This window comes from Podarcis tiliguerta, assembly GCF_965153285.1.
Source record: "Podarcis tiliguerta genome assembly, chromosome: 3".
NCBI classification, from domain to species: domain Eukaryota; kingdom Metazoa; phylum Chordata; class Lepidosauria; order Squamata; family Lacertidae; genus Podarcis; species Podarcis tiliguerta.
In genome coordinates, this window is record NC_139536.1 from 36696596 (window position 1) to 36768684 (window position 72089).

General features: G+C 43.2%; 1 long non-coding RNA gene across 1 annotated transcript; it reads right to left on the reverse strand.

Annotated features, from left to right (window-relative positions):
- Positions 1-12738: 12738 nt before the first annotated feature.
- LOC310674862 lies at positions 12739-59009 on the reverse strand. Its single transcript, XR_014509809.1, has 3 exons — positions 58927-59009; positions 58244-58304; positions 12739-12769 (listed from the first exon to the last, which is right to left on the reverse strand). It is a non-coding gene; the product is annotated as an uncharacterized lncRNA (long non-coding RNA).
- Between the last annotated feature and the right edge of the window lie 13080 nt (positions 59010-72089).

Consider the following 72089-nt stretch of genomic DNA (forward strand, 5'->3'; position numbering starts at 1 on the left):
CAGCAATACTGTCAAGACGCTATCATGACTAGCTCTAATTGGCTCCCATGTTGGCTTTCACAGCCCAGGTGCCTAGGATGGAAGGGAATGAACTTGGCCCAGGAGATGGTTCTGATCTGAAGATTAAGGCTGCCAACACCACCACTTACTTCAGAATGACATCTCTGAAGAATGTGGAAGTACTCCTAAAACATTTTAGGACCTTGGTCTACAGCTCATTGGCAATTCATGTGTATTTAGACAGAGCCAAAGAATTCTGATGTCCTTATTCGCCTAGGATTCAACAAGTCTCCTTCCAGTAATAAAAGTGGTTGAACTTTGGAGGAAGATGCCCTGTCCTGGTCCTCATCAGGACACCCACAAGGCCTGAGGCAGTAAGGCAAAGGGCTGGTTGCAGTACTGCAGATAGCTTTGATGGAAAGACTTCCTCTAGCAAGGGCTGGAGTTGAATTGGGGACTTTTGAGCCTGTGCCTCCAGTCCACATGTGCCCCTTTGCTGGAGAATGGCAAAGGGTCAATCCTTTGGCCTGAAAATGGGTGCCCATCACTCTATAGACATTCTTCATCACTGGACTAGTGAGGTAGCATGAGAGGCACTCAAAGGAAGGTGCCTTCAAGTATCCTGTCTCTGGTTATATGGGCCCTGACACACTGTTTGCCAGCTTTGGGTTCACTGGGCTCCCAAACATCAGCCAGAAATGTGGTCTGGCTCTCCAGCCGGTGTCACTCTAGCCTTTGAATCACCTAGGCCATCCCCTGCCTCCAACTCCAAGGCCGGGGCCATGACAGAGGGTCCTTTGCTTTTAACTTGGTAACTCTTCCACAGCCCCTTTCATTGCATTTTTAAATTGAGGAGTTTAGTCGGTGCTAAATTTTGTAAGCCTGCATTTTCAGAGAAGTCTTGTGTTATTTAGGAGGCAGGCTTACATTTGCTCTGTGGCAAATATTTTATCAGCAGGGACACAATATACACGTTGCAAAAGAGCATCTGGAATAAAGTATCTCTCTATTTCATGGAGGAGACATGTTTGCTATGCAGATGGGCTGGAGTAAATCTGGCCTTACAATTAAAATCTGTTTAGAGTTTGTAGTGAAGTGACTGATGGATTAGGCTCAGCGCTCCATCAATCCCCCACGCTCTCCTCTCCGCAGAGTAGTATTGACGGCACATCATAAATAGCCATTTGTACAAAGTGCAGGGATTCTTTAAGTATATCACTTTATAGCTGGTGTATATATTCCAAATGGTAGGGAAAATGCAAAGTGCTTGAGGTTTCTAAGTAACAAGGGCAAAGGGGTCCGCGTCTGCATCAAGGATGCCTTACTGGCGCACGTATCCTGCTGCAAAATAATGTTTGCATTCCCATTCTAGGTTGCTTTTGAATGGAGTAATTAAGCTGTTGGGTGGGACAGACCTGCCAGTCTCAAAGCTACCAACTCTCATGTGCAAACTATCCTGCATTCAGTTGTGGACAGGATAAAGTAGCTTTTCCACACCCTCGCTCCATGGTTTTGTCCATTCGCAATTTCTATCTTTTTAACCCCCTTTCTCCATTTCTTTGTCCTGTCCCCCCACCAGCACTGCCAGCAGCGCCCTGCAAGCCAGATCCTTTCTCCCCATGATAAATGCAAGTTGTTCATTCTTCCCCACCCCACATCATGCAAGACTCACTCATCACGTCATTTCAGCTGCTTCTCCCCCTTCCTCTCCATTTTGGCTGTTTTCTCTGTCATTTCCCACTGCTTCCCCGCCACCTCTCCCTCACTGCAACCCTCTCATTGATCTTTCCTGACTCAATGCAAAATAGCTTCCTGAGGGCTCACTGTGCTGCCAACTTGCCCTTTCGTACACACATCTGTGGAAGAGAATCTTTTTTCCAAGCTCTGTGCAAGGTGGTTTTTAAAAAATTATTCCTTCAGGGTGGAAGAATCTGTCAGTTTGGGGCCTCTCAATGTCTCGTTTTTCCTATCTCTTAAATTCAGTTCATCACATTTCTACAGCAATTTGTGATTATTTTTTTTGTTTTAATCCTCATAAACAAACCATCACGTCAGTGCAAATTTCTCCTAATAAACACATCTCTGTATCTTGCTTTAACTAACGCACACATTTTTGTAAGCAATTTCCTCTTATATGCCACATTTTTAATGTTATTTTCATGAATATATATTCATTTTTATGCAATTTTTTCCCCTACATGCATTTTTGTAGAAATTATTTGGCTGGAGAATTGCATTGCAAAATTTGGATGTGCGAATTCCAATGGAATTCCAATGTTTTGGTATGGTAGGTGTCAGGGAACTGCCATCGGCTCAGGGGGGAGAGGGGAAAAGCCAGATGGGTTACAGAGAGCCCCCAAAGAGTGTGGGAAGCAGCTCCTCCTCAGTGGAGGAGAGCAACCACGCCTCCAGTGGAGAGGAGCTTCAGGGCTCGGAGGAGGCGAGGCAGTACCAGGACACCTTGCCTGAGCAAAGCGGGGAGGACAGAGGTCCTCCGTTACCCACGCCCTCCCTGCGCAGTAAGCTTTCATCCCGAGAGGGGAGGCGCAGACTGGGCGTCAAAAAACTACTTTGCTGGGGAAGGTTTAAGGACCGCCCACTCACGCATTCTGCCAGTGAATGAGCCAGCCATGGGAGAGTGGCGCTCTGGACAGATAAAGTTTATTTTGGCATCAAAAGCAAGGCTTCACAGCCGAGCAGAGAGGCATTTGCCTGCTTGCTCTCGAGCAACCCCTTGGAACCCTAACAGTAGGGTACAAAGCAGGAGGCCAACAGTAGGTGGAGCTAGAGCCAATGGCAGGTAGCACTCATTTCATCCCCACTGCAACACCTTGGCTAAGGAGGAACAATCAAGCAGCTAGTGCCATCCTCTGGACGGGTTGTAAGTAAGAAGGCAGGCAGGTAGGAACTGACTGAGAGCACACTGAAGTTGGTAGTGCAATGGCTCATTTGCGCTATGGGACCCATCCTCCACTGAGTGGAAATGCCTTGTCTTTTGATGACTCCACCCCAAGAACAAAAAGAGCCCTTTAGGTCTGCACTATCTTCCCCCTGACAATAACATGCTTTTTTTTTTACATCTGCTTGGCGTGCTGGAAAACAAAACCCAAATGCACCAGAGAGAGTAAATGTCTCCACTCTCGTTGTGTGTGCCCCCTCAGAGTGGCTCGCCTGCACGGGCAGTTTTCCTTATTCAATTCAGCAGAGATTTCACTCTGTGCAAACCTCTTCCATCATGTAGACCTGCCCCATTCACTATCTCTGCATCAGAACTCCTGTGTTCTTAAGGAACTGGCAGATTGGGACAGGAGGGTTTATATATCCAATAGCAGTGGAAGCAGTCAAGGCTGCTACTAAGATTAAATTGCAAGGCCTGGATGGAGCTGCTCCTAAGTGGGAGAGAGGATTAAAAAGTGGGGGGGGGGCACCTCAATGTGTTAAATGCATTTAAGAGTTGTACCTGCTACTTACTCCTGCTTTAGCAAAGAGAAGCAAGTGCTTATTCTTTTCAGTGTTCGCCTGTAAAACTCTCTGGGGTTCTGGCAGAAGAAGAAAGGCACCAGTGTGACCATGAAGAACAAAGCACGTAATAAGAGGCCAATTTAGGGGCTTCTTCATTATAAAAGCAGTAGACCTGATGTTGCAGGTCCTAGTGGAAGAACCTGATTAGCTGACTTGGGAATTCAGAAGTGGATCTCTCCTTACAGCAGCAGCAGCCATTTTAGCAATATTATATTACTCCTCATCGTACAACAGTTGCTTGCGTCAGCTGAATATCTGACTCTCTCTTGGGCTGCAAAAGAACTAAATATTTCAGCAGCCATGGATATACTCTTCCCCATCCACCATCGCCCCGCCCCACCCACCAAGAAAAGAATGGGCAATTTGTGCTCACCTTGGCAACCCATGGAACTTGTAGCAATTTAAAGTTATGGTGGGGAGGGAATCACCCTTCACTTTCATTGTTCTATTCATTCCAACAAAAGGAGAAGATGGGTTTCTGCTTTTCTTGGGCGGGGTGGGGGCAGAGAAAGTGCTAGGAATTTTGTGGAGAAGCACCTGGTTTTCCTATGCTTGCTTATTATGGTGCCCTTGATGAATGTGTGAACGCATTTCATGAGCAGCAATATGCTGCTGTGAAAAGTTTAGCTGTGCTTTTTTAAAATAAAAACAACTGTGACAGTCCATTTCTTAAGTGCAAGACATGAGCTGGTGTTGCAGGCATCAAATAACGAACATGCATATGGGAACCAATGCCCATGTGGAACAATCAAATTAGCTGCTTGCATGTTTGAACCAACCCAAGCAAGGCAAATACACAAGTGTGACTGATGGAATCAACTTGGAGTCATCTGATATGGGGTTGCCTGCACCTGTTGGGCAGTTAAAGGTAAAGGGACCCCTGACCATTAGGTCCAGTTGTGGCCGACTCTGGGGTTGCGGCACTCATCTCGCTTTATTGGCTGAGGGAGCCAGCGTACAGCTTCCAGGTCATGTGGCCAGCATGACTAAGCCGCTTCTGGCAAACCAGAGCAGCGCACGGAAACGGCATTTACCTTCCCGCCAGAGCGGTACCTATCTATCTACTTGCACTTTGATGTGCTTTCGAACTACTAGGTTGGCAGGAGCAGGGACCGAGCAACGGGAGCTCACCCCGTCGCGGGGATTCGAACCACCGACCTTCTGATCGACAAGCCCTAGGCTATGTGGTTTAACCCACAGCGCCACCCGCGTCCCTTGTTGGGTGGTTAGCCACCTCCTTATAGTCCTGTGGACTAGTTCACTGTTCCAATAGCCACATATTTTATCTCTCCATGAAAGCAGCCATGCAGGCTATGCTCTACCTCCACTATTGGAGGCAGCCTGACTCTAAATGCCAGATGCTGGGAATTACAAGTGGTCAGAGCGCTATTGCACTCGGGTTTTTGTTTTGGGTTCCCATAGGCATCTGGTTGGCCACTGTGAGAACAAGATGCGAGATAGGCCATTAGCCCAATCCAGCAGGACTCTTGTGTTCTTAAAGATCCCTGCCAGACAACAACCAAGAAGGATGCTTCCCATAGGCATATGGTTGCACAGGAAGCTGGACTAGATGGGCCATTGGCTGGATCCAGCAGACTCTTCATATGTTCCTATGCTTATCCCTGCTTGGTGGCAGAAATGTGTCCCTGTTGCTGCATGCTGTAGTCAAGGAGTGCCTGGTTCACACAAGCATTAATGCACACATTCATATACTAGGTGAGGCAGCTGTGCATGGAGAAAAAAGCAGCTGTTAAAACATCTGAACTAGCCCTATGGCAGTACTTGTTAAGAATTAGTAGTAGTGAGGAAAGCTCTTTTTATTTTCTTATTGTCATTTCTGCTAATTATCTGTGATTGTGGATCATATTTTCTATGGATGTAGCATACTTTCTTCCTGTTGGAACAGTTGTGGCCTGACAGCAGTGATGAGGTTTAATTGAGAAATAAACAAGAAATTTAATTATACACATAATTACGTATGTATTAATTTCTTGTTTATTCTGCAATTATTTCTATTTGTTCCTGGCACCATTATTAGCTCTTACTTTGGAAACTCAAGACAGAGGAGTGAAGGTGTTTCTTTGGCATGCAGTGAAGGGTCAGAGGACAGGGCAGGGAGCCCCATCTTTCATATATGCACTGGCCTTAAAAAACACTGCAGTAAACCACCTTCATTTTTGGAGCTTTAGCTGTTTAGGAATGAGAGGACCCTCTGATTAATGGCAGACATTTGAGCCAAGTCACTATTTCACAGTAGCAAGGTGGCCTTCAACTCGTTTGGCCAGCCAGCCATACTGAATGTATATGGCTCTCTGAGAAATCATAGACAGGGAGGGGCTGCTGGCTGGGCTTGGGGGAAAAGTGAGTTTTATTGAACTTGCTGGGTTAGCTAATCGATGGAGAAGCTTGGCAGTGCTTCCTTGATGCTTGAGGTCTGCATTGCTTTGGCTCAAGGACTAACATTCCTTATGCTTCCTGCTGTCGCCCCAGCGCCATTCCTTCCCTAGAGACACTGTATGCCCCCAAGTCATTCCCCTACATATGCATCTGAGTCTGCAAAGGCTGCCCTGAACTTTCTATCTAGACGTTGAAGGAGAAGATTGTTGCCAAATGAAGAGATATCCTTTTTGTTCTTGAATGGAGACCATAGGTGGAATTCAGTGTCAGACTATGATGATCGTTCCATCAGCGCAAGCATTTGTGCTGGCCAGATGGAATTATCTCCCCTCTCCTCCCCCCACATGCTATTTTGGGGCTTCTCCAGAACCTCCAAAGTGGATTTTGGGGGTGCACAGGGCACACAGGAACAGGAGAGGGGCGAAAGTCCTGTTGTACTAGCAGGAGCCCTTGCACTGGCTTCTGCTAGAGCAGGCATCCCCAATAAAGTTCTTCCATTAGAGTGAAAATAGCCAAATTCCTTAGGTACACCTAGCCAAATTCCTTAGGTATACCTAACTTCCTTCAATAAGGAATGGTGTCAATGGTCACTCTGAGCACCTACTTTTAACTGACATCACAATAGCTGGTAGTGGTATATTGTGGTCTGCAGTGATGGGTGATGCCTGTTGGGACTGGTGGGATGGTAGGCCAGGAGACTAGCAAGGGATGGAGCCAGAGCCATTGACAGGCAGGGCCACCCTGACTGGTGGTAAGTAGAATGGCCGAGTAGTTGAGTAGTCTTGCATTTGCCCTACTGTAGCAGCCTTTGCTGGCTTATGTAGACTGTTCTACAAGGAAGCTGCTGGTCCCAGTGGTGGTGGTAGGTGGCATTTCTCAGGGGCAGGGGAATGGACCGGATGATTGTCTGGTCCTAAGAACAAACAGCACTATCTTTCATGATCCTTCTAACTAAGCACCACACACGAAGCATCTCCTATTTTCCATTGATTTCCAGTTTGTTAATCAGTGAGATGGCCAGGTGCCAGGGACCACTAATGCAGTTCTATTCAAGTGCCAAAAAGAAGAAGGTGATGAGACGGTGACCTTTCCATCCAGATCATAGGGAAAAAGCTGCACTAATAGCACTTGGCAGTCAAACGGCTGCTTAATCTAGCATGAGTTTTTGACAGCTCCTTGGCAAAGCCTCTTCTTTCTCTTCTGTCATATAGAGGCCATGTTCTCACAACAGGCAGATGGACTGGTAAACCTGGATGTGGACTGGACCACTTCAGGCTGCAGGAGATGGGAATTGACATGATAGAATGCTTGGATTCTAACAATAACAACAACATAATATCACAATCATAATCCTTGAACAAAGAAAAATAAATGTCAAGAAGAAGAGTTCTGGCTTAGTTACCTTTTATGAGAAAAGACCATGCCATGCTATCTTTTTATGAGAGAAGACCATACCACAGCAGTAGAACATCTCTGCCTTGCATGCGGAAGGTCCCAGGTTCAAACCTTGATGTTTCCAAGTAGGGCAGAGACTCTTGCCTGGAACCCTATACAGCTGTTGCTGATCAGTGCATGCAATAGTGAGCCAGATGGACCATTGCTCTGACTCAGTATACTGCAGCTTCCTATGTTCCTATGTTTAGGAATCATTGAATGAGGGATTGCTGAAGTGGTGCAATCAAGTCACCTCAGCTCCTGCTGGTGAGAACAAGGACAGACTCTGATCTGCTTGAAACTGGGCTAAATAAGAAAGCCTTCCAAGTATTCAAACCTAGAAAAATGAAAGCTCTGACTGCTTTGCACAACATCTAGGTAGGGATTCCATGATTTTTTTTCTGCAAGTCAGGCAAAACAATTCAATGCTCAGATAGCACTCAGACTCACAGAGTGGGGAAGAACCACCCAGCTTCAACAAAAAAGTCATGTTGCCAACCACACATTTTGTTTGCACAATACAAAGTTGATTCATGGGCATCAGATGTGTAACCTGAAGCACACAAGGCCAAATTAGATGGGAAATCTGTTATCAGATCTATGACACTTATTTATTTATTTTTTAAAAAAAGTAGACATGGGGATAGGGTCCAAATTGGACTGGGGCTTTAGCTGCAGTGCTGGCTAAGAAGTTTAGCACCCCCATAGCTGCTATTTAAATCACAAGGGGAAATGTTCAGGTACTGTTAAAAGTACCATAATCTCTGCACAGTTCTTTGGGATTGTTCAAAACCACAATAATAAAAGTTCAGCTAGAATGCATATCATTGATCAGGAAGGCCAACAGAATGCCAATGTGGTTAACAAGCAGAGTTGAGGAAGCCATTACGGTCAAGAAGGATTCCTTCAGAAATTAAAGGTCTTGTTCAAATGTGGAGAACAAAGAGAAACATAGACTTTCGCAAAAGACATGCAAGCAGGCAATAAGGGATGTAAAAAAGGAACACATTTTTGCTAAAAACATGAAGACTACCAGTGGCAAAGCCTGTTTTCTCCTTCTTTCATAATACAGTGGTATCTCGGGTTAAGTACTTAATTCGTTCCGGAGGTCCGTACTTAACCTGAAACTGCTCTTAACCTGAAGCACCACTTTAGCTAATGGAGCTTCCTGCTGCCGCTGGAGCACAATTTCTGTTCTCATCCTGAAACAAAGTTCTTAACCTGAAGCACTATTTCTGGGTTAGCGGAGTCTGTTATTAACCTGAAGCGTATGTAACCTGAAGCATATGTAACCCGAGGTACCACTGTACTAGAAGCTGGGATCATTCAATGGTGCTGAATGCTGGAGATTCAGAATAGACAAAAGGAAGTATTTCTTCATGTAATACATGGTGAAATTATGGAATTCACTCCTACAAGATGTAGTGATAGCCACTAACTTGGATGGCTTTAAATAGGGTTGAGACAAATTCAAGGAGGATAAAGCTGTCTATGGCTACTAGTCATTATGATTATGTACTCCCTCCTGTATTAGAGGCATTATGTCTCTGAATAGCAGTTTCTAGACAGCTCAAGTGGGGAGAGTTCTGCTGCTTCCCATAGGGGTGGCATCTGTTTGGCAACTGAACTGAACTGATCAACTGCAGAAAGGGACATAGTAGTTTCAGGTTGCCAATCAATGCATCGTGAACTAGATGAGTCAAGCTTTCATCCCTGAAACTTATAAAACAAGCATAAAGAAATATAGCTCAAGCTATAGCAGTAGCAGATGGGTTAATAGCCATGTTCCCATTGCTCATTGTGGGTAAGTCTGGATTTTAGAAGTTTCTTGGAAACTGTTTCAATAACTTCTCCACCTCTATGTACATAAGAGCCATAGCAGCCTTACTGCATCCGACCAAAGGACATTCTAGTCCAGCATTCTATTTTATAACAAAGATCAGGCAGGTGCCTCTAGGAAGCCTAAAAGCAGGACGTGAAGGTTCATCCCTCTTCCACTTTGTCTCTAGCATCTGAAACTGAAGAGAGAGACTGCTTCTGAGCATGGGTGCTCCTTTTAGCTATCATGCACAATAGCCATTGAAAGTGTGTTTTCATCATAATATTCACCCATGTTGAAAGGGATGCTGAACTTGTTGGGTTTTTGGTGTGATTAAGCATAGCTCTTCATATGTTCTCATGCTATGTTCTTACCTCCCCTCCTTTCCCTTCTTCAAGTGCTGGTTTACAAAAGCAAGGCTTCATGCCTTCACGGAAACTGTGCTGACTTGGGCATTTTTGTACCACCTACAGTGGTAATGGCTTGTCAAAATGATACACCTCCTGATCCATCCCCTCTTTGAACTGCAGCTCATTTTTAAAACATTTGCTAAACAGAGAAATGGATACAGGAGGCCGGAAAATAGCAAGCAAATACACAGTTCAGGCCTTGCAAGAACAATTTGTCCTGTCCCCCCAACCTACTGGTTGCAAAGAAAGAGGGGGTGGGAAATACACATGAATCTGATGTTTCCATTGGTGTGTATTGTGTATGTACAGACAACAGGAAGACAGGTCCCTGCCCCAAGGAACACACAGTTGACAATGCAACACAGGAGAATCCATAAAGGAAGGGAAGGGAAGTGAGGCAGAAGAAAACAGGTAAGGAATGTGCCATTGTTTCAGTTGTGCTTGTTTCGGGCTGAGATATAGCAGGGCAGGCAAACTAGACACACTCTCTCTGTTTATAGCTGGCATTGCATGGAGGTCACATCCTCTGCCCCTTACTGACAATGTAGAGAAGTGACTGAAATGATTCAGGGGTGTAGGAAGAACATTCTTTACATGCTCAAAGTCACTCTTATCTCAAACCAACGTAAGCACACAATTCTTCCATTTCATGCCTGATGTTGACTATTTGGGATTGACTTGAACATAGAATTGTCAATGAGGTTTAAGTTATACACTAATGGGTGGCAATCAGCTAGCAAGATTCTCTTCTGTGTGTACAACCTCCAACTTTCAGGCACACATCTCATTGTAAAACAAGATCAGATTCCAATCGTAGGCCAACAATGCAATCAGACGCAAGGTTTACATAGAGATCTAAGTCCCACTGCATTCACTGAAATTTACTTTCTGGTATTAATAATAGTGGCTCAATATGCTATGCCACATGTTTAGATACGGGATATCCGAAAGCCAAATCGGTTTGGGAGCATGGGCCTGACAAGTCTGTCTCGGCGTAATTAAAAACTGCAGTAGTTTACACTGTGACTTACCTTTATTATTAGACTTCTTCATTCAAGGATACCATCTGATGAGCAGGAATATAGTTTCTTCTATGCCAGAATAGCCCTCAATTCCTGCATATGCAAGTTATAGTACAAAGGGGAGCCTGCAAGCTTACTCTGAAGCATCCGACAATTGTAACCACTGTGGGAGGCAGAATCCTGAGCTAGATCAGCTATTGGCAGTTTCTGTGTAAGAGACAAGAACACTGGTGTACAATATCCCGGCAGCTTTATTGCTTTCCCCTTTTTACATTCTGTATAACCGATGGTTGTGCCGTTAGAGAAGGACAAATGTGATAAATAACCATGGAAAACAGATCTAGTGAGATGGATATTCTACTGTAAACCATATGTCTCTGTCCGGTGCCACTGCAGAGTCATTACTAAAAATGGCAGGGTCTTAAACAGCAAGATTTCCTACGCTCTACAACCATCCAGCATAACAAGAGCTGGGGGACCAGCCAAAGTCTGCGTTCAGGAGTGGGGATGGAAATGCCGTATCTTAACTCCTGCACACCAGATAGTTTGGAGGCGTGCAGTTCTTACTCACAAGAGGAAAATCCTGAGCTCCCTTCCAACACTTTCTCTGCACCTGGATGCCAGCAGGGCTGACATAGCAGTGGAATGATCAAGTGAGTGGGGACCAAGCATCCGGATGAATTTGGTGAGCAATCTGTGAACCTTTATGTTATGTGATTCTCAGATAATTCACAAAGCCATTTAGTTAGTGTTGGCCTTTTGTTCTTGGCTCATATTGAATTATTTTGAAAGTGGGGTGTGTGAGAAGACAGAGCTTTCCCTCATGCAGAAGTCGCTACTAAAGCAGGGTTGGCCAACGTGGTGCCCTCCAGCTGTTGCTGAGCTGCAGCTTCCATCATCCCTGACCATTGACCATATTGGCAGGGGCTAGTGCAATAGTTGTAGTCCAGCAACATCTAGAGGGAATAGAGTTGGCCACCCCCACTCTAAAAGGAAAAGTTGCCCCAAATGTCTTATAAAAAGATGACCCATTGAAAGAAGCCTCCAGTTTAGAATCGAGGCCTGGAGGGTGTGACTGGCAAACATATTGAACTGGCCTATTTATAGTTAGGTCCGTTCTAGACCTGTTTTTGTGATCACATACTATATGGCTACTTTAATGCATTTTATGGCTACTAATGTACTATATGGCTACTATTTGCACTGTGTGCAAATCTGAAGCTTTGACAACAGACCCACATCATGACTGGACAATGGCCAGTCCAGACAATAAGCAGGGATCCATTTTGTAGCATACAGTGGATGCTTGAAAGTGGCTTTGTCAAACTGCTGGCAACAGATAGGGGTCAGGCTATATTTGACACCTGTGGTAGTGAGATGAATCTAGATATCCTCAGTTAACACTCCTGTCCAGTCTTCCCTAACATGATTCCCTCTAGGAAAGATGTTTCTAGACTACAACTCCCATAATCCCTGATCATCAGTTTACTGGGGCTGTTGGAACCTGGAGACTGATGGAATCTGAAACTTGGCAGGTTAGGGAACGCAGCTGAAATCACTCAGCCATTTCCCTTCCATTTTTCATTATGAAAAATTCTGCAGTGACACCAGTGGTTAAATCCTGGCACAGACTGAACTATGCCTTGTGAAAGTTTCCTCCTTGCCTTAGCATCCTCTTTGTGCAGACTCTGTACTTTGATTGACCTCGACTACCCCCCATCCCTACCACCGCTGGCTCCTGTAGCCACTGATCTCTTAAGTCATTGCCCTCACTTACAAAGTAATTTCAACAATCGTGTTGACAGAATCCCTGAATCCTTTTGTTCCAGTCCTGGTCTTCACCGCTGTGGAGAATATCACCAGTTCTTCAATCCATGGTGACTTAAAAGAATTTAGAGGTGAACATACAACGTCCCAAGCACTCTGCCATCATATCAGTTTCTGTGCCCTGTTGCCATGTGAACTCTTAAAATCTTTGCAGGAGGGCATCACACTTTTTTCCTCACAGAGCTTGCTACCAACTACATCAGAGGACAGAAGCAAACCTCCTGCATGATTACAGGCAAAGCATCAAAGAACAAGGAGCTTATTTGTGAAAAAGGTTGAGGCGGAATCCAGGTAGCTTGATCAAACCAGAAGACGAATGGAAGTGAGAATAAATACTCCTGTGAGGTAGCAAAAACACAAACTAATCATTTATTGAAGTGGCAACCCTGCTGCACTGACAAATCTCCAGGGATGGTGGGATACAGCAAGAAAGCCAACATTAAGAGGATACTTGATAGTTCAGCTGAATTGTCACTGCATGTCTGTGTAGTTGCTTCTGTTGTGGTATGGGGCAGATAGCCAGAAAAGATTATAGTAAGCAACAAGTTTCAGACTTAATTCTTGAATTGCTTCTAGCTACGGATGCTCTAGTCAGTCTCTGAATGCTAGATATGAGGGAGAAGCTTGGTTCACTTAGCATTTAATGATGAACCTATCTAATTTTCACTTTTCCAAGCAATATGCAAACTGAAACAAAACCATCCTTTGAAATTTGCATATCTACAAATTTCACAGTGCTGTTCTCCACTCAGATAAATGCATATGCTAGGGTAAAGCATACATAAAAATGCGTAAGTTAATTAAAAATAGCATATAAAACAGCATTATAATGGGGGAAATAGCTTTGCAAAAATGCGTATATTAGGGAAAATTTGCATTAAAATGCTAATGAATTTTCATGAGATTTTTTAAAAAATAAATTCAAAATAATGAGGAAATGTAGAGAACTGAACTTAAAACTGAGAAACTAAGAATTACTGAAATGGACAAATACATCCATCCCCACTCAAAGCACTGTACATTTACACAGAATGAGGCCCATTCAAAGAAGAGGATTGTTGACAGGATCAAAGCTGGAGGGCAAGTTCATAGAAAGGTCAGATAAGCAAATAGGCAGGAGGCTTCTAGTTCATAGTACAGAGCAAAGCCAAGATTAAAAGATGAGAGTTTATCCATGATTGAAATGAAGTACGGCGAAGGAGTTGAGAAAGAAGAATGGGAGAGACCCGACTTCCTTGAGAACAAGTGGATTCAGAAAAAGCAGGCCTGAGCTCTGGAATGGTCTGTGCAGACTGGGTGAATGGGTAGTAAAATAGCAAATGTGGTTTAATGTAAGTAAGCATAAAGTAATGCACAATGAAGCAAAAAATATATAAATACATGGTAATTTCACATGCACACTAATTAGGATTTGAGCTGGCAATGACTGACCAAGAGTCCTGGCATAGTTTACTAAAAATATCAACCCAATGTGTGAAAGCTGTGAAAAAGATGAATTCCATACTAGGGATTATTAGCTGAGAGTGAATTTCTCTGATATTTGCTGAAGTTTGAGAGTTTTTATTGTGTACTATTATATTCTAAGGGAGTATTGAATATTACTTTATTTGATATAGGTTATTTTAAAGTCATCTTTTTATTGCTATTTTCTGCATTGCTTTGGATTGATATAAGTGGTGTGATCTTTGTTGTATATTTTGAAGTTTCCTCAGCTCGTAAACCAACGTGTGTACAGCAATATTGAAAGGCAGTACACAAATTAAAAGTGAAATGAAATTAGGGATCCGAAATAAAAGCACCAATATCATATTCATCGCATTTGGGCTCATCTGCACTTACTTTTCCTCTGTTCTTTCCAGGCATGGCCCATGGTTTAAATCTCCCTGTCCTAGCAGCCTCTTTTCTTTTCTCCAGAGTTTCCCCTGTGAGAACCCACTGTTTGAAGCTCAATTGGAGCAAACGGCTATCTGTGGAAAGCCGAAATTGATGCTTGCTCTGATTGAGTGCTAAAGAGTGGGTTTTCATGGGGAAAGCTTCAGAACAAAATTAAAATAAGACATGCCCAGACACTGAGCTCTTAATCGTAGATCTGTGCCTGGAAAGAGTGGGGCAAACAGTGAGAGTGGATAAGTCCTTTGTACATATCTCTGGCGCAACCACACCTGGAATACCCTGAACTAGATAGGTCTGATCCAACTGGGCTTTTCTTATGTTCTTATGAACAGGGAACCTTTAGCTCAGATGTCAGCTTTGGAAATATTCAAATACATATAGGGTTATGAGAGGGTTTTTAAAAAAATGTTTGATGTTTTGTTATGTTTTTATATATGTTGGAAGCTGCCCAGGTCGGCTAGGGCAACCCAGCCAGATGGGCGGGATATAAATAACAAAATTATCATTATTAAAATTATTACTATTATTAATGCCTGGGTCACTAGCTAAGAGCTTAATGGCTGGGAACACGGTCCTCTAACTAGAATAACTTCTAGAAGCTGGCAGCTGCATGAACTGGAGCAATGTCTCCAATGTAAGGCCGGACATACCTAACAATGGCCACTACAAGCGGGAATGAAGAGTGTTTTTGTGTCCAACTGTGAAGTTGGCAGATGGCTACTATTGTTGAGAGTAAAAGATTAGATCGGAGCAGTTTGTGGCACCACATGAAAGAAGGAAGCCATTCCTTCTCTTTCCCTGTAGATATAATCACTACATAATTGACGAGGCACTTGATTGAGTTTTTGCCTTCCGTCTCAGCATAAATTATTGATCTCTGCTAGCCCATCTTTCACTGATATTATAGACCGCCAGGCCAAAGAGCACATCCTGTGCTACATTCTGATCTCAGATACGGGAGTGTACGTTTAGTAGAGTAGTATATTATTCAGAATTAACTAGGAAACCGAGTAAGAGAAGAACAAGAAGGAACCTGTTTTATACAGAGAGATAACGGTAATAACAGCAGAGGGATCCCCCCTCCCCCCTCTCTGTTCTTGAGGGAAAATGTGGCTAGAAAGGTATAGTGAATCCTTGTCTGATTACTAAGACTCCCAATCAGTACATCAGGCACATGGGTTGGTGCTGAAGCTTTCTAGAAGGCAAAAGCTCATCCCACCCCTTCTCACCGCCTGCTGCAGAAGGGGATGTGCAGATCTCTCCTCAAGAGTTCCATTCCGTGTTACGTAGGAATCAGACCTACAGGGTGGCAAAACCTACCCTCTTGAATTCTTGCCCATCAGACAGGCACTGACTCCAGTTTTTTTGACCCCCATCAAAGTCCTTCCTTTTGAGTGGGGATTTTAATCTCCGTCTGTATTGGGCTTGCTTTTTTAAAATACATGTTTTTTATTGTTAGATCACTTGTGGGATATTTTATGAGAAGCAATTTATAATTTAAATAAATAAAGGGTAACAACGTGCCTCGATTATGTTTATAAGGCGATCCTGCAATTTTCTTGCACCATACCCTTTGATGTGCAGTTTTGTGCAATGGAAACAATTTTGTGCAATGCAGCTATGCCACATCTGCTGTTAGTAGCTGTTCGTGAACTAGTGGCATTGATTTTGCATGTGGCACTCAAGTGGCAGCCAGGAATACCTTGTGATGATGGTGCCTTCTAGCTGGTTTTGATGTTGTTGAGGAGTAACAAGAGACCCTCAGCACTCATTTGTTGGCATTGTAGATTTCAGGCCCAGGCTTTTAGAGACATTCAGCTTGTATACAATGACTTCTTTCTCCCCACTCTGAAATGAGCTTGGAAACATTTTCCAACAGCTTTTCTTCTCAGACTTCATTCTTGGTCTTCCAAAATGCACCTGAGTATAATATATGAATTCCATTCAAATCCCAAGCTTTTTCAACACTTTCTCAGGTATTTTTACCACCGGGTGGACAGAGATGAAACTGGCAGTCATTTTAATGTGTACATCAAATTGCTCTTGAGATCAGTATTTCATTCATTCATTCATTCATTCATTCATTCATTCATTCACTTTAATTCAACCTCTTATGTTTGAAAGCTCAGTGTGACTCTACACATAACTTACAGGGAGTCTCCCATCTAGGCATTGAGACCAGGCCATGTCTGCTTGTTGTCTTTGTCCATGGAGTTTTCTTGGCAGGGATACTGGAGTGGCTTGCCAATTCCTGCTCCAGGTGGATCATGTTTGGTCAAAACTCTTCACTATGACCTGTCCATGTTGGGTGGCCCTGGACGGCATAGCTCATAGCTTCTCTGAGTTATTCAAGCCCCTTTGCCATGGCAAGGCAGTGATCCACGAAGGAGGAATTAAAGAACCTTTTAATGAGGGTGAAAGAGGAGAGTGCAAAATATGGTCTGAAGCTCAACATCAAAAAATGGAAGATCATGGCCACTGGCCCATCACCTCCTGGCAAATAGAGGGGAAAGAAATGGAGGCAGTGAGAGATTTTACTTTCTTGGGCTCCATGATCACTGCAGATGGTGACAGCAGTCACGAAATTAAAAGACGCCTGCTTCTTGGGAGAAAAGCAATGACAAACCTAGACAGCATCTTAAAAAGCAGACACATCACTTTGCCAACAAAGGTCTGTATAGTTAAAGCCATGGTTTTCCCAGTAGTGATGTATGGAAGTGAAAGCTGGACCATAAAGAAGGCTGATCGCCAAAGAATTGATGCTTTTGAAATATGGTGCTGGAGGAGACTCTTGAGAGTCCCATGGACTGCAAGAAGATCAAACCTATCCATTCTGAAGGAAATCAGCCCTGAGTGCTCACTGGAAGGACAGATCGTGAAGCTGAGGCTCCAATACTTTGGCCATCTCATGAGAAGAGAAGACTCCTTGTAAAAGACCCTGATGTTGGGAAAGATTGAGGGCACAAGGAGAAGGGTACAACAGAGGATGAGATGGTTGGACAGTGTTCTCGAAGCTACCAGCATGAGTTTGACCAAACTGCGGGAGGCTCTGGTCCATGTGGTCAGAAAGAGTCGGACATAACTAAACAACAACAACATGTCTGCTTAGCTTCAAGGAAGTTGTGGCATCAAATGTTACCAGATAAGTCTGGTGTGCAAGCAGGGAAGAAACTCTAGATTTATGCTATCACATTCCAGTTGTTTCTGGACTTAAGAGGGACACCTTCCCCCTCTGTCGATTAGGTCGATGCTTCACATACTTTTGAGCTGGATAGCTGAAGCTCTGCCTCTCTCACCTTCTGCAAGGTTCTGAGCATGAAGCAAAGCTGAGTCTGGTATGGGAAGATGAGAGTCAGGGAGCATGCAACACGGTCCTCTCCTAGCTTAGGCCACAGAGTAGATGCTTTCATAAGGTTGACTTTCACCATGTGACCTCCGCTGGCCTCTTCATGTTCAAAAGGCACCTCTGCTTGTCTGTTCTGTAGTGTGTCCTTGTTGCTAGACTCAACCCAGACCTCCATGCCAAGCACTGAGGTTGGCATTACTGGACAGGCCCTCAGGCCCCAGGACTCTCAGCTTCCCACTGCCTGCTGCTTTCTCCCATCAGGTTTTTGCTATGCCAACTGTTCAGGCAGGAGAGAGGCAAAAGCAGCAAAACCCACTTTTTTGCTCTTCTCTCTTCAGACTGAGCCAGATCATCGCTCCACCTGGCTCACTATTGTCTAACAAACTTTATTTCATGAACCACTGCATGGAATACAGTTGCCAGGTATATATACACATAGCAAAAGGTAAAAGTTGAGAGAACAGGAAGCTTCCGTATTTGAGGCAGCCCATTTAGTTTTGTATTGCCTACACTGAATGGCAGCAGCTCTTTGGGATTTCAGGCTACCTGGGGATGCAGGATGTTGGGCCCAATATCTTCTTCATGCAAATCAGATGCTCTACAACTTAGCTACAGGACCTCCCCCGCCCCCTTATTGCTGGGCCCATAATAATAATAATAATAATAATAATAATAATAATAATAATAGTAGTAATAATAATAATAATAATAATAATAATAATAATAATAATAATTTATTTATACCCCGCCCACCTGGCTGAGTTTCCCCAGCCACTCTGGGCAGCTCCCAATCAAGTGTTAAAAGCAATACAGCATTAAATATTAAAGACTTCCCTAAACAGGGCTGCCTTCAGATGTCTTTTAAAAAGAAAATAGCTGCTTGTTTCCTTCACATCTGAAGTTCAGAAAGAGCAGGGAAGGTGAGCAGGAAGCTTTGTTCACCTTCTAGCTGTTTGTCCAAATGTATGAAGAAGAGGAGGGAGAAGGAGTGGCTAGCTGAGTGGATAGGGCCCCTTGAGAACTCCCCCAAAACCTGGAGAAGGGACTGCTCCACGTTCAGGGCTGCCTGAGGACTCAAGGACTAAACCTCCTGTAATGGAAGAAGGGGAGGAAGTGTTTCTCGTCCTGTCAAATAAAGAAACAGATGGGGTTTTTTGCGCCATTAGAAACATTGCAGCTCGTTGCCACGGTAACTGAGGGGAATATTTTTAATTATTATTTTAAATTCTTCATTGTCTTCATTAAAGGTAACAATAATAGCACTGAATAAACAAAGCAGAGCCCTGCTGTGCAAATCAGTCCCTCGATAAATAAAATTTAAAAGTTTGGCGTGCCTTGAATACTGATTGTAACTGAAAGGGCAGAGCGACAGTCGGGGGATATTTTCTTGGAAAAGTGGTTGCTTGTAAGCAGGTAGTGAGAGAGTAGGTCTCTGCTGTAGTTCTGGCCTGTAAATCTGCCAGCACAGCTTAAGACTTAAGTTTGGGTGAAACAGATATTTGGTGGATAAATTCACCCCTCTGAAATATTTACCTTTCTATCTATCTATCATCTCCTTCTCCGTCCTTCCAATGTCAAAGCTTTACTTACAGCGTGTTACAGCACTTAAAATCACAATACATTATAAAACAATACTTTCTACGTTAATACAAAGGAGACTGTTACAACAGATAAAATACAATCAATACTAAATGTATCATCTTCTTTGCAAGGCATAAGTCTGCTCAGAATAATAACAAAAGTATTCATAGTACAACAGAAGACAGCTAGAATTGGGGCTACCTAAGGCTGTGGTGCTGTGATCTAAAGCACTGAGCCTAGGGCTTGCTGATCGGAAGGTCTGCGGTTCGAATCCCCGCGACGGGGTGAGCTCCCATTGTTTGGTCCCAGCTCCTGCCAACCTAGCAGTTCAAAAGCACGTCAAAGTGCAAGTAAATAGATAAGTACCGCTCCGGGGGGAAGGTAAACAGCGTTTCTGTGCGCTACTCTGGTTTCGCCAGAAGCGGCTTAGTCATGCTGGTCACATGACCTGGAAAAACTGTATGCGGACAAATGTCAGCTCCCTTGGCCAATAAAGCGAGATGAACGCCACAACCCCAGAGTTGTTCGCGACTGGACTTAACTGTCAGGGGTCCTTTACCTTTACCTTTTTAAGGCTCATCAAGCAAATGTTTCCACAATAATGGTGCAGCCACCAACAAGGCCCTATTCCTTGTCATGATCAACTATGCCTCCCCTCTAGATGGTCCTTTCCACCTGATCTTAGAGATTGAGCAGGTTGGTAGGGAAGAAGTAGGAATCTTGGACCCAAGACACAGAAGGCTTTAAAAGTAACCACCGACACGTTGAATTGTGCCTGAGAGCAAGGACTTCCAGTTTTTGCTAGTGGTGGCAGGGAGTGCAGGTCCAATCTGCTGACGGACCTGAGTTAATTACTGTAGATACATTGGTACATTAGCAGGCCTGGATTAAATGCTTGCAACTAGTTGAAATGGGGATAAGATTAAAAGGAAAAAATAATAATAATTAAGCATAGATGTGAAATGTATAATGGAGAAAATTGTTTCAATAATTAACATATCTGTGCAAAATGTTATAAATGATTTGAAGCATAAGTAAGTTTTGATTAACTAAGTATACCGCTTAGAAAATTTGGCAAATGGGTATGGAAATGTAAGAGGATTTTGTTCATTTATAGAGCAAGAAGAGGGGATGGGGGGGGGGAGATTCACGGAATCTCAAAAAAGGTTCAAAAAGGATATTGTAATATATGGGGATTGGGGGGTGAAAATGTTTTTGCTTTGTTTTTTAACTTACCAATGTTAATGTGGAATTTAATTGTGAAAAACAATAAAAAATTATTTACAAAAGAAAAAAAAATTGATATTAGTAAAGGTGTGCATTACCACAGCCAGTAGCGGCTGGTGCATCAACCTAAATTGTATGGTGCTGGTACTGTTGTTGCCACTCACACTATGATCCAGTAGTGGGCACTGATCTACCAGTTGAAAACCAATGATTTGGTGAATGCAATGATAGCAGGAAAGTTATTCCGCAGAATTTCCAGAACAGCAGATGTCTATCAGAGCCAACATGGACCAATGATGCCATTAGTGCATGCCAGCACCTAGATGTCTCCTAATAAGATATCTGGTTTATGAAGGACCTTCCAAAGCCAGGAAAAACCTGCAGAAGAACTTGGTGATTAAAAAGAAAAGATTCAAAGATTCAAAGGCTAATGTTTTTATTGCCCATTTTTCACAAGTAGAACACAGTACACTTACATTTTCTTTTACAAACCGTTTCCTTCCCTGTTCCTTCCCTTTTTTCTCCCCTCCACCCTTCCCACATCCTGTTATCTCTCCTGCTTGGGTAGCATAGACAGTCTCTGGGGTCAAATAATAGAGAATAAATATGCAAAAATGTGTGAAGCTAGAAACGGCAAGAAAATCACAACTCTTTGGATGTAACATTTTCTTTGCCCTTCCACGTTCATCGATCTATCTACACTAAAAAAACCTCACATTGGTTTTATACATGTTTAACTGGCGTGGATTCTCTCAAAGTATCCTGAAAATTATAGTTTTGTGAGGACACTGAGCTCCATCTGCCAGAGATAACTTCATCAGTTTCCAGAGTTCCCTGGGGAGAAGAAATAACTGCAGCGTTGAACCATTTGAAGTCTGTTGTGTAGTTGTGCCCCAAGTGTGGGGTTTTTATTACTTATTTGTTGTAGGGAAACTAGGCATCTTATTTTAAGTTATTGGGTCATTATTTCCAAGATCTGTGCATTGCCCACTGTTGCATGACAACACTGTTGATTTTTCTTACAGAAATCAAGTGAGTCCTAGGATCACAGTCTAGGAGGTGCATGCATGTTATTCCTTTCTCCTGATGTAGGAGTGTAGGAGGCTACACTGATAAACCCTTCTTCTGGCACCCCTGGCTTATTTTCCATAGCTTGAATATATTTGTAACAAGAAATCACCAAGGCAGAAACATTTTTTTAATGACAAGGCTTGTTTGGGAAAGCATGCGAGTACAAATGAAAGTTGCCAATACGTCATAATCTTTTGTCTCATTACTGACTTCGCTGCCCATGTGCCCCAGTTTCCATGTACACAGAGGCGAAGGGCAGCTTGAGGGTCTGTTACAATATGCTTGCTCCTTCATTACTTAGAGTAATCAGCCTTTAAATGTTCAGTAGGCATGCCCTACAAACCAATAAGGGAAATCCTCATCTCATTTATAATGAGCAACTAGCTTGAAAACATACCTATTTCTAGATCTGTGTTAGAAGACTTAATTCTACTCCCTTCTCATTTGCAACATGAAGAATCACTTGTTCACTCATTGTGATGGTTACAGTTGGTTTTAAACCACTGTTTAACTGTGATCATGCTTCTGTGCTGTTGAGTGGGTTCCTTTGTGGCCCAACAGTGTTTTCACAGCTCCAACAAGCCATGCTATGGTTTGCAATGTCACCTAAACATGAATGATGCCATGGATGTTAATTTCTTGATTTATTTCTAGCTTACTACTCTTGGTTTATTTAAAACAGACCATGGTTCAGGTTCAGATGATATGACAGATCACAGTGTGGTTTGTTTGGGTCATGTGGGGGGGGGGCAAGATAAGTTGTGCAAGGACCCACATGGAAAGAGAGAGACTGACTTCTGTACTCTTCCACTTCCCCCTTTGTTCAATACAAGCTGTAGCTTTTTGCAACATGCAAATGAGACTGACTTGTTTTTCTTTTCTTTTGCTATCTGAGTTTTGTCTGAGCAGTCAAAAAAAGAACCAACTGGTAACCCTATAGGCCTACAGCTCATTAAGAAAATTAAAGCTCATGCATGATGAGTGAATTCCAACAATGACTCAACAGCCAATGAACAGGCAGAAATCACTATCCAAACAGCAGGGACACCACTTTCATGGAACATAAAGGGCATGAAAAAACACTTTGGAGGAACAGAAATAACCAGGCAGAAGCTACAGAGGTTGTTGGAATGGTATAAAAAATGAGGGCACTTCTCATCTAGAATGGGAAATGGATCACTCTCATTTTCAGTAACATACAAACTGGTCTAATCTCCTCCGCTACTGCAGGGATAGTCAATGTGATGCCTTCCAGATTTTATGGACTACAATTCCCAACATTCCTGACCATTGGCCATGCTGATTGAGCTGATGGGAGTTGTAGTCCAAAACATCTGGTGGGCACAACTTTGGCTACCCTGATTTAGAGGAGGAGATTGGCCCAGTTCATTAGTTACTGCAAATGGGTGGGAGCCATCGCTCTATGGCTATTTCTCTTTCCGTTCTGCTCATGTATGAATGTGCGGACCATATTACTTTCACATCTTACAAAGCAAGACAGTGGATGTGCAAGGGAATTACTCTTATGCTGTTTGCTACTTGCTTGTCTCACTTAAAAAGAAAGCCACGTCTCTCTCCTGCAGGGAAATGTGTGAGTTTTCTTTTAAGGTGACACAATGTTGGATGAAAGGTCACTTGTGCACCCGCTTTTCAGCTTCATGTCACAACTGCAGAGCCACAGCAAATGACCTGAAGGAGATGAAATCCATCCATGGTGGGTATTTCTATTCCTATCCAAAGCCCTGTCTTGTCTAGACTTCTCTTGAACAGCATCCATTTCAACACCACACCTAGGCAATGTGCAATTGCCAAATGTTGCAGGGCCTGGCACCAGATACGGTTGATGTTCTGCTCCAAGGTTCTGCATGCTATCATTCTGATTGCATAGCTGACCATTATACCACTGAACTCAAATTCGCTATGTTACTTAGGTCAAAGTATCATTTAAAAAACAAACAAAACCAGATTGGTGCTTAAACACGTCAGGAATTAAAAATACGGCTTGATACTGTTGCTGCTGTTTTTCCTCTTCCTCCTTTGAATGGGCCTCTCACCAAAGGATTCAGCATCCAAGCAACAGACCCCATCCACACGTCCACTTGTCCCTTATTTAGTAAGCATAGGTCCAAGCTGTTTTCTGCTTTAACCGTGCCTTCTAGGCCCGGGTCTGAGTGGCTTTCCGCTTGCCCGGCTCCTTTCACAGGGAAAACCCTCTAAATAGGAGCAAACATCAATCCAGAGACAATCCAAATTGCCATTTTAAAGAACTGTTTTCCCTGGGGGAAAGCAGAGGAACAAGAGGAAGTGTGGATAACAGTGTCTCCTAGCATGGGCTGAATTGCCAGGAGTGTTTAGCCTGCCACAAACTGGCAATGGAGTTCTCTTGAAAATCTATGTTAGTTTTTCAGTTCATGAAATTGAACACCAGTCGTCAGTATGTGTGACTTCATCTGTATTTGGACCCTGACATGTGGGGTGGGGAGGGGATTGGCTCTTTGCTATGATCTTGATTTGGATTGGGGGTCCCACATAAGCATTTGCACAGAACAAACCCCTCTCCTTTGCTTCAATGGGAGCTTTTTTCTCTTTTGCAAATTTCTGGCATCCCCCCCCCCCAATCTGAATTGGCATCCTAGTCTGGACTGGCAGGGGGGCAAGGGAAAGTGTGGATAAGCCCTTAGTCTCAAACTTTTTCCTCTTTCCCCTTTGCTGCTGCATAAGAATGGTGCAACGTTCCTGCTTAGCAGTTTTCTTGTGGGCTGAAAGCAGCACTTGCGGATAGCATCCTTGCCCTAGTTTCTTCTTTTTCTTCCCCTCCGCACTCCCCGCATCATGGCATCTATTGTGGGTAGAGAGAAAGAGGAGGGAAGTGGGTTGGAAGAGGACCCTTCAGGTCTCCATGCTTCCCTTCCCTGCCATCATTCCAGAGGGCAGAGCACCTGACCTCTCTAATTTTATCTGCGAAGGTGCAGCTCTATCTTTTTCAAAGCTGTTTTCAAAGTGACTCTGATAAGAGAACTGCCTACAGTTAGGACTATAATGATTATTCAAAGCATTAATCAGTGGGAAATTATGCCTGTTACTGATTAGCTAATTACTGCAATCAAATATTCTCTCTGCTCTTTGGAACAGTGGATACGGCATGGGGAGAAGGATGAGGAGGGAACACAAGCGGAAAACATATAACAGGAGAGAGAGAGAACTGACAAGGTGTACCTTCATTTGAGGAGATCCTCAAACAGGAGTGGGAGATGGAGGTTCCTTAAAAAAACCTGAGGATGTTCTCCTTGCACTGAAGTCCCTTGATTGGTTTTTTCCGACCCCCTCAGTACAACACTGTTTAATGAAATGATGGGCTAGAACAGGAGCAATTCATAAAGTGGCAGTAAGCAGCACACAGTGACCTTTGCTAATGGTAGCAAATTACAGATTCAATAATGCCACTTAGGGCTATATGTTTGGGGCAGCTTTACCAGCTCTCCACTTTGCACAAACATATGCCTCTCCCTGCTAAGACTTTTGGGAGTGGCTGCGTGGGTGGAGCAACCGGGGAGCAAGGGGGAAGAGACAAACTGAGTTGCTTTTCTGTTCTATGGATTCACCAGGAAAGGCTTATTCTCCACAAGTGAGCTGGAGTGTAGGTGCCCCGATGAGAGTCAAAGACTGGGGAAAGGAGAAGTTTTGGCCACCGTGGAACATGTTAACTTCGCAGGGGTTAGTTATTCCTCCGTTACCACCTTCTTCTGCTTCTCCTCCTTGAGCATCCAAAATATTCATGGTGCTTTGCACATTTGAGAGGAAAGGGTCTTTCAAGTTGAACATTGACACTAAGGAAATGATAGAAGAAAAGGAGGTCGTGGAGGAATAAGCAGGGAAGGAATGTGTTGTTATTTCAGGGCACTTGGGATTGGTAATAAGTTGAAGAAGAAGAAGAAGAAGAAGAAGAAGAAGAAGAAGAAGAAGAAGAAGAAGAAGTGGTGTGGGTGGTGATGATTATGTGCTTTTTAAAACTGTGGGTCAGGGATCCCCAGTGGACCTCAGGGTTAGCCCACCCATGAGGCAAAGTGAGGTGACAGCCTCAGGCGGTAGGATCTACAGGGGCAGCAGATCCTGCTGTACAGAGTTACTGCCCGCTTGCTCCTGGTGTAGATCTTCACTCACTCCTTCTTCCCTGGTGGGGAGGGAGGCACCTTTTGTGGTTCATCTGAGGTGCAAAAATGTCCTGGGCTGGCCCTGCTCAGCTCCACACTGTTGCCTTGTTGTTCCCCACATGTGCAGTGTGTGGGCACATATGACAGCAGGAATTGTTCAGAGAGCGAAGCAAGGGCGATGCTCTAGGATGCAAAGTTGGGGGCGAGGAAAGGGAAGGATCCAATGGAAAGAAAGGAACCTGTGTCTTTTGGCCCGTCTTTTAGACACACACACACACACACACACACACTTCATCTGCTGCCATTTTGTTACTAGCTTTCCCCAGCACCACCATTTTGTGAATGGTGAGCCTCTGTAATTTTCAGTCCTCTCAAGTGGACCTTGGGGTAGAAAGTGTGAGAACTCCTGCTTTAGGGTGTTTGAAGTTCTAAACATATATTATTTTCTTGTAACTGCATAAAGTAGAGCAGTATTATCAGCCCCATATTACAAATGGAAGGCTGAGTCTGAGAGAGTGGGGTAGGGTGCTTCCTTAAGACTACCTGTTAAGTTCAAGATTCATCCCAGCGATCACCTGTTAAGTAACCAGACATGTGACACGGAGGTGGCATGTATAGGTGCTATCAAACCTATTGTGAAGTCATTCAAGAGACATATTTGTTGACGCATGAATTCCTGAATAATAGCTAATGGGACAGTTCACATATAAATAATGTCCCAGGCTCCCGTATAAATAATGAAGGGGGAAAGAGGCATTTTATTTTTATTTTCCCCATGATTTCTGACAGATAATGGCTGAATAATTGCATTTTAAATTGACGTAGATTTTCTACCCAGGAAGGTTTAGTTTTTTAAAAAGACTGTAAATGCTAATTGCTGTTTCAAATTCAAAATGCAGTGTTTGGTGAGAAAGAGATTCATATTGCATTCAGGATTCTGAAAAATCATTTAACATAATATTAGCTTCTTACCAATTTTATTTTAAGCCTCTAGAATTAGTCCCTTTACCCCCCAGCTGAGTCCTTGCCTCTTTTAGCTCCTCTGAAATTATGAGGTTTTCTTGTTGTTGTTCTTGAAGTACAATTCAAAGGGAAATTATTCTGTACAAGGAACGTTGAAATAAACAAGACTTGTCCATTCAGTGTCCCCAAAGGACTGTGCACAAAGACTTCACTGGGCTCTGGCTAAGGTGCGCTATCTACTCGGAGGATGCACCTGGGAACAGAGCTTATACTCCATGAATTCATATGCATTTAGCATTTCCAAACATGTGAGCATTTGACTTCACAGCACATCAGTGTCACATTTCCTGCTATTTTTGTGGGTAGTCGGTACTAATAATAAATTGCAAGCCATGTCTCCGGTAACATTTTCACCGTAAGGGCAACAGAGATAAGGTCATGCTCCAAGGCAATCATGCAGTATCCAAAGGAACTGAAGAAGGATGTGGAAAAGATCTGCAGCAGACCACCATAATGGGCAATAAAATGGTGTTTATGTGGTGGTATTAGGATTATCGCCATCATTGACTTTTATTATTTTTGTTATTAACCTGTCCTCCCTTCTAAGGTTTTAGAGCAGGTTACAACAATTAAAACACAATATTAACAATAGTTCAAAACAAGTTAAATAAGAAATAAGGTGGGGTGTGGGTGGGTGGGTGGGTGGGTGTATGTGTGTGTGTGAAAAGCCAGAGTGAAGAGTAAAAAAGGTAAAGGTAAAGGACCCCTGTCAGTTAAGTCCAGTCGCAAACGACTCTGAGGTTGTGGTGCTCATCTCGCTTTACTGGCCGTGGGAGCTGATGTTTGACCACAGACAGTTTTTCTGGGTCATGTGGCCAGCATGACTAAGCTGCTTCTGGCAAAACCAGAGCAGCGCACGGAAACGTCGTTTCCCTTCCCGCTGGAGCAGTACCTATTTATCTACTTGCACTTTGATGTGCTTTCAAACTGCTACATTGGCAGGAGCTGGGACCAAACAATGGGAGCTCACCCCGTTGCGGGGATTCGAACAGCCGACCATCCGATCAGCAAGCCCTAGGCTCAGTGGTTTTAGACCACAGCGCCACCCGCATCCCCTAGGGTAAAGAGTAATTTCACTCAATTCTCTTAGAAAATAATTGCTGGGTCTGGGCCAAATCACATACATAAAAATTTATAAATCACTGTAGATCTCTCTGCCAACCTGCTGTCTTGGAAACTGGAACGATCTGTATGTTAGTTTGTCCCAAACCTAATCTTATATCTCCAAGAAAAGCCATACGGTACAGCCCTTTGTTATTTTTAGAGTACACCACTTCGCATAGCAGGTAGTAGATTTCATGTTTGGATTGTCTCTCTCCATAGCAAGAGAAGAATATCAGGGAGAAGGCTAGGCTGAGGTTTGCTTTCTTCCTGATGCAATAACTTCTCACGTATAGAAAATGATTTCTAAGGGGTAGCATCATTCAAGCGTGCAAACCCCTACTTGCCTTCCGAAGTGCTACAGCAGAAGTAGGGTTTACCATATATATATATATTCATTTCAGGAGTGCTGTAACCTCCCCACCCCCACCCCAAATGGTCAAACTTTATGTTTAATGGTCTCTGGCATGCCATGACCACTTGCCGTTGCATGTGTGGCAGCTGTGCACCACTTGAAAGGCAAATTCCAAACTAGAGGACAGCAGCACTGTGCCTGTAAACACCTTACTTGATTTTGCTGGGCATGCATAGCCCTGCTGAGATTCCATCACCATTTGGTATAGGTAGAATATCTATTGCATTGCATTATATACAACATTATATCAATGTCCACTCTGTGATATCCATCTATCCATATCATCTATCTATCCTGGACACTGTCCAATATCTTGGGAAAGCTGGGAGAATGTGACGACAGGCACAGTACAAATGTATGCCTCTCCCCCCCCCCTCATGTGCCAAAATGCTAGGTTAATAAGTAAGCTTGCACACATAGAACTGCTATTATTATTATTATTATTATTATTATTATTATTATTTATTATTATTATTATTATTACCCCACCCATCTGTCTGGGATTCCCCAGCCACTCTGGGCAGCTTCCAAAAAATATTAAAATACTGTAATACATCAAACACTAAAGCAAGATGAAACAAAAGTGTGTGGGGGGGAGCATGAAGGCAGCTAAAGCGCTGTATGAGTAAATGAGAGAGACTGAGGGGGGAGAGAGAATAGGGGAAGGCATCACACTTAGCCTAGGAAGAAAAGACAGATCCAAAATAAACCCACAGAGACAGATGAAAATTATTTCTTCAACTAATCAGCTTCTCCAGGGTTAATCTGGTTGTGCCAGCCAGAAACAACTAAACATGTGGCCTCTCTGACCTCCATCACGTTCTGCCAGCTGGGTTGGGGGGCTGGAAAAGGGAGAGACTGAGACAAATATTTAAAAGCTCAGACATTGAGTTCAGAGCTAAGGCTGCCTCCTGTGCTTAATTTTCAAAGTGTCTGATGCTGGGGGTTCAGCAAGTATACTTGGAATCCACACAGGCATGCTCACCAGAAATCTGCTGCTAAAATTGCAGTGCAAGGAATGGTTACTTAGTGGTTTACGAGAGCCTCTGCCAGTGCAGTTGCAGGTCAAGGTTGGGTAGGGATTGTGGGTGGGCAGGTGAAGTCTTCCAAGCAGCCACAGCGGGTCTCTTAATGGTTCCAGCCAGCCAGGAAGTGTGGCCCAGGTTCCTTTACAAGGGTCTGGCAGTCTTAGCTGACTCGTGCTGACTTATCAGGGTCAGGTTTTCTTGACTTGTCCATAGCCAGATGATGCAACATAGGTGACCCACTGTTGCATACCACTCCAGTCTCTGAGTGGTGTGAGATTTCTGGAGTTCCAGGCACTTAACTGGGGTCTGTGTTTCCTTTTGGAAAATGAAAGGACAGTGGAGACTGTGGCGTTTTATGATATATGGTTTATTTGCACATATACGCAACCTGAACCTATGATGGCAGAGTTCACAGCATTCACACCCTAAGGGGTTCTGGTTTCTTCCATAGCCAAACCATGGATTTAAGCAGACCCCAACCATGGCTCTCAATTGTTGCTCTCTGACTCTCCCTCCAGCCTCTTGCTCATTATCTCTGTTGCATAACTCCTAACTGCCACCCTAAAACTCAAAATGAAAATGCTGGCATTGTGTTTTAAACTAACTCTCAGTTGAGGGAGGCAGCTTACTCCTTTGCAAATGAGATTTGGCCTTCGTCTTGTTGGCTCATCTCCAGGCTATCACCTCAAAGGAAACTGGTCTGACTTATTTAGTTAGCCATACCTGTTGATTCTGTAGGATTAAAGGGGTGTCTGACACACAGCTTAATACACATGGGTCTAGATTAGATTCTAACACATGGAAGTCTGACACACAGTTTTGACACACTAAGCCTTCATTAAATTCTACCACTAGCTTGATCTGGAATCTAGGGTGACTTGCACCCACATACCCATCAATACACATTTACCAACCCTTGAGTCAACACAGCGTGAAATCTCCTTCTAGGCTTGATCTGCAACAAGCATGTGTTCACTATGGATCACTTCCTCTAGTTAAGTGCTGACACTGAAAATAGGTGAGCGTTAAGCACATGGCAATATCACTGTCAAACCTTATGAGAAGCTGCTGCAAAGAGGGACAGGGAGCAAGATCGTGAAGGGGACCAAGGTGGATCTGTCAAGCTCCCTTGTTATTTTTGCTGTTCAAAGTTGTTAATGTAAACTTGTTAAAGATCCTTGAGGAGCATCTAGTCCAACATTGATAGTACTGAAATGTTGTTGTTTTGTATGTTTGTGTGTATGTGTGTGTATTGCTATTGTGTTGTTGGTTTAGTATGTTATTATGAATTTTTTTGGCAGTGTTTGATTTTGAAGTGCATTTCTGTTTCCTTTGTTGTAGACTGCTTGGGCATGATTTGATTTGATTTGATTTGATTTGATTTATTTGGAAAAGCAGCATGCAAATAAAATGATGCTGATGCTGAACACCGATTCTGGTTCCACCACTGTACCAATACTTTTATTTTCCAAGCTGATATTTGGATTCCTGAACTGTTAATTTTAATCTCCCTGACATGTTCATTGTGGTTCGCTGCATATTTTATTTTTGGATTTAACATGCTGTTTAGATAGTAGAGTGCCTTGAGCATTTCTTTTAAATAGAAAGGTAGGGCAAAGATACTTCAGACCAACAAATACAAACACACAGCCTATGGGCATGCCTTGAGCATTGTCTCCTCCGGTATATGTAATCTGTTCTGTATCTGAGCTCCTGCTCTATTTGCCCCTACCAGCTGAAGTTTGGCAGATATGCTCTAAGAGCCAGGCATTCTCAGCAGAGGCTGGTCCCTTATGACATGAGCTCTCCAGGGAAACCCATCAGACCCCAACACTGAGTACCTTCAGGTCTCAGGCAAAAAGCTGGCTTTTCTAAAACGTCTTTGGGATCAGCTGATCTTTACATTCCCTACCTTCCTGCTGATCCCTATTGTGAACCACCCTGAGATCTATGGATGAAGGCAGTATACAAATTACAGTGGTACCTCTGGATGTGAATGGGATCCGTTCCGGAGTCCCATTCGCATCCTGAAGCGAATGCAACCTGCGTCCGCGTGTGTGCGTAGGTCACGATTCGCCGCTTCCGTGCATGCGCATGATGTCATTTTGAGCATCTGCGCATGTGCGAGCGGCGAAACCCGGAAGTAATGCGCTCCTTTACTTCCAGGTCACTGCGGAGTGCAACCCGAAAACCTGAAGCTACTTCAGCCTGAGGTATGACATCATCATCATTATTATTATTATTATTATTATTGACACAAAAGGCATAATCCCCCTTCAGGTTCTGTGGAAACCACAGTGAAATTAATGGGAACAGTACAGGTGTATGTGGGTGTCAGGAACACAGGAAGCTGCCTTATTCCAAGTCAGACCATTCTTCCATCTAGCTCAGTACTGCTTACACCAACTGGCAGCAGCTCTCCAGGCTTCCAGCCCAGGCACATTCCCAGCATCTCCTATCTGGAGATGCTGAGGTCTGAACGTGATACCTTCTGCATGCAAAACAGATGCCCTACCCCTGAGCTACTGCCCCAGAAGGCAGTCCTCTATGTAACCACCTTGAGCTCCATGGAGAAAAGGGTGGGTTATAAATGCAACAAATAAATAAATGAACATAATTATTTGATGGGCTGACCAGTCCAAATCTAGTTTAAAGTTCAATAACCCTAAGAAGGGAGAGCAGGAGGGTCCTTGAAGTTGCCCAGCAACTATCATCACCTGGATGGACAGCTGACTAAACACAGAACAGCTGCTTACAGCCTTCCCCACTATGACAGTATGTATTGTAAAGGGACCCCTGACCATTAGGTCCAGTCGTGACTGACTCTGGGGTTGCGGCGCTCATCTCGCTTTATTGGCTGAGGGAGCCGGCGTACAGCTTCCGGGTCATGTGGCCAGCATGACTAAGCCGCTTCTAGCGAACCAGAGCAGCACACGGAAACGCTGTTTACCTTCCCACCGGAGCGGTACCTATTTATCTACTTGCACTTTGACGTGCTTTCGAACTGCTAGGTTGGCAGGAGCAGGGACCGAACAACGGGAGCTCACCCTGTTGTGGGGATTCGAACCACCGACCTTCTGATTGGCAAGTCCTAGGCTCTCTGGTTTAACCCACAGCACCACCCACATCCCTACATGTATTGTATTTCTGTTTAAATTACAGTATTTATTTCCACATCTGTATCTATGAACATAAATTAGCACAAATGTTCAAATTTTATGCAAATCGGTGACCCCTTCCTTGGAGATGGGCAAACAGTGCAGAAGAACTAGGGAAAGCTTTTTTCAAAGGTATAGCTCTCACTGAGCTATACTTATTAGGAACAGAAACAATTCTATCCCCACCACTCCCTATATCCTGTTCTGTATTGCTTCCTTTGCCATGGAGGAGAATTCACAAGCGAGGCTTTGTAGGTGAAGGAACTGGAGTGAAAACGAGAACTTAAGCAGAATGCTGCTCCTGAGCTGCCAGCAGACTGAAGCATATGGCACCCAGCCCAAATAAATTCCCTAATCCCCCTTTGTTATTAAATCCCCCTTCTTTTTCATTTAATACCGGGAGTCTTTTAAAGAAGTCTTTCCATTTAGTGATGGGAGGAGTCGGAGCATATCCGATCTCTCGGAGACCTGCTGCACGAGTTGCTTTGGAGTTTGAGAGGTCGGTGGGCGGTCAAATACCCAGGGGAGCCTGATTGCTAAAGAGCTTGTCAAATTATGTCTAATGTTGTATATGAAGCTGGAAATACACTTTGGCAAGGAATACATGAGCAGAATTAGAGGTTAGAGTTAAAAGACATTGAATTCTCAAGTACAAAGCTGTTTGGAAGCTGTCTTAGGGGGCCATTAATCTGGGCTGTCAATAGATTTAAGACATTTTAGATCTATCTACGTCCGTTAATTGAGCAATTTTAAATAAATTTGCATATTGCCAAAACCTTTGTAAAGATTCCTATTGCAACACTGAAAGAAGTGTGAGATAATTTATACTTCAGCAAAAGCTGTTAGTACATAGTAGATGAGAAGGCCATGTTTAATGTTTTGTATTGTGGCAATCAGTGTAACACATCAGAACCAACATAACTCGAAAACAACAATACACAAGTGTGCCCATAACTTGCAGCTCCATGAAATAAATTCCTTAGAGTGTAGTTCTGTACATGTCTATTCAGAAGTATTCTCTGCTAAGTTCAATGGGGCTGATTTCCAGGTAATTAAGTGTTGGTACCACTGTATGGTACCTCGGTTTAAGAACAGTCCAGTTTAAGAACGATTTGGTTTACGAACTCCGCAAAACGGGAAGTAGTGTCCCAGTTTGAGAACTTTACATCAGTCTAAGAAAGGAATCCATACAGTGGAAGGGCGGTGGCGGCGGGAGGCCTCATTAGGGAAAGCACGCCTCGGTTTAAGAATGGTTTCAGTTTAAAAATGGACATCCAGAATGGATTAAGTTCATAAACTGAGGTACCACTGTATTTCAAAAAGTAAAATTCCTGACACACACGAAGCTGTTGAGGGTTTTTTAGGAAGACCCCAAAATTGTTCAGCTTTTTGGAGAAATGGTTGAGCTTCTTTGGTGAAACCTAACCCCAAAATAGTCATTTTAAGCTTTTGGAGCTGTTTCCGCTGCTTTTTCCATCGCATTGACATACATTTTCCCTGACATTTTGCCGAGTAGGCAAAATTCACCCCTGCTGCCATTTTTACACCCGAAAACCTAGCCAATACACACTTACCTTGGAATAAAACACACTTAACTGAGTGGAGCTCAATTCTGAATAGACATGCATAAGATTGTGCAGGTAACTGTCTTTATGTATTCTACAGAGGTAGAAATAAATATTTTCAAGAATTTAAAATGTACACATTTTTAAACTGCCACACTTTTCTTTTCTGGTTCTTTCTTTTTTGAACGAGAGAATTCTAATCAGGGGATGGGGGTGCGATCTCATTTTGCATATGATATTTTTACCCCAAAATATTTCAATAAGCTTGTTTTTGGCAGGCTTCAGTTACAAAATTTCATGAGCTGTCAGTGTCAAATATTAATTACTGTTGTATGTGATATATCAAATCTTTATTTCTTTTCTTTTTAAAATATTACATGCCAACTATCAAATGTTAAAGACGGTTTCACAACAACCATCAAATGGTGTCAGATATGACAGCCTAAGGTATTTTAGCACCTTTTCTGGGGAAATTGCCACGGCTTCCTCAGAGGGAAGAGGTGTGACTCAGTGGTACCACATGTGGTTTGTATGTAAAACATCCCAAGTTTGACTCCAAGCATTGCTAGGTAGGGCTGGGAAAGGCTATTGCAGGGGTCAGCAAACTTTTTCAGCAGGAGGCCAGTCCACTGTCCCTCAGACCTTGTCTGGCGCTGGACTATAATTTTTTTGGGGGGGGGGTAAATGAATTCCTATGCCCCACAAATAACCCAGAGATGCATTTTAAATAAAAGGACACATTCTACTCATGTAAAAACACGCTGATTCCTGGACCGTCCGTGGTCCAGATTTAGAAGGTGATTGGGCCGGATCCGGCCCCCAGGCCTTAGTTTGCCTACCCATTGCCTGGAATCTTGCAGAGCCACTGCCAGTCAGAGTAGACCATAGTGAACTAAGCAGACCAGGGGTCTGACTTTGGGGTGGGTGAATCTGTCAATTTTGGTTTCCCTCAGTATCTCATTTTTCCAGTTGTAAGATCAGTTCTCCAGGTTTCCCCACAGCAGCTTGTGATGATGAAAACCTTGAAAATTCATTAGCATTTCATATCCCACTGATCAAAACGGGGACGCTCGTTTTTTGGTCCCAATCTCTCGCGGGAGCCAGCAGACTTGCACAATAGCCCAAGACAAAAAAAGAGAGGACATTCCAGTATCTAATCAGAATCCACAATAGCTTCTGTAATTCTGGGATGTCCTGCTCAAAATGGGATGCTTGAGGGGTATGGCATTCAGTGCAGGTTTCACAAGCAGGGTGGAATTCAGGAGTGGCCCTGTCCCACCAGGCAGGCCTAGGCCTCACCCACACTTTTATTTGCCCCACCACTTTCCCCCCATTTGCCGCTTTCTAGGCAGGGGACAAGTGGAAGTGTGAGTGAGCCCCGAATCTGGGCTAGGATTGTTGTACTCTCAGAATTATCACATCTGTGTGTCCTTTGTTTACCTTTATTATTATTAAGTAATATTATAGGTACAATTTTATTTTTTTACCAAAAGAAGTTTTTTAAATTGCCTCTTGTGCAGTGCTGTATAAAAAAAATTAATTGGGCATAGTACATTGCAGAGTAGGTCTTTCTTTTTGTTTAGTCGCTGCTGGCTGGTAGAAGCACGCTTCAAAAGAAAATTGTATGTCACCGAATCTTTAGATAAATAAAAGCCGCAACTTCTGTTATCTGATTCCTGTGCTCAGCTTCTCATCAGCACAACCGTAGCACAAATTCCTCTTTTTTTCTTGGACAGCCATGAAGCACATGTAGAAACAAAGGCGGCATTAGAGCTGTGATCTCCCATCTAGGGCAAGGACGGGGATCTGAGCAAAAGACTGGAAGAAAGTGTACAGGGTTGCCATCGAGGTGATCTCAGAAGCAACGAAGATGCGCCTGGGAACTAGTACAAACACAGAGAAGCCATTTTGGAAAAGGTGTCTTGAAGAATAACAAAATGGGTGCAGGTTTTCAGCGGGGTGGGGATTGCCACGGGGCAAGCAATGACCACAGGGTTATCTTCTAGAGCAGGGGTGTCAAACTCAAATTCACCGGGGGCCGCATCAGCAGTTTGGTCACCCTCAAAGGGCTGGTTCGAGTTCGAGTGTCTTCAAAGCCCATGACACCTTTAACAGCTGGATTAAGTAATGCAAAGCTTCTGGCTCATGGAACACTACACCTTGATTTCATTTGAATACATATATGAACATAAAAATTGTTTCCTGCTTGGCTTGGTGTTTAAGTTACACAAGATGTGCAGGTTTTAATTTTTCTCATTCCCCAATTTTTAATCGAGCATTTGTTTGGATTTCCCCCCCTTTGCTACCTACCCTAAACCTTTGAGGAGGGTGGGAACTGATGGCCGGACCCTGTAATAACATTGAGGGAAAAATTGCATGATGTGTAAATACCCTAAAAAATAAACCAATTCCTTATCAGCTTTCCCCCCATATATAAATTTTTGCAACGCACACCCTGCGGAAGCCGCGCCTGACGTTATTTACAAAACATGCACTTGCGTATCGAATTTGCTTTTGAATCACGAATCCCCAGAGGCGGAGGATGCTGTTCATTGGGCAGCGCGGAAACGCGCCTAAAGAAATAAATAAAGAAAAGCAAAGCAAAAGCACGCCGCCCCGAGTATTCACAGGGCGCGCTCCCGAAACACAAGCGCGCTCTCGGTCTCCCTCTCTCCAACGCACGCGAAGCCGGCTCTGCCCTTCTCCGCGTTCCACCTCGCGCAGGCGCGCTGCACTCCCGCCAGGACTTATTTCACCCCGGCGAGCCCGAAAAGAAGTTGCGAGCAGCAGCAGCGGCCTCCCATATCCAACCCCGCCCTCGCCGTGTCAAATAAGTCTCAGCTAGGTAGCTGGAGGAGGGGGAGGCCTGCGCCTGCCCCTGCGCAGAAGGGACCCGAGGCGCCCTGCGCGCGCACCGCAGCCCAAGCTTCCCTCACAGATATATATATAGACCAGACTACACGGGCCACATGACGAGGTCTGGCGGGCCGGATTCGGCCCGCGGGCCTTGTGTTTGACACCCGTGTTCTAGAGAATCTGTTTATTAAGCATGCATCCTGATATGTGTGCATTTCAGTTATATTGCGTCTTATCAATCATTTGTTATTCTGCTCTTTCCAGTGCAATTCCCCTGCCCTTTCCCTACTGCAAAAACTCTGGTTTTTAAACCGTTTTAAAAATGGGCTTGTTGTGGAAGAGCACCAAATCCACGTTAATTGTGAAAGCTGGATATGCATCCCTCCCCCCCCCCCCGAGCAACGTGACAGGGTTAGGTCTGCTTGATGATACTGGACAGGAAAGAATTGTGCTGAACTCACTTGTGTGAGCAAGTGGGAGGTTGTGTTGCTTCGCATCCCAAAGGCTTCCTTTAGTCACTCCTCCTGTTCATTTGTTACCTCTGCCCACAGGAGCTCAAAGAGAGGAAGATATCCACATTCATTTCTGTCCAAAGCTGATTTATATGTGTACTTGTCAGGCCCTATCAGGGTCCAAAGCAAGGCTGTAAAAATCACCCAAGAGGATGGATGGAAAGGCAGCAAGGTTCTCACTCCACTTCCTTTTTATCAGTAGTTTGCTTCATACTGTCTTATTTCTTATTCTTGGATGCCTTTCCTCCTTGCTAAGTCCTTGCTGTTCCTCTGCATCTCATGCATAGCAAGGCCCCTCAGCACATCTAGAATTCATAATCACCACACCACCACCCCCGCCAAAAAAACAAACAAAAAAACTCTATCGGAAAATGAAATATTTACACATAAAAGACCTATGGTGACACTTCACAAGAAACAGTTTGCTTGGAGATGGTGTGGGAATGAGATGTGCCAAAGAGTGGTAGGGGAAAGAGACAAGATGGCTCCCCCCAATTTGTGTCCTCTTCCTTCTGTTTAATATACCGAGAGAAAGAAGCCCAGTGTTTACATATGCAGTTACAGCAGGTTTAGGGTGCTTTTGCATGGCTAGCCAAAGCCTGTTCTGCTAATCAGAAAATAACAACATTGGACAGAAGGAGGCCATGTGGCATAGCTTGTGCTGCCCCACCTGACACAGTTGGTGATTATTTTCTGGAATCTCAGGTATTTCGACACGACTATCCAACTCTTGGTATCAAACACAGTTTCTCCTCATGACTTCATCAGAGCTGCTTCTCCTATTAATGTTGAGAAGCCCTCTCAGGAGAGCATGCTCGACTATTGTGATGTAGGAACATTCTTAGATGGACTAACACACATACACACAGTCCTTTGGCTTGAAGGAAAGCTCTGTATACGGCAAGGTATACAGCAGCTTCAGTACGTTCAAAGATGCTCTCGCCAAAGGAGAAATGCACACACTGTAAATCTCATGTCACTTTTTCAGCAGTCACGCTCATGACTAGCAATAAAAATAAAACGAAGTCACTGGAAGAAGCTGCTTGAGCAGTGTTTCTCTTTCCATTTGCCGGGGTCAGCTGAAGGCAGTGAAGTCACCTTTTCACCTTCCTGACAATTTGTGTGTGCGTGAAAGCGGGTGATGCAAAGGGCCTCCTGCTCCCACCCTCTTGCATCTCTCTCTTTCATAAACAACAGCTGCTACCTTTGCTTTAATTATATTTGAAATCTGGACATGTAGATCCCAAAGTGGCCGTGTTCTTGAGGGGGGGGGGTTCACACCTAACATTCGCCAAGCAACTTGATAGCCTGAAGAACAAGGCTCATGGATAAGTGAAGTATTGAGGTAAAATTCATTACTCAACTCTAGGCTTCTAATTAAAGTTATTTATTAAAGCATTCAATTTAAAGAAGTAGAAGAAATTGGAGACTGGCAAAAAAACCACCAAACACCCCCATTTATGTCCAATATCTTACACGTTTTTAAGTAAAGTGCAGCATTTCACGAAAGAATAACATCCTTTACATCAGGGATGAGTAGCTTGTGGTCCTCCAAGTAGTGTTGGATCCTGGTGGGAGTCCATTCCCATTTCCAGTCCACGTTCCCCATTCCTGTAGAGTTACATCTAAAGGTTTCACTGTGTGCTTAAACCCTATTCATTTTAGTGGTGAACTGAGACACATTGTGTTATACCCATTTTCTGCATCACACCCACAATCACATGTCCTAAGCCATAAATATTGTATATTTGTGACCATCAGTTTCCTCAAGAGGGTATGAACGCCATTCAAACAATTTGCATTCCCCAGGTGTCATTGGAAAGCCCACAGCTATTGGTAATAATCATCTGATAGTTTAAATTAACAGAAAATTACTCCAGGACATTAAATTCTAAGATCTTCAAAGTTCTCCTTACCTCTCAGCTACCCAGACTTACTATGACATCAGAACAGATGAGACATATACCGTTGCATAGTGTGTGTGTGTGTGTGTGTGAGGGATATTGGGGCAGGCAAGTAGGCATATCCACAAAATCACACCCACATACCTTTCCGGCTTGTAATGAGAAGAAATAGGGATGAATAGCATAACAAAGAGGGGAAAGACTCTAGGAATCTATATATAAGAACTAGCATTTAAATGTGCGAGAAAAATTGCTGAAGATATGTAACAGCAGAATTTCTTGCATTGTCAGTGCCATGAACTATGCCACCCAATAAAAACTCTTAACGATTTTTTTTCCACATCTGTAGACTGAAACATTCTATTTTGTGACAGAGCTGTCAATCCAAGGCCTTTCCCCAGCAGAAAATTGTCTCAAAAATAATCTTCATGAAAGACAAAAACTTCAGTTAAGTGATTGCCTGGGGCAAGTAGAAAGAAGCCAAGAGGCAGGTTGGCAAATAATTAAATATGCACTTTTAACTCTTCAGGTGAAAAAGCTGCATTGCTTTCACTTTTTGTCATTAACATCATTAAAACTTCCATCTGAGCTGCTGCTTTGGCACTCTCAAAACTGTAACACGGGCAATTCGCACTTGGCAGGACTGTTCCCGCTGGGCAACTCAAAAGTGGATGCTTGAACAGAACCAAGAAACTGCTGACAAAAATGCGCAGTCCTTCATTGGTGGTGTCAATCAATGTAGGTGTGGGAGAAATGGGCTACTAAAAATGGCAAGATCATTGCCATGTAAGAGCCAACCCAATATCTTCTTGTGGGCCAGCCCAGAAATTCTCTTCGCTTTGGCACGGACCAGAGGTACACACAGAACATACAGGAGACCCCAATGGTATTGTGAGAAATTCTGAAGTGCCAGTGCTTGTAATAAACAACTCTCACATCCTGTAACACTTGCTTATGCAGTTGGTTTTATTGACTCAGCAGCTATGGGGCAATTGCACTCACCTGACCCCCTGACAGCTAAGTCATTGCTGCTTATCAGAAGGGAGAGAAGCGAGGCAGAGGGGACGTTGGCGCAGTGCAAATGTATCAGCAGAAGCACCAGATTGGCTCCACTGGTGCATTTGCACCCCTCCAACCTCCTTGCCTCCTTGCCCTCCCCTCCCTCTGGAAAGCATCAGTGACTCAGCTGTCAGGAGGTCACGTGAGCACTGCCATCCACCATGCCATTCGCTACTGAGTTGAATTTCTTTAGATAGATATAGATGCTAACAAATCCAGAATGTTTTGCCCACACTTCTAGACATTGCACACCATTTGAAAATTTGATTGCAAGTGTCATGCAATTAGGCCAAACAAATTTGATAAAACATACTTGCGAATCAGATCCAGAGACAGTGATTGAGGTGGTAGATTGGCAGAGCTTGTGGGCCGAGTAGCTCTTAAAGACAATATTTTTTAAAAAAAATACTCTGAAGCTTCTACACAGGTGGCATTTAATACCCTTCAACTGCAGTCATATTAACAAGGCTATTTCTCCTCTTTGCTGAAAAGTGTGTGAAACGGTTGGAGTCACTGGACATAAATGGTGGGCATGTGACAACTTACAACTATTTGGGGAGAATGTTGTTGATGAAATAAGTTTGATCAGAAAAAAATGTTCTTTGTTCCCCAATTTTAGTATTGTTAACAATCTTTTTTTAAAAAAATGTCAAATTGAGATACAAAGAAATCAGTCGGTGTTTTTTTTAAAGTAGCAGTTCAACAACTTGTTGCCCCAAAATCTTTAGAATTTGCAAATGTCACAATGGAAGCAGAAAGTTTGGCCCATAGCACTTTCAGGGGGGGAAACTGACTGGGAAGTTAAAACCTTAGCTGGAAAGAGAGACGAGGATAGATTATATAGAGACATGGTATCCTTTTATCATATACTCAATAGAACATCAAATACAGTGATATCCACAGGACTCACATTTTCACATTTGAAACTTTTGAATAATGTTTTCCCATAGGATTCTGTGTTTTGTGGGAGCAGGCAAGGGAATGTTTGTTAAAGGGGTTTTGTTCTCATGTTTCTTTGAAAAACTAATAAAACCATATACGGTACATTTAGATACAGATGCAGGAGCTTAGCATGACAGCCTTCAGAACCAGGCTCCCAAAGGAAAGTCATGCAAGTGTTTCCATCTATTATATCTCTATGTATAGAGTGCCATTACTTACACACACCCTATGCAGAGTTACCTGGGAATATGCTCCATATAACTCAGTGGTGCTTACCTCTGACTGCTTTGGTCAGCTTGTGAAACATACAGAACTTTGACAAAAGCTCTTCAAGCCAGTAGAATCCAACCTTTAGCTTTTAATCAGAAATGTAAACAATCTTGCAAAGAAGTGATAATACCTAAGCTGTGAGTGTGAAGTAGGAACCCCATCAAGAAAGAGGCAAGAGTTATGAAGACAGTTTGATTATTTTCTTCATTCTCAGAGACTTCCTCTGTCTAATCAGCAGTAGTTCATGGAGGTGAAGGCACAGAGACCATGGCCTCCTCCTGGCAGAATCATGTGCCTGTAGGAGTGCTGCCACCAACCTGGATCTCCCCTGAACTTGCTCATTAAACCACAGTAAGTCAGGAACATGTGAACACAGCCAAAAGATTTAATATGTAGTCTGCAGTTACACAAGTATATATGTCCTTTACACAAAAATAAGCATAGGTGCATTCACAGCACATGGAGAGGGGAGACATTAGATCAGGGGACTCTTGGGGCTGTTATTCCTAAAACTAACCAACCAACCATCTAATTGTTAAAAAGTAAAGGACCCCTGACAGTTAAGTCCAGTCGCGAACAACTCTGGGGTTGCGGCGCTCATCCCGCTTTACAGGCCGAGGGAGCCGACGTTTGTTCGCAGACAGTTTTTCCGGGTCATGTGGCCAGCATGACTAAGCTGCTTCTGGCAAAACCAGAGCGGCGCACGGAAACGCCATTTACCTTCCTGCCGGAGCGGCACCTATTTATCTACTTGCACTGGTGTGCTTTCAAACTGCTAGGTTGGCAGGAGCAGGGACCGAGCAACAGGAGCTCACCCCATTGCGGGGGTTCGAACCGCCGACCTTCTGATCAAGAAGCCCTAGGCTCAGTGGTTTAGACCGCAGTGCCACCCGGGTCCCTTAACTAATTGTAAAGGTATGCAAATGCAGTTGCACGTTTAAAGTACTGTAGAGTTTGGCCCCTTGTTGCATCAAGTCTGTGAACAAGAATTGGGAATTTGTATAGGGTCATGAAAAGGCCTTGGCCAATCACAGTGGGGAGAGCTGGAACAAGTCAGTAAAGCTAATGGTGGATTTTCAAAGAGGATGGGTCCAGCTCAGCCCCAGGTATGAACCCAGTTCTGGGATCTCACAGTGCTTCATTTTCCCATTGAAATAAATGGGGCTCGAATGTGCTTTACTTAGATCACATCCCATCTTTCACAGTTTAAATTTATGTACATCTTCTGCCCATTTGGTGTCTTGCTCAAGTTTTCTACATTTTATACCTCTTTGTATGTTTCCTGCCTCAGCTGAACATGGATATTTTCTATATCCCTGGATTTTATTTTTTTAAAAAGAAGAAATTATTCAAAGTTTCTGGTTTCAGTGATATTTTGTGACAGGGAGTCCCAAGAGTTAATTATGTATTGTGTTTAAAAAAAGGCTGTCCTTTGATTCCACTGACTGCCCCTTCATGCTGGGATTACCAAATATATTAAGTTGGAGTTCTTAGTTTACTTTTCTATACCATTAATTGTGCTCCTTCATCACGTCTACTTTCATTCATCTACTTTGTAAAGCAAATGGTCCCAGTGTTTCACTCTCCCCTTACACAATAGGCTTTTCATGTCTCTAATAATTTTTGTCAACTGTCTCTAGAGCCTCTGTAGTTCTAATATATTTTTGTTTGAAGCAAAGAAATCGTGAACTAAACACACTTCACTAGATGGAAATACAACATTGATTCAACTAAGAGGTGCTTAATGCTTTAATGTTACCTGTTATCTGTTCCAGTTTCCAACTCACCCTAGCATTTTCTTTGTTTAGGTATCTATTGAACCACCCATCATGGCACAATGATCATTGTATTATATTCTCAGAGACTTGAGTGCTTACTTAAAAAAAAAAATCCCCTGTATTCATTCATTTGGCTGGACATTTATAAGACACATTTATTTATTTATTAGATTTATATCCCACCTGTCCTTCCAATGGAGCCCAGGACAGCTTCTTAAAATTAATTCCAGTAAGGATGCAGACTGAGAAAGATCTCAACCTAAAAGTTTTGTTGAAAACAGAAGGTCTTCAGTAGGTGCCAAAAAAGCAACAGAGATTATTCATACCTAATATTCAAGGGGAGGGAATTCCAAGGACCAGGTGTAAAATACAAAATACCCAATTCTGGCATTGTGTGGAATGGACTTCCTGATAAGATTATATCTGCAGGAGGCCCTCCTCTGCAGAGTGCATTAATCAATTGGCTATATAAGGGGGTGAGACAGTCTTTCAGGTAACCCAGTTCTAACCATACTCTCTCCAAAAAATGACATGATTTAAAATTTGGGTGGCATGGATACTTGTGGTACGACATCAAAATTAATGTGAATTTCAAAAATCACTTTATTAGATGTGCCATATTAAGAATTTGGAATAGATATAAAGCTAGGTTATGTATAAAGACTCCCTTGTGGATTTCACCACAATAAGCTTTTTATACAAAAGAGGAGAAAGGCAAAGAGAAATGGTTGACCTATCAAGAGCGATTAGAGCAGAGTCAAGGAGACTGTAAAATTAAAACAAGGGAACAGTTAATAGTAGAAGGTTATAGCTTCCAGTGGTTTTCTCATTTACAACTAACAGAGGGATTCAAGATGGATAAAAAGACTTTTGGTATAGAACAAAGAAGGCCAAATTTTGAAATATAATTTTGTACAGATGATGAACATGTTATTGTGAAAATGTATAAACTTTTGTCGAAATCTGAAATTGAAGAACAATTTAAAGAATGCATGATTATATTGGCAAGAAGCCTGGTTATACAGATGGAACAGTGGGAACATATATAGATTAAAGGGATAAAATTTACATTGTGCTATGATCTTAAAGATTTTTTAATAAAATGATGCATTGATGGTGTCTAACTGTGGTGAAATTATTTAGAATGTATAAAAATGTTCCAAATATTTGGTGGAAGTGTGCAAAACATGAAGGGGCATTTTATTATGCTTAGTGGACTTGTAAAAAAGCCAAGAAATTTTGGATACAAATACATACACCGATGCAGAAGATTTTGAAGTTTAACATTCCGTTGAAGCCAGAACTTTTCCTGCTAGGAAAAATGGATATACAATTAGAAAAAGACTATAGAACATTACTGTATTTCAATGCACAATCACAAGGATGAGACTTTTATATGCACAATCATGGAAAGATTCTTCATTACTTACCATGAAGGAATGGTTGTTAAAATCATTGGACTTAGCTGAAATGGCAAAGTTGATGTGTTTAATCAGAGAAAAATCATTGTCAATATTTACAAAATATTGGAAACTCTCTATAGGCTTTTTGTTTGAAAAAGAAAATGGTTTATAGAAAATGGAATTGTTAGGTATTATCTTGGAGTGGATGTTTTGAATAATTTTCTACATATAGCTGATAGACAAAGAATTGGAAGTTCTTTTTCTTTCCTTTTCCTTTTCTAAAATTTCACCAGCTTCTCTGCAAGGCTATTAGTGGGGGACTTTGTCAAGAAGCCTTAGTGAAATCAAGATACACTACATTCACAGCATTATTCTGATCCACCAATCTTGTAACTCTATCAAAAAAAGAAATGAGATTTGTCTGGCATAACTTGTTTTTGAGAAACCCTTGCTGGGTCTTAGTAATCACAGTATCCTTTTTTAGGTGCTCACAGTCTGACTTTTAAATTACAGTGGTGCCTCGCAAGACGAAAAGAATCCGTTCCGTGAGTCTCTTCGTCTAGCGGTTTTTTCATCTTGCGAAGCAACCCCATTAGCGGATTAGCGGATTAGCGCTATTAGCGGTTTAGCGGCTATTAGCGGTTATTAAAGGCTTAAGGGATTAGCGGATTAGCTGCTAAAAGGCTATTAGCATCTTAGTGCCTTAGAAAAAGGGGGTGGGGAGTGAAAAAAAACCCCCAGGAATCGCAAGACATTTTCGTCTTGCGAAGCAAGCCCATAGAGAAATTCGTTTTGCGAAGCGCATTGAAAAATGGAAAACCCTTTCGTCTAGCAGGTTTTCCGTCTTGCGAGGCATTCGTCTTGCGGGGCACCACTGTATCTGTCTTAAGACCTTTCCTGGTATCAACATCAAGCTGACCAGTCAGTAGTTACCTGGGTCTTGTTCCCCCACTTTTTTTGAAGACAACATTTCCCTACCTCCAGTCTGCTGGGACCTTACATGTTCTCCAAGAATTCTCAAAGATTCTAGATAGAAGCTCTGAGATTACATCCACAAACTCCTTTAGTGCAGCTCACCAGTCCCTGGAGAACTGAATTTATTTAAAGCCTGATCTTGGGCTGCAGCTCCCTCCTTGCATCACCAGGTTGGGCACAGTAGGTGTTGAGTGCTCCTGCTTTCTCTCTGTCACCCAATAGCATTTCTTCTCCTCCATGCAGAGAACCTACTACTTGCTTATTCTTCCTCTTGCTTCAAACACAGCTGAAGCAACCATTCATTATTATTTTTAACTTTTCTTGGAAACCTGAGCACATTCTGAGCTTTGGCCCACCTGACCTTCTCCCTGCGACAGTTGGCTACTCGTGTATACTCTTCCTTTGTGATTTCCTCTTCCATTTCTTATACATGTCCTTCTTATATCTCAGCTCATCTGTATGCTCCATATGCAGCCACACCAGTTTCTTTAGATGCCTCCCAATTCTTTTTCTTGTTGGAATTGTCTGCATAAGCAACTCCCATCTATCTTGGACTGCCTTCTCACTGAGTATTTCTAACCATGGGATCTCACCCAGTAGTTCCTTAAGCTTTTTGAAATCAGTCTTCTTAAAGTCCAGAAGAAGAAGAAGAGTTGGGATTTGATATCCCGCTTTATCGCTACCCGAAGGAGTCTCAAAGCGGCTAACATTCTCCTTTCCCTTCCTCCTCCACGACAAACACTCTGTGAGGTGGGTGGAGCTGAGAGACTTCAGAGAAGTGTGACTGGCCCAAGGTCACCCAGCAGCTGCATGTGGAGGAGCGGGGAATCGAACCCGGTTCACCAGATTATGAGTCTACCGCTCTTAACCACTACACCACACTGGCTCTCCACAGTGCATGTCCGACTACACACAGCTTTCCCTTGCCTCTGTATCATGAAACCCAAGAGGACATGATCACTTTCTTCCAAGGTTCTCAGTACTTCCACTTTGTCGATCAGTTCCTCCCTGCTGGTGAGAACCAGGGATAGATAAATAGATGACCTCCTTGTTGCTTCTTCTACCTTCTGGGAAATGAAATTGTCAGTGAGGCAATGGAGTAATTTGTTGAACCTTACATTCTTGACAGAGTTTGCGTTCCAACAAATATCGGGTAGTTGAAATCGCTCATGACTACTATATCTCTTCTTTTCAAATGTTTGGTAATCTGCTGTGGGAAGGCATCAACCAATTCTTCAATCTGTCGTGGAGGTCTACAGCAGACACCCACAGTAAGGTCCAGGTAATTGGGAAGTTACGTGGTTGAGGAAGGCTGTGTTAATAGGTTGATAGTATGTTTATTATCCGTGGACTTATTAAATCTGCATTCCTGGATTTATTTTAGTACAGCCATAGGGGCTTTTTAAAATGCATATTTATTTCCATAAATTATGCATCTGTGTATTGGCCAAGATCTTAGAACTATTTGGAAGCAGAAAAAAAGAATGTATAGGAATAAGCAATAAATTTCAACACCAAAGGGGGGGGGTGACTCCAGATTCCTGAAGGACCAGCTGGTTTAATAGTTTTGCATAGGTTACATGTTCTGGCATGTATCTCACCATATACAGATGTGGAGTCCAGGGACTCTGCTTCCACATCTGGCAAGGTTTGCTCATTCTCCTCATAATTCACATTAGCACCCAAGTATCAGTATATTGGTCGTGGGCACAAGGTTGGGACAGGCTATATTAACACAATGAAAGGAACCATCTAAGTCTAGAATTGGCTGGTTGTTTCATATTTCTGAAAAGGCCTCTTTAGGAGGAGTTGTTGAACTATTTCTATTTCTTCCAAACTTTCTAGAAGATGAGGCAACCAGGCAATCGTGTTATTTGATTATTTAGGAAGCACCTGACTGAACCAGAATGCCTCATAAATACATTGGTTTATTTCTCTGGTTTAGACCAGAGAAAAAGATAAGTGGGCTCCATTGTTGGTCCCACATAAATTTTTCCAGCTGCTATCCATGCTCTCCTCTAAGTATGAGCCATAGAAGCTACAGTATCCTCTCCTTGTGAGCTGAGAGTTCAAAGTAGGGGCGGAGCGTGAAGATCTGTCCAGCACTGGCACTATTAACTCCCAGAAACAAACTTTAGATCAGAAACTGACAAACCTATCTGAAAATTTAACTTTATCATTTTGGTTAAGGCGGGGGGTGGGGTGGGGGTGGGGGTATAAAAAGCAAGTAATTGAATTGCATGCAGATTGCGACTCCTATTGCCTTTCTTTGGCTGGATGCTCCAGATTAATTGTTTCATCCTGCCTTTTTCCCTTGCAAGCATGGCATGCATATTAATATTAAGTAAAGCAAAGGATGGCAGCGCCAGGCCATCTGCCCATAATCTTGTTTTCCCCTTACCTCATTGGTACTTTGCCACTTGCCAAACAGATTAGGGTATTGGGCTTGTTCATTCCTGAAATTTCCAGCAGCGCTGAAACTGCAACGGCGCTTTGCCATCCTTACTGCTTTGTTTGTGCAGCAGGCAGGCTGCTTAGGATTGGCAAACGGCTGAGTGCATAGCTTGCCCTTCTGTCAGCAGACCAGATGATCCCCTGTTCTGATGTATCTTGCTCTGGCAATGAAGTGTAGCTGAGCAAGGAACCAGCGGGGACTCAGATCAAGCCACATACAAATTGTTTGGATTAGATGCCATCGTGAAGTGCTTCTGATCCTGGGAGTGGAGTGTGGGGACCTGAAGACATACCCACTGTGAACTTATCCCTTTTATAAATGCTCCAGTTGCATGTGCTGAGTCCGACACAGATACACACACACACACACACACACAGCCTCCTCCGAATATCTTACAGAATTATCAACAAAGTGGGAAGAGTTGTAGTTCAATGGTAGAGCATCTGCTTTGCATTCAGAAGGTCCCAGGTTCAATGCCTGGCATCTCCAAGTAGACAGGAACTCCTGTCTGAAATCCCAGAGAGGCTTCATCAGTCAGTGTAGCCAGTACTGAGTCAGATGGACGAATGGTCTGACTCAGTACAAGGCGACTTCCTATTCTCCTGTGTTTAAAAGTGCACACTCATATATACACCTTGCCTTGTCATATATATAAGCTACAGGGAACTAGGCAGAGGGCCTTCTCGGTAGTGGCGCCCGCCCTGTGGAACGCCCTCCCAGCAGATGTCAAAGCGATAAATAACTACTTGACATTCAGAAGACATCTTAAGGCAGCCCTGTTCAGGGAAGTTTTTAATCTGTGATATCTGTATTTTTTGTTTCTATGGAAGCCGCCCAGAGTGGCTGGGGAAACCCAGCCAGATGGGCGGGGTACAAATAAATTATTATTATTATTATTATTATTATTATTATTGCCTAGATAGTCTTTGTGAATCCAGACCATACAGCAGCCACACACAGTGGTTAACCATTGGCTCATTTTCATTGTTCTTCTTTGAACTTAATAATAAATAATAGCATTAGTATTAGTAGTAGTAGTAATAATAATAATAATAATAATAAATTTCTTACTTATACCCCACCCATCTGGCAGGGCTTCCCCAGCCACTCTGGGCAGCTTCCAGCAGGCTATTAAAGACACAATAAAACATCAAACATTTAAAACTTCCCTCAACAGGGTTGCCCTCAGATGCCTTCTAAATGACAGATAGTTGTTTGTTTCCTTGACATCTGTTGGGAGGGCGTTCCACAGGGCGGGCGCCACTATTGAGAAGGCCCTCTGCCTGGTTCCCTGTAACTTCATTTCTCATAGTGAGGGAACCGCCAGAAGGCCCTCGGAGCTGGACCTCAGTGTCTGGGCTGAATGATGGGGGTGGAGATGCTCTTTCAGGTATACTGGGCCAAGGCCATATCTTTCCTTCCAGTTGCTGACATTAATCAACCCCACAGGGTTCTTGTTTGTTTGTTTGTTTGTTTGTTTGTTTCATAAAATTCATATGCTGCTTGATTGTAGAAAACCTCAAAGCTGTTTACAAAAACAATACAGTTTACAAAAACAATACACTGTTTTTATTAGTAAAAACTATTAAAACATTCGAAAAATTTAAACCACCAATAAACTAAAAACACATCTGCATTCCAAATATCTGTCTAGCAATAAGGTCTTTAGCAGATGCTGGAAAGTGCACAGTGAAGGTACCCCACACCAAAAGATCGATTTCTTATCAATGTGGCACCTGTAATAGTGCCAGGTGAGAGGGCAGATTTGTAGTAAGGAGATCTCATGGGTAGACTGGGCTCAAGTTATTAAGGTCTTTGTATAGTAATAGCAACACCTTGAACCTGGTTTGCTAGCAAATCAGCAACCAGTGCAGATCTCTGGACACAGGTATTATATGCTGATGAGATCTCACTCCTGTCAGCAATCATGCTGCAGCATTCTGCACTAACTGAAGCTTCTAACTCAGGCACTACTAGGCTTTCCACATGTCAGGAAAATTCTTGACATGTCCCGGTTTTTGGGTGCAAAAAGATAATGGAAAAAGCAGAAGAAAGAGTTCCAAAAGTTTAAAATCATTATTCTAGGGGGAGACTTTGGGGTCTTCCTAAACGAAAAGCTCAACAATTTGCGGGTGTCAGGAACTACTCCCCCCCTGTACCTCCATCTTGCCAGGATTCCAAGCTCATCTTGCTATTCCTCATCCACCTCACCACTGCATCCAGGACCAGAGACTACACAGCCTCAACTGTTTCAGTTATTATTTAAAAACAGAGCTGAGTGTCTTCAACAACTGCCAACTTTATCAAGTACGTTAAGAAGGTTGAGAAAAAGCTGTGAGTAGCTACACAGGAGTGGAAGTACAGTGAAGGATGGCCGCTTTAGACCTTTTGCTCAGTGAAGCTGTTACATTGCTGAATTCTAGCTTCAGTTTATGCTCAGCCCCTCCCTCACTTGCTTGCTCATTCCCTCTCTGTCTCATGTATGAAAACAAGCTTTCTCCAGAGATCTCACGTTAGGTAGAACTTGGAGATGAAAGAGAACTTTGCATCCATTTTACTCCCCAGTCAAACCAGGCACACATTCCCTGCAGTCTGTTTCTCTGTGGATTTCATTTCATCTAGCAACTGGGGGGCGGTGTTAGGCTGTCCCCCCCCCCCCCATTTCACTGGCATGCTGTGACTCGGCAGCAAAAACCAGTCGCTGTTTCTCAAGGGACAACTGCCATGACACACCCCCAGTGTGGTTTTAAGGAAGTCACGGCTGTTTCCCTTGAAGTTATATTTGAAGCACTCTTCTCTAAGCTACTTGAGAAAAGACGTTTCCTCCTTATCCCTCCCCCCCCATCTCATTTCCCCCCACTTCCCCCAACACGTGGACTGGATGAGGCCGGAAAGAGCCAGGTGTCTGCAGCACCAAGAGGCAATTTGAGAACTGCGGGTATTTTGTCTGTTTACTTGAAAGCACAAAAATTGTCACTTGTGTGAGTAATTTGCTGCTAATTATGAGCTTACAATCTGCAGATAGGAAAATCAGAGCCAATGTGCATTTTCAGAGGAAAAGGAAAATTACCCCAAGTACCATATAATTATGCACTTAGCTTAGCTTTGCTCCTGGATCCTTGCTAGCATCTTGTTCCTGCTTTGCATATCAGGACAGCTACTACCACCTATATGCCGATACAGGTAGGTCGGATTTGGTCAGATATATTTTTCTCTTGCTTCCACTTGCTTTGCCATACCTGTTGCCTGTTGGCACATGAAGTAAATAGATTGCACAGCTCCAAACCAACCATTACCATCAGCTGTACACTCAAGGGGGAGCTGCAAGTGATCCCGTCTCTCTGAAGAGTGTTCCTGTGTGAGGCATGTTTTCAAACACGTATTTGGCACATTTACGTGTTGCATTTTAGGTGCACATAATGCATATTGCATGAGAACGCTAGAAGACCCTTTGCTGGAGCAGGTCAAGGGCCCATCTAGTCCAGCATCCTGTTCTCACAAGGGGCCTTGTACAGTGATACCTTGGGTTAAGAACTTAATTCGTTCCGGAGGTTCATTCTTAACCTGAAACCATTCTTAACCTGAGGTACCAATATAGCTAATGGGGCCTCCCATTGCCGCCGCGCCATTTCCGTTCTCATCCTGAGGTAAAGTTCTTAACCCGAGGTACTACTTCCGGGTTAGTGGAGTCTATAACCTGAAGTGTTTGTAAACCGAGGTACCACTGTACTGAGGATGAGCTGTATGAATGTGGTTCTCATGTTTCCTTAGTAGTCCATGAATCATAGATCTTAAGAGCTCTGTCCAGGCCAGCTTGTCTAGTCTGTGGAAATGACCTTTTACATTTAGAAAGAGTAAGGGCTGGTGAGCTTTTTGTTGTTGTTGTTTAGTCGTGTCCGACTCTTCGTGACCCCATGGACCAGAGCACGCCAGGCACTCCTGTCTTCCACTGCCTCCCGCAATTTGGTCAAACTCATGCTGGTAGCTTTGAGAACAATATCCAACCATCTCGTCCTCTGTCATCCCCTTCTCCTTGTGCCCTCCATCTTTCCCAGCATCAGGGTCTTTTCCAGGGAGTCTTCTCTTCTTATGAGGTGGCCAAAGTACTGGAGCCTCAGCTTCACGATCTGTCCTTCCAGTGAGCACTTAAGAATGGAGAGGTTTGATCTTTTTGCAGTCCATGGGACTCTCAAGAGTCTCCTCCAACACCATAATTCAAAAGCATCAATTCTTCGGCGATCAGCCTTCTTTATGGTCCAGCTCTCACTTCCATACATCACTACTGGGAAAACCATAGCTTTAGGCTCATACATATTGACATCTATTTATGGGGCCACCACAGAACGAAAATAAGCTGAGAGTATGTTCCCATTGCACATGTGAGGATGAAAGTCACAGGAGCCCATTGTTTACCAAAGATTGTCAATACAGTGCAAAACAGGCCTGCCCACTCAGAACCTGAAGGATGGGCTGTAGCTCAGTGGTAGACCTCCTGCTCTGCTTGCAGAAGGTCCCAGGTCCAACCCCTGGTATCTTTAGGTAAGATTAGAAGAAACCCTTGTCTGAGCTCCTGGAGAGCAACTGCCAGTAAATGCAGACAACACTGAGCAAGATGGACCAATGGCCTGAAAGAGTGTATGGTGGGTATGTTCCTAACCTGCTTCCTAACTGTCTTCCTCACTATATTTCATCAGTGCCACCACTGACTGAAAAAGGGATAGGAGTCCTTTCCATCCCTTGCAGCAGCAAAAACATACTGCTCAACATACTGCTCTAGGCAGCCACCTAGAGTTGCCGGCATGTAACACAAGCTGTCAATTTTGGCTAGGTAAGTGTTTGGATTTGGCTCTCCAAGTAGTACCCTTGTGACTCTCAGGCTGATGCTGCAGTGTCTTGGAATTCATATGAATAAACCATGACTGTCTCTAAAATACGCTTTTCCCTACAGAAGAATAAATCGACCACATTCATTCTTATTGTTGCCCTAATCTGAACGAAGGCCTCCAGAGGTCAAAGGACCCGGCACCAAATTGCCTTGTGTGCAGGCTAAAAACCAAGCATTAGCAAGGCTAATATGCAGCGTTACAACTTTCCCATAAAGAGAAAACCCAAAACATTTGAGAGAATTAAATCATACAATTACTGGGATAATAGCACAGGGGGAGTGAAACATGAGTCAGAGAGAAAAGAGAGAGTCAGCTGAGATTTGAAATGAGATGAAGAGTTGATGAGGCGGAGAGCTACAGGAAGGAAAACGTTAAATACTTAATTAAATTTGCATGTGATTCCTTAATGGTAAACTTAGGGTAGGTTGAGAGACTTTAGAAATGGAAAAGATGTATTAGGTCATCTTGCCCATAAACTGCTTTGGTTAAAATAACTTTTTGTTCCCCCCCCCCCCAAACCACATTAAATATTTTTAATTATATACCCTTCCTCCAACCCCCAGGAATGTGAATATTATGTGGACTTGACTTCCTTTTACCACCTCATTCAAGGCATTGGTACACCAGCATGAGCATGGGATCAGCAATGCACTGCAACTTTCACAGGATGTCACAAGTCATCATGGTCTTCCATCAATGTCGGCTGAGTCCCAATATTGTAATCACATGGCAACACTGATGCACTGGAGGTGCTATCTACCATCAACAGGGCTGGCACAGAAGAAGTGCAAGAAGTCATTATACCGCACAGAAAGTGGTAGAATCATAGAATTCTAAGCTGGAAGGGGTCTTGGAGATCAGCTTGTTTTCTCCTGCTCCAGAAGGTAGAACCTGAACCAGTGGCTTCAAGTTACAAGAAACGAGATTCTGACTAAACAGCAGGAAGAATTTTCTGATGTTAAAAGCTGTTTGACAGTGGAACGCTCTCCCTCGGAAGGTAGTGGACTTTTAAGCAGAGGTTGGATGGTTATCTGTCATGGATGCTTTAGTTGAGGTTCCTGCATTTCAGGAGACTGGATGAGATGACCCTTCCAACTCTACAATTCTGTGATTCCATGATCTAGTCCAATCCCTGGAATAAAGAATCCCCAGTAGATGGCTGCTCACTTTCTGTCTGAAGATTTCCAATGGGAGAAAGCCACTCTATGAAGCTGGTTTCATGTTGTTGACCTGCTCTTACTGTCAATAACTTTCTCCCAAAGTTTAGCCTGCAGCGTAAGCCCACTAGATCTAGTCCTCTTGTTTGGGGCAGTAGAGAACAGATCTCTACCTTCTTCATTGTGGCAGTCTGTCAGTTATCTGCAGAATATTAACATGTTCTCATTCTCTTCACCAGGCTAAACATACTCAGCTTCTTTCACTTGTTTTCCATACTGCAAGCCACCTTCATTGCCCCCCTCTGAACCTATTCCAGTTTGCCTGTATCCTTCTGAAACTGTGGTGCCCAAAACTGAACACAGTGCACTGTATGTGATCTGACTAGTGCATAGATGTATAGATAGATACAGAGATCGTTATCCAGCTGACCTCTCTGTTTTCAGCTGCTTTTATGTGCTGCATCCTTTTCACGCCTTTGCTGTTTTGTATTTATTATGTTTTATGCATGGATTTTATAGTTGTTTAATGTTTGTTATTAGCCTCCCTGAGAATCATGGATGCAATAAAAAGGCGGACTATAACTCTGCTTGAATAAAGAAATAAAATGGATTATGAAGCCAGCTCGAGCATATATGAACATGTGAAACAGACTTTTACTGAGTCAGATCATTGGTCTGTCTAGTCCAGTTAAGTAGTGCATCCTCTGTCAGCAGCCATCAACCAGAGTGGGGAGCTTGTTGGACTCCAGCTGTACTCAGTATGCTCACTGAGCAGGGATGATGGGAGTTGGTGGCCAACAACAACTGGAGGACCACAATTTCTCCACCCCTGCCCTCTAGGATTGTAGGTAAAAACCACTTTCCCATGGTGATGTCACTGAAGTTTGCGATTCCTTGATTCAGAATGCGATTCCCAGTGGCTTGTAATGCTCCCCTTCAGCTCACAATCGCTATCCTCAGCATCATTTATTTGCATACCACCTTTCCATAGTTAAACTCTCCTAAGAAGGCTTACAATGCAATTTGTATTTACTTACAAAATTAAATTAGGATGTCCATGTGTCTTACTTCCAGAATGCAGAAGGTGACAGTACTTGATATAGGTTGTGTCCTCCTGCCTGATTTCTACGTAACCCATCACTTTTTAGAAGTATAATTGATTGGGATGAGAGAAAGGGGATTTTCTGTTGTTTCACTCAGGTTGTGGAACTTCCTCTCAGGGGTGGTTGCTTTCAACTAAGATCCACTGAAACTAACGAACATGGCTAAGGGCTTATTCACACTTACCTTTCCTCCTGGATTTCCAGGCATGGTCCACACTTTAAAGCTCTGTGTTCTTCTTCTTCTTCTTCTTCTTCTTCTTCTTCTTCTTCTTCTTCTTCTCTGACACTTTCTCCACAAAAACCCACTCTTTACCACTGATTCAAAGCAAATGGCAATTCCCAGAAAACCTGATTTGCCATTTCTTATGTTTCAGCTTTAAAGAGCAGGTTTTTGCAGGGAAAGCTCCAGGGCTAAAAAAAAGGGGAGGGCTCTCAGCAGTGCTTTTTTCTAGAAAAAAAAGTGCTGGAATTCACCATGAACACTGTTCTTGTTCTCTTATAATGGCAATGGCGCCCACCTGAGAGGTCCCAGAACTGGGTTCTGGCAAGTTCTGGCTGAAAAAAGCCCTGGCGCTCAAACACTGAACTTTAAAGTGTGGACCTATGCCCAGAAAGCACAAGGCAAAAGGTAAGCATGGATAAGTTAGGTCCATTAACATCAATGGATCTATTCTGAGCAAAGCTTAGTTGAACCACATCCTCTACCTTTTAAGCTTCAATATAGGTACTAACACCTTTTTATTTGCAGAGCTTTTGGTTTAAAGGTCTGTTTCCCTCTTTTATACTGAATTGTTTTGCCTTGCTCTTGGTTTTAATATATGAATCTGATTTTAGTAACTTGAACTGTCTTGTAATTTGAACTATTTCAGTGCATTTTACTGGAGGGAGGTGCTTGCAAGCTGTTTATTTTACAAAGAAAAGAAGGCTACAGTGTTTTTTTAAAAAAATAAATCAGCTTTGTGGAGATGTGCTCTTGAGAGTGTTCCATCCATCTGAAAATATGCTTAATAACACTATAAAAGATGTGGGTTTTACCGCTGGCTACAGAGAACCTAAAGAAAATGGCACAGCTGTCACTTCTCTTATTGAGCTATTAATAGATTCTTTTCTTAACCCCCACACTGTCTGTACAGCTGAGCTAATACAGCAAAATAACCTTTCATGAATAATTGTTTGAATTTGTAAACAATTTTATTTTGCTTGCATTCACTCTCCCGCTTGGCGTGTTCGGCAAATTCTTCCCCAAATGGATTTTTAATAGAACCCACAGCCCTGCACACAGTGTGCAATGAGCTCCTCTGATAACTTTGCTTAATGCTCAACTCTGGCTGCCAAATTATAAAATGAAAACAAAATAAGACCTCCTATCCCATTGGGTTCTGTTGCTGGGCATCCTTGGATCAGACGGGATACCATGAAGCTTGATAACTGACACTTTCAGGTTGGTTAACATGGTCAGTTGAGGTTGCAAGCAGCTGCTGCAAAATACTGGGTTTTGGGGAGTCCACCATCAGCAATGCATCTTGGACCAGACTCCAGCCAGTTCAGGGTCCAATGCAAAACACATCTAGGCTTATGGGCAGTGCTGGTCTTGCCTAGAAGCCTCTAGGCCTTGGAGCATTGCAAATGGGGATGCAACTATGGTGTGGCGTGACCTTCAGGCCCTCCTTGCGCTACCTATTTTGTGCTACTCAGAGCTGGCCCAGCCATGATGCAAATGAGGCCACTACTTCAGGGGGCAGAACGGCACCACCACCCAAGTGGAGAAGCACCACTGTTCCCAACTTAAAGTAGGAGAATACTCTATGGTTTCAAAATTTCCAGCAACTTTGAATCTCTGAGATATATGGGAATCCATGTGCCAATTACTAATCCAGGGGTTGTGCACCCGCTATACCTTTAATGCACATTGTGTCAGGAGTTCAGCCTACACTCGAGTAGGACCCTGGCAGAGAAAACATGCCCAAGTGGCATGTTCTCTCCCTCCTGGTCGATCGTTCGGGAGCTTCATTAGCTTTCTTCAGCCCGAAAATCACAGCGACTGATGCCAACCAACACCAGCACACTTAGGGATCTGCAGAGTTTGCACAGCATTGCGTGACAGACCTCAGCAACTCAGCATTTTGGCTAATCTACTTTATTTACTTATAAACACACACGGAGCACTGCAACATGGCTCCCTCTCTCTCTAGCATCAGACAGCAAAGAGAAAAAGAACAAAGGACAATAGTCCCACTTCATGGAACACAGTAACACAAACATCCTGTGTCCGTCACTTCCCACTCTGTGGAGTCAAAACATATACTGTCATGTGAAAGACAAAAATCCCATGACTGCAATCATGGAGCAGGAATTCTAACACATTGAATCACATTCTTTACCTCATGGGATTCTGGGCATTGCTGTTTGTTAAGGATTACTGGGAACCATAACTCTGCGAGCAGCAAGCTACAGTGCCCAGAATTCTTTAAGAGAAAGAATATCCTTAGAATGTCCTTTAACAGTGTAGCATATACACAGTCTGGATCAGTGTGGGAGGGAAATTCCTCTTCTGGCTGGCTCTGCCATGCAGTTGGGGAAGTCCTGCCAGAGGCAACATCATAATGGTGGTGGCTGCACTACATGAAGGAAGTATCTGGTGTCTGAACGGTGCAACATTGGTGGGGTCTTGGAGGGGGAGGAATCGCTTGTGGGTGGAACATATCCAGCCCCTGGGACTTGGGGTTACCCACCCCTGCTATATACAGTCACCTGGGATTAAGTCCCACTGTGGGAACATGTATAGCATTGTGTTGTAATTGTCCAGATGATTAGACCCAGTGCTTTTTTTTTCCTAAAGGAAAAAAAAGTTTAGGGGTACTCTCATTTTGACTCAAGAAAATCACCACTTCATAGCTCCAATCGGGAAAAATAAATACAGTAAATGGACAAAAGTACAAAGAACATGCATTACCTCATATTACACAGCTGACAGCTCACAGTAACCTCCACATTGGCATGAGGTTGGGTTCTGTCTAAAACTCAGGAAACACAAGGAAAGGAAAGGAAGTCACCTTCAGAGGCGGTAACAACGAAACTGACCAATCTCTGTGCTAGATTCCAACTCCTACTTCACACATTAAACACTCGCTTCTGTCTGAGACTCAGGAAACACCGTGACAGGAAATGAGGCTGCCATTGGGGGTAGCAATGGAACTGATGATTCACCATGTTAGAGTAGAAATTTAATTATTATTATTTTAGTTTCTAATTATTATTATTTTAGTTAGAGTCACAAAATGTTTAGGCTTACTCCCAGAAAAAAAGCAGCTATCAATAGGATGGCAAAAGAGGACAGGGCTTTGTACCTTGAATAGTTGTGCAGATGGGGGACTTTCAGCAGTATCTGGCCACCCTCATTATAGACCTCCAACTACTGTCGGATTGCCAATGACTTCATGCCAGCCCCAGCACTGTACACATAACAGCAGTTTCGTCTTTAGATATTAGCGGGGGATAATGTTTGTCTCTATGCTTCACCTGCTAATGCCTGTAAAACCACTGGTGCTGATAAAGAGAGAGAAGCAATGGCCAGTGGAAAAGTGAGCATCTCCACTTTATTTCCTTGCAAATTTACTGGAGTCTGAGCATATGTACCTTTTGGAAGCAGAGTTAGAGACCATTTGGTTTATTTAGCCCAGTGTTGTCAACTCTGAGTGGCAAATTCAGCAATCCAAGGCCCCTGGCAAATGTCTTTCCTGGCTCTGCTGCCTGGCAGGATCAAAACCCTAAAAGGAAGCAGAGAGAAGCAGGTGCCTGAGGTGCAAGATGCGGCAGTGTGTGTGTGTGTTGTGGTAGTGGTGGTGACAGCTCCATCTGTACCTTTTGAGCCTCCTAGTCCTTATCTTCTGTTGTAAGACACAGTTGCCCCTAAGCCAGCCTGGTTCTCTTATGCGTCAGGGTGGACACTATCCCATCATGGTCTGAAGTAAGGGGTATCACTAGACTTCACTATTTAGTAGAAGGAATTCAAATCCATGCTGGAAAGTTAGTTGTGCCCTGCAAATAAATCAGAATAAATGCTCAATGAAGATGGGCCGATCCACTTACCTTTTGCCCCACTCTTTCCAGGCACAGGCCCACACTTTAAACCTCTGGGTCTGAGCATTAAAACATTTTTATTTTTTGCCTGGAGCTTTTCCTGTGTAAACCCACTCTTTAGTTCTTAATCGGAGGAAACACCAATTTGTTGTTGTTGTTGTTGTTGTTTGCAGATTGAAATAGGTCATCTGGAGGAGATCTAGTATCCTTGTCCCTCAGTTCAGGCAGCAAAGGGAGGAATTCAAAATCACACTAAGGCTATTGTTCCATCCGGGCAAGCATTTTGGCTTGCCGGGGTGGGGGGGAATGATCCATTCTCTCCTCCACCTGCACGCTGCTCTGGGAGTTCTCCTAACCCCACCCCAAGCAATTAGAGGGTGCAGGGTGAACGTAGGGAGCCCTGACATGGAAGTGGAGGTCCTTGCACTGATGGGGCTCATTAGTGGAATCCCACCCCCTATGTCCTTGGGCCAGCCTTATACCTAAGATCCATTGCACTGGCAATTCCTAGGACCAAACTGGGACATCTAATACTCAACAAATACGTTCCACCACTCATCCATGATGCTTCTCCCATTTCAAGGAGGGGAAGAGCACATGCCTTGCATTTTCATTTAGAAAGAATCAGGCAGTAAGCGATGGGAAAGACGTGGAGCTCAGACTCGGACTTAGGGTAAGACAGCTTCCCATGCTTAGTATTGTTATAGGATGGTGGCTACTTTGGATGCCATATTTGAAGTCCATCCAGGTCTGTGCTTTTATAGCTGTAAGATGGGATTCTGTAGTAGAAGGCACTGCTGAAGTGGCCAAACCATTTAATGTCCCTAGCTAAGTCTCTTAGGCATCCTTTTTACATGACTAAAGAGTTATTCAAGTACAGGTGTGTTGCCATAGAAACAACTAGTTAGTGGTGCTTCCTAGGGATGGGAGAACAACAGGCCAGGGGTTAGTATTGCCTGGTATTGCCTGAAGCTAGAAAGACAGAGAGGTTTGACTTGCTCTCTGTGTCAAACCAAAGGTAAGGCTTGCAGTTGGCGGGGAGAAACGACTAGGAAACCTAATGGAGCAGTAAGATCCATTGAAGTGTCAATGTTGTGAGCCCTTCCATTTTATGCTCAGGTTGTTCTATATATGTAAATAAAACCATCTATCACAAAGACACCACAGTCTCTGGCAACCTTCATTCCAAGGAATCCCAATATGAAGTATGTGCTGGCTCCCCTAAAGCATCTCACTGCTCAAAGATTGGGGTGCACATAGCAGAATGTTTGTTAGCTTTTAAACCAACTTTACAACAAAGCAAGGCCCTTGGGTACAAGCAGCTTGTGGCCTAAGCTTATGCATGTTTACCCAGAAGTCATTCTAATTGAAAGCAGTTGGATTTGCTTCCAGATAAATGTGCACTGGATTAAAATCTTTAATGAAGGATAGAGGGGTTCCGAATGATATTCCAGTTTAGAGCATTGAGGCTCCAGGGATCTTACCTTGCAACTTTGCTTCATGTAAATTAATTGTGAGTGAGGTTAACTCAGGATAACAAGCCTGAATTATCAGGCTTAGAAACTTGGGGAACTCAATTATGTGAGCTTGTTGAAAGATCTCACCCAAATGGGCTGCATCAATAGGAGTATAGCATCTAGATCAAGGGAAGTAATAGTGCCACTGTATTCTGCTCTGGTCAGACCTCACCTGAAGTACTGTGTCCAGTTCTGGGCACCACAGTTCAAGAAGGACACTGACAAACTGGAACGTGTCCAGAGGAGGGCAACCAAAATGGTCAAAGGCCTGGAAACGATGCCTTATGAGGAACGGCTAAGGGAGCTGGGCATGTTTAGCCTGGAGAAGAGGAGGTTAAGGGGGGATATGATAGCCATGTTCAAATATATAAAAGGATGTCACATAGAGGAGGGAGAAAGGTTGTTTTCTGCTGCTCCAGAGAAGCGGACACGGAGCAATGGATCCAAACTACAAGAAAGAAGATTCCACCTAAACATTAGGAAGAACTTCCTGACAGTAAGAGCTGTTCGACAGTGGAATTTGCTGCCAAGGAGTGTGGTGGAGTCTCCTTCTTTGGAGGTCTTTAAGCAGAGGCTTGACAACCATATGTCAGGAGTGCTCTGATGGTGTTTCCTGCTTGGCAGGGGGTTGGACTCGATGGCCCTTGTGGTCTCTTCCAACTCTATGATTCTATGATTCTATAAAATTTCAGGAGCTGGGCATTTACAGTATGATACTTGAGTCCTTCAGAAATCCATCTGGAGGTCACAGGCCTTTGTCACAAGCTGTGCCAGCTTCAGTTCTGCAGAACAATAATTAAAAATAACAAGAAGTGGTGTCATTTCTATGACGAGAAACCAACAAACGGAAAGAGGCTGTATTCAGTTTCTCTGAATATAGACAAGTTGCAAGATTAAGGGCACAATATTCCAGTTACTTTCCCCATGCCCAATCATTGGCAGTAGCACTAATTTTTCCTTCTCCAAATCCTCTTTCTTGATAGAATCCACCCCACCCCCGCTTTCTGTAAATCTTAATATTTTTGTTTGCCAGAATTATTCATATATTGAACTAAAAGTATTGGCTGTGGGACTCATCCCATCTGCTTCTCCCTCTATGGAAAAAATATTATTTAACTTAAGGTGGCAGTTATGTAATTTAGTTCTTATGTTCCATTATTAATGAATTTTATCATGAAATATTTAGACTCTTCCCCTGTTCTGCCTTTTGGAGCCTTGGTCGTAATTATGTCAGATCAAATTTTCTTCTTTTTTGAAGAGGTATTTATTAACAAATCTGTCCTCTGTGGCCCTGACACAAGACATTTAAAGCTGCAATCCTTTGCTCACTTACCTGGAATGAGCCCAGTTTAACTCAGTTTGATTTACTTCTGCGTAGATGTGCCCTGGATTGTGCATTAAATGGAGCAGCAATCTGTTCTATTTTTCTTGGAGCTCTTTCGATATTCCAGGTTTTGAGAAATTGACACACACACACACACCCTTCCACACATACACCTTGATGACTCCTCACTTGCTCAGCTCAAAAATTAATTCGGAGAACCCTGGAGTTGAAAGGTACCTCAAATATAATCTAGTCCAACTCAGGATGCAAGAAACTCACTAATACATCAATCTTGCCGGGTAGCCATCCAGCCTCTCCTGAAAGACCTCTAATAAGGGAGAGCTCACCACTGTCCAGTTCAGCCAGTTCCACTGCCAAATGGGTTGTACCATCAGGAATTTCTTCCTAATGTTTAGTTTAAATTCATCTTCTTGTGAATTGAATCCCTTGGGTCCAATGATTGCTTGAACCCTCTGGAGTAACACAAAACTAATGCTGCCCACCTTACCTGCCAGTTCCCCCTTTTCCAAAGTTACTCTCTTTCCAAAGAGTACAGTAGACAGCTTTACAAAGCCCAGGAAGTGCCATGTAAGACCTTGCCCTGGCTATGCAGAACTGTCGAACATTTGCAGCTGGAGACTAGGAGCGTTGCCACCTGGAAGTAGCCTGGAGAAGAGGAGGTTAAGGGGTGATATGATAGCCATGTTCAAATATATAAAAGGATGTCACATAGAGGAGGGAGAAAGGTTGTTTTCTGCTGCTCCAGAGAAGCGGACACGGAGCAATGGATCCAAACTACAAGAAAGAAGATTCCACCTAAACATTAGGAAGAACTTCCTGACAGTAAGAGCTGTTCGACAGTGGAATTTGCTGCCAAGGAGTGTGGTGGAGTCTCCTTCTTTGGAGGTCTTTAAGCAGAGGCTTGACAACCATATGTCAGGAGTGCTCTGATGGTGTTTCCTGCTTGGCAGGGGGTTGGACTCGATGGCCCTTGTGGTCTCTTCCAACTCTACGATTCTATGATTCTATGATTCTATGATTCTATTTGTGGAGTCAGAAAAAGCACCCATTTGAAACTGAGCATGCTCAAAGGGGAACTGTGCTTCACAGCCGGGGCAAGACTTTTCGCGACCTGAGGCAGAGTGGCTGGCTCACACGCTGCCGCCTCTTCCTCTTCCTCTTCCTCCTTCTTTTGATTTTGCCTCTGCTTAGGTGGCTACAGTGCAGGTGGGGTGAGCATCTCTAGGGTCTGGGAAACTACCATCTTGGAAGGATCCTTCCAGAGTGAGGCATTGTCATAGCTGTCAACTTTTCCCTTTACTTGCGAGGAAAACTATTTGGAATAAGGGAATTTCCCTTTAAAAAAGGAAAAAGTTGACAGCTATGGACATTGTAGATGAGGCGGCCATGAAGAATACCTGCATTGCTGCTGCTGTGGCCCAGTACCAGCAAGTCTAAAGTATTAGACTGTGAAGTTTTTATTCATTCATTCATTCATTTTATGATTTTCAGTTTTATACATTTCAATAGTTTTACAATCTTTTTAACATTTCAGAACTTGACTTCCTTCCCCCTCTTTCTGTGGTTTTATTTTTAATATTTTCTCCATATCCAAATTAACTTAATCTGCTCATTTATTCATCTGCTTTAAAAAAAACCTGCAGGTCATTACAATAATTCTGCCAGGGTTCTTATCTGTTTACAGTTTGTTTGTAAATATTCCATTTCCATTCTTTTATAAAAAGTTTATCTTGATTTTTTATTTTTCCAGTAAGTATCACCATTTCTGCATATTCCATAAGTTTTTATATCCATTCTTCTTTTGTTGGGACTTCTGCTTCTTTCCATTTTGGGGTAAGTAACATTCTTGCCGCTGTAGTTGCATACATGAATAAATTTCTATAGTTTGGGTAGTTCTGTCCCTATAATTCCCAGAAGATTTAACCCTGTGCTGCTTTTAAACTGTAAAGAGTACTTGCTGTAGGAAAAGGGTCCTAGTCCCATGTTTTGTTAGCCCAAAAATGGAAAACAAGTGAGGTCTCTACCAAAGAAGAATGGCAACTTAAACTGATGGAATATGCGCAGCTTGCAGATCTAAATTATAGAACAAGAGAACAAGAAGAACATTCATTTAAAGAAGATTGGAAAATGTTTATTGAATATATGAGGGGAAATTGTGTACAGTGGTACCTCAAGTTAAGAACTTAATTCGTTCCGGAGGTCCATTTTTAACCTGAAGCACCACTTTAGCTAATGGGGCCTCCTGCTGCCCCTGCGCCGCCGCTGCACAATTTCTGTTCTCATCCTGAAGCAAAGTTCTTAACCCGAGGTAATATTTCTGGGTTAGTGGAGTCTGTAACCTGAAGCTTATGTAACCTGAAGTGTATGTAACCCGAGGTACCACTGTACACTTGAAAACGTTGGCAGCATTAAGATAAATTCAACAGTGTAAATAAGTTTTGATGGAAGTAATAATGGAATACTGAATGGTTTAGTTTATATAAAATATGCAGGGATTTATGCTATGCAAAATGAACCATGGAAAGAGAAGAAGCAAAGTCATTGGTATTTTAAGGTAGTCTAAATGAATATTCTCAATTGTAAAACAGAAAATTTAATATTATATATAACAGAGAGAGAGAAAGAGGGGAAGGAAAAGGTCCCAGTCCAACCTTTGCCCTAACATAATTGCTTTTGATATGCTGGCAATTTATTTTGTGGAGAAACATTTTCATCAAGTGAGCCCCTGTTTTCCTCTCTGTGGCAGTCAAAGTGGGACAGTTTAGGCAGGTGGAGATTTTACTATCTGGTGCACAGCTGTCAACTTTCAGATTTGAAAATAAGGGATCAGCAGCCTCACCTGTCTCAGGAACAGTCTACGGGATATCTAACAATCTGGGATAGCAGCGGGAAGCAGCGGAAACGGCACTGGAATAAGGGAATTTCCCGCAATAAAAGGGAAGGTTGACAGCTATGATCTGGTGTTGGCGGGAAGGGAACATGGACTCAGCTCAGAGAGCTTCATGCTGATGACCTCAGCTCTAAGGCTTCCTGTGATGCAGCCCCTCTAGCCGTGGCATTGCCTGTCTCTCCCTTGGTTTTCTTCTGGTGTGATTATTCTCACTCCTGTTTGCCCACACAGATGGAGCTCAATGGATCCCTAATAGCGTACTTTACTTAATTAACGTGCAATTAGCTTAATGAATATTTTAACCTCATTATGTAGTTACTCATCTTTATCTGTTGCATAAGCCTGGTGCCCAGCCCTGGCCCATTACAAAGACAAGCCAAATTAGGTTTTCATTCAGCAATCGCTTCCAAAGAAGAACCTGCTTGAACGGTTGCTTCTCTTGGTTTGGTGAGGATGCAGTGAAGGGACAGAGGGCATATAAAGAGAAGAGAAGCTACATAGGGAGGGTGGGAGAAATATCAAGATACTCGCTGCCCTGGTCTCTTTCCACCCGATCTTGCCACCCCAAAAATGCAATTCAACGTATTTTTTAATGCTCATGAAAGTGAGTAAATCACCTCAACACCAATCCATGTGTTGGTGGTTATTATAGCATTACAAACAAACAAACCAGGCACAAGGATGGGAGAATTTTCATCGGGATCTAATTTGTTGAGTGAAACCACTGAGTGGGGTCATCTGGAGTATGTTGTCAGCAATATTCTGATGGCACACAGCTCTACTTATTGGCCTGATTTAAAACCCTGCAGGCAAAAATGGGCAACCTTTGTTTCCTTGATTTTGCTACATCTGAGAATCAATCAAATATTATTATTATTTTAAGGGGGGTATATAATTGATACCATTATGATTTTAGGTGAGTGGCAGGTGTGTGGCCTTCTCTACCTGTCAAAGCTGGCTTGTGAGCAGGAGGGAGAAAATTATCCAGCCCACTGCCAGCATCCCATTCCCCACTGCTATTGTAAATATCGTCACTTTCCTTCTGAGAACCTGCTGTTCCTTAACATAGATTTGGGGCATCTTTGAGAACACAGCAATGAACTCGCTTTAAACAGCAATACAACATTTGTCTTTGTCTTCCGTTCTGTTAAACTTGAGTAAAAGGACCGAAAGAGAGAGGATTTCAAATCAAAGGTTTTCAATCACTTTCAGCCTCTGAGGTAGGTTTGAATTTGTTCTCCTCTTGCTGCTAATTTTCTTTTTCTCATAAGGTCACTTGTTGATGCTGTCTGTACATGTTGTGTTATGCTTCAAGGAATGTGGGTTGCCGTTGTGTAGGGCTCCATCCACCAAAAAACACCACACACAAAAACACCACAGAAAGTATTTCTGGCACAGTTAATTCTGGTCCCCTCTGCACCTTAGCTCTATTTGGGTTGGGGATGGATGACTGGTTGGACCTGGAATTTAGATGAGGGTACAATTCTTTATCTTCAACTATTTAGTATTTAAATTACAGTATTGATTAGTCTTTTTTTTTTTTTACAAAAGTGATTTAAAAACATAAATAAACAACACACACATTAAGACCAGCATAAAAAAACAGAACTGTGGGGAAGGGATCTAAAACTCTTTCATATTTTTAAATGACAGTACTAAAACATCCCACCTACAAAAAGATGCCACAGGTATTTAAAAGACAAAGGGCCTGGTGGAAAATAAATGTTTTTGCCTGGTGTCTAAAGACAAGCAATGATGGTACTAGATGAGCTTCCCTGAGGAGAGCATTCCTCGAGTGAGGAGCCACCACTGAAAAGGCCCGTTCTTGTGTTGCCAGGACCTCCCATGGAAGGCGTGTACAGAGAAGGCCTCAGATGATGGTTGCAATTCCTCCCCCACCCCAGAGAAAAAACATGTTTTGGAGCCCAGTGCTATGGAAGTCTCCCTAAGTTCAAGAGGCCATTTCCCTAGGTTAGTGTTGTCATGGAGCTGGAAAAGTGCCTGTGAGGCAGTGTGGGGTAAGGGGGAAAGTTTCCAGATCAGAAGAAGGGGTTTTTTCCCCTCTCTAGATAAGCTTGAACTTCAGTATAACTTTTTCTTGCTCTAATGCAGGTTTCGGTTTGAATGCTTTGTGGGATACTGGTAATTGCATGGAAGCCAGGACATTAATTCTGGAAACATTTTCATTCCCAAAACCTGTCCTCCTTGTCACAGCATTAATGTTATTTTACACAGTGGGAAATGTTCTTTCTTTGTTTCACAGCGAGCATACTAAGTTTAATGTACCAATAAGGTGGGATAAATCTATGCCCAGATATGATTCTCAAGAAGATAGTTTGCCCTTCTCCAAACAAGCTACAATTTATGCTAAATTGGGTGGCAGTAGTCTTTCTATGAAGGAGAGAGAGAGAGAGATTCATTTGGTTGGTTGGTTTTCAATAGCATATTCAGGAGTCCATAGAGTTTTGCTGGCCTTGATGTTTTTTTAAACAGTCAGAACTCACGTCTTCATTATATTAGTATCTATATATTGCACACAGCTAGCAATCATTAACATGCAAGTGAAAAAATTAAAACTGCATATTCAAATGGCAAAGTAGAAACCAGAAGAAATGCATGAAACAAAAGAAGAAACTTCCAGCAGCAATGAATATGACTCTAACTAGAGCACTATACAAATCTACAGATATGACAGAGAAACCCTGCCTTAGCCAGCCACTTAAAAGTCAACAGGGTGCTGCTGCTGGGACTATCCTACCCTACAGAGCAACCCCCTGCATTTCTCTTGGAATGGACACATGAAGCATCTGCTTTGTGTGCAAAACATCTCATGTTCAATCCCTGGTTTCTCTAGGTAGGGCTGGGAAATATTCCCTGTCTAAAATCTTGGAGAGCTGCTGCCAGTCAGTGTAGACATTACTGAGCCAGATGGACTCAGTAGAAGGTGGCTTCTTTATTTCCTATGTGGCCTATGTAAAGGTAAAGGGACCCCTGACCATTAGGTCCAGTTGTGGCCGACTCTGGGGTTGCGGTGCTCATCTCGCTTTATTGGCCGAGGGAGCCGGTTTACAGCTTCCAGGTCATGTGGCCAGCATGACTAAGCATGGCGAACCAGAGCAGCACACGGAAACGCCATTTACCTTCCCGCGGTACCTATTTATCTACTTGCACTTTGACGTGCTTTCGAACTGCTAGGTTGGCAGAAGCAGGGACTGAGCAACAGGAGCTCACCCCGTCGTGGGGATTCAAACCACCGACCTTCTGATCGGCAAGTCCTAGGCTTTGTGGTTTAACCCACAGCGCCACCCGCGTCCCTGTGGCCTATGTAAGTTGACTGCAAATCAACTTTAAAATCTACTTTATATTTTGGAAAGTTGTTTATCTGTTCTCTATGCACTTCGACAACGCTTAAGATGTTGTAACCAAATTTTGCATGGTGGTTTTTGAGATCAATGAGCAGGTTTTTGTCTACATCTGGGTACAATTGGATGCCACTTTGAATCATGATAGTGGACTTTCTAAGCTGCACTGTTTTTATCTGATGATCTCAGAACTGCACTGATTGTTTTGGTTTCTTCAAATTCTCAAGCGATACTTTCCAAAAGCAAATGATGAAACCAACTAAGAGTAAAGAGCATTTCCAATCACCACCACCAACGCTGATCTCAGACTTGCAGCAGTGAAGAAAATTGGAGGCTATTTTTTTGCCATTTACAAACCTAGATTTGACCTGAATTTATTGAATTTAAGGTCAAACTAATGATGATGCTAAATGGGATCTACAGTACAATCCCATGCATGACCACTCAGACATAATACCTATTCAGTTCAATGAGTTTTTCTCCCAGGTTAGATTGCAGCCATAACATTTTAGATCGAATGCAGAAGTAACACTGTATTGATGCTGCTTTCGTTCATAGAAGAAATGTAGCCAGATCTTCATAAATGCACACAGAGAGAGGGGGGGGGGGAGGAATATCTTTTGGCATATTATTAGCCCCTTGCCACTGCCTCTCTGATGGTTTGAATGTGGAGGAGGCCGTCAGGCTTCCCACCTTTCTGTCTGTGGAAACTCACTTGTGTGAGCTCTTCCCTGTCTCTATGGGAATCCTTGCAGAGAAAGAGCAACAGACATCAAAGATCTGTACAGAAAATCTCCAGTAAATATGCCACAGGAAAGTGAAGAAAGCAGCTAGCACTGTTTCCTTCAGGCTACATTTTTTGTTTTTTGTTATTGTTGTTTTGAGTCAGCAAGGTTAACCAGAGAAATAGAGCAGAAAGTTGAGATTATTGGGAACAGCTGCAGCCAGATTTTCAAAGCCTTCCCAAATACTTCAAAAGAAGAACAAACTTTATTTACACAATGCACACTGTTGCCTTGTCAACACAGAAATGGCATGGCTGAGAAGGAAGAGAAATGACATAATATAGGAGAACAAGCAATATACGTGTGTGTGTGTGTGTGTGTGTGTGTGTGTGTGTGTGTATTCTGAGATGGAGACTTCTGTAAGATAAAAAATAAAATAAAGATTGCACCTTTCCCTCTCCACCCTGTGGCAAATAACAATAATAAAAAGTCATCCTGTAAGGTGAAAAGTGCATGCTGTTTTCTTAGTATAGGCTTGGGTTTTGACATTTTTACAAATCATAAATTCAGCTCTGGATTGAACCAGGACCCGGTCTTCCAGGGCCAGTTCCGTGAGTTGTGAAAGGTTTCCTTTGACAGTGTTTAGCTCCACTTCAGAGCCTGCCCAAAGTTCTCTAGTGAGTGGTCATCGTCAATTAATTCCACTGTGCCTACCTGTTTAGAAGCATTTTTCTTTCAATGAACACTCAGTGCCCCCCTAAATTAAGAGATAGTTGCTTGGGCATGCCTTGGGACCTGAGCCTTGCAAAGCCAGCCTGCTGCTGCTCTGCTTGTCAGAGCAGGGCCTTTCAAGCAGACAAAAAAAGCAAGAGAATCCGGGGGCCACAATCAAAGCCTATGAGGAGGCCTTCCCCATCATTCCTAGCTCTCTCTCTCTTGCCTCTCACATGTCCCTCTTTTTTTCCTCTCTCCACTGGTTGAAAAGTTTTTAATTATGGCAAATGAGGAATAGGAGGTATGAGACATAGAATTACTTAGGTTGGAATGGATATTGTTTTCCCCTGCCCTCATAGGGAAAAAGTATTTTTTTCCTCCCTGCATCACAATCATGAATCCAGGGATGGATGGTGTGCAGCTGCTATTTAGTGAGCAGAAAGCAAACAGGCAAAGACCAGCCACATGATTAACATCACACCTAATTTGGCACCATGTCTTAAGGAAAATCATGCAACAGTTTCTCCTGGCTTTCCCCCAGTACTCTCTCAGACTGAAGCTGCTGTACCAACAATAATGTTCAATGTAGAATTGCACCTCACTGAGACTGTACCACATGAGGGGAAGGGCCATGGCTGAGGGGTGGAGCCTTTGCATGCAGAAGGTCCCATGGTATCTTCAGGTTGGGCTGGGGGAGACCTCCTTTCTGAAACCCCAGAGAGTCCCTGCCAGTATAGACAACACTGAGCTAGATGGACCAACAGTCTGACTCAGTAAATCAGCAGCTTCCTACATAAAACAAATCCCCTTATACAACACAGTGTCTCTTGGTTCAAGATAGAAGATGGTGCAATGGCCTTCATAGTTTGATCCTTTGTCAGTTGAGCTGCTTTGAGCCTGTGGTTATTTGCCAGCAACTCTCTGAGCCATGAATTGTCAGGAGTAGGTCAGAAATAAAAAAAACACCTTTGTTTGTGAAGTTAACTCTTTATTTGAAGAAACCAAAACAGCACAAGCCTAGTGATCGCAGCAACTCTTCCCGGTAGGTCTTAAGGCAGTTGTGAGGACTAAAGATCCCTGCCTTCTCACCGCTCTCTAAGGCTCGTTTCCCACTTCCTTCCCTAGCAGCCTGTATCTCATTGCTCTACTCTCTTCATACCTCTGTGTAAGACATTAAGGGCACGTTTTTGCAGGATCGGTTACTTATCAAGATTACAGGGAGTACAAGAGAATTATGGTTTTTGGGTATTTGTTGTTGAACCCCAGTTTCCATTAGCCCCAGCCAGCATAGCCAATGACCAGGCAGGATGGATGTTGTAGTCCAGTAATATCTGATGGGCAACCGGTTCAACCATGCCCCCTCCCAAGGCACTGAGAAGTGGCACAGTATGGCTTCACCACTCATGTCAGTCTTATCCCTAACACACCACACTTCTGCCTATCAGATCTCAGGTTCGCACTACACTGTGATGTCGCCATGCAAGCATATATTACTGTTGGCATGTTCCAAATGTGTAGTTCACCTCGTTGGGTCAGCATTGCCATAAGACATTCTCAAACAACATGATAACACTTATTTCTGTCTGCAACTTGAGTTCTTTAAAGGGTATGGAAAGAGCAAAGGAATGCTTGAATCAAAGGTGGAAAGCTGCTCACTTTGAACCTGGCGGGAAGTAAGTAAAAGAAGCAACTGGGTTTCTCCCTAGGCACAGGAGCAATGCATGTGAAACTGACTCATCTCTCCTGGCACAGACGGAGACCCTGCTGCTGTCAGATGCGGAGGGAGCAGAGTTACAGTGGTTATGGCAGCAGAGGACAGAACGGCGGCAGCAGAGAAGCAGCCTGTGTTCTCTTTACACACTACCATCTGGTTCTCTCTAATCATGGTCCACAGCTTGTTATTTCCCCTGGCCAATAAATAAAAAATAAAAATGCCCTGGTTTTATTCTCTGAGTGCTGCTTTACAGTGGTACCTCGGGTTGCAGACACTTCAGGTTACAGACTCCGCTAACCCAGAAATAGTACCTCGGGTTAAGAACTTTGCTTCAGGATGAGAGAAATCGCCCAGCAGCTGCGCGGCGGCAGCAGGAGGCCCCATTAGCTAAAGTGGTACCTCAGGTTAAGATCAGTTTCAGGTTAAGTACGGACCTCCAGAACGAATTAAGT